Source organism: Lemur catta, chromosome 19, assembly GCF_020740605.2.
Source record: "Lemur catta isolate mLemCat1 chromosome 19, mLemCat1.pri, whole genome shotgun sequence".
In the NCBI taxonomy this organism is placed as follows: domain Eukaryota; kingdom Metazoa; phylum Chordata; class Mammalia; order Primates; family Lemuridae; genus Lemur; species Lemur catta.
The window spans coordinates 29,370,148-29,423,659 of record NC_059146.1 but is presented as its reverse complement, the minus strand read 5'-3'; the positions used below and the strand labels follow the sequence as shown (position 1 = coordinate 29,423,659).

General features: G+C 52.6%; 1 protein-coding gene across 8 annotated transcripts; it reads right to left on the bottom strand.

The window, feature by feature from the left end:
- Positions 1 to 5,787: 5,787 nt before the first annotated feature.
- On the bottom strand, positions 5,788 to 53,269 carry AKT2 (AKT serine/threonine kinase 2). Of its 8 annotated transcripts, XM_045531994.1 has the most exons (15): positions 50,547 to 50,778; positions 49,363 to 49,447; positions 34,215 to 34,344; positions 26,460 to 26,588; positions 24,701 to 24,812; positions 17,083 to 17,236; positions 16,462 to 16,593; positions 14,787 to 14,852; positions 13,704 to 13,772; positions 12,841 to 12,963; positions 11,630 to 11,758; positions 11,310 to 11,524; positions 10,652 to 10,739; positions 10,423 to 10,525; positions 5,788 to 9,246 (listed from the first exon to the last, which is right to left on the bottom strand). In XM_045531994.1, the coding sequence occupies exons 3-15, from the start codon at positions 34,258 to 34,260 to the stop codon at positions 9,167 to 9,169; spliced, it is 1,446 nt and encodes a 481-aa protein (XP_045387950.1). In that variant the 5' UTR covers positions 34,261 to 34,344; positions 49,363 to 49,447; positions 50,547 to 50,778; the 3' UTR covers positions 5,788 to 9,166. The 8 variants fall into 8 exon arrangements, with proteins under 8 accessions (XP_045387950.1, XP_045387949.1, XP_045387953.1 ...); XM_045531993.1 differs by lacking the exons at positions 49,363 to 49,447; positions 50,547 to 50,778 and adding an exon at positions 53,062 to 53,269; XM_045531997.1 differs by lacking the exons at positions 49,363 to 49,447; positions 50,547 to 50,778 and adding an exon at positions 49,138 to 49,199.
- Positions 53,270 to 53,512: the final 243 nt, after the last annotated feature.

Genomic DNA, 53,512 nt, shown 5'->3' with positions numbered 1-53,512 from the left:
CACAAGATGGTTTGTTAAATAAACTCTTCCCCTCAGTATCTCCCCCGGCAGAACCTGTCTCGTGCAGATGTCTGAGGACTACCGTGGCCTGCGTTTGGGTCTTTTGTGGCCCTTCTGTAACTACGGCATAACCCGCTTGTCTGTCTCCGCAGAACGAGGGCAGCAGCGCCTGCAGTGCCTAGAGCGTGCTTGGAAACATTTAACAAATCGCTAAATATTTGTTAAACGAATAAAAGTGAGGGACGAGCACGAGGGACTGTGAAACACCAGGGGAGGGTGCAAACAACCTGGGGACAGTGGGGAAGGGCATTCTGAGCGGAAAGAACTGCGGGTAACTGCGTGAGAAACAAACCCCCCAAAAAGCGTAGAATTGGGGGTGGGCGCTGGGCGTCCGAGGAGACAGGAGACAGGTTGCTGGCGAGCTGGGAGTCAGGAGATGCTTGCTGAGTGGGTGCTGGGCGACTGAGCCACCTTTGGCCTCATGAGGCTCGAACCCCTAGCTGCTCTTTAGGGGTGGGGGCGGCGCCGAAATTGCCAGCCGCAGGCGGGTCCGCTCACCATGACTTCGGCGAAGATGTCCCCAGCGTACTCGCGTTCTCCCTCCAGCCCCAGCGCGCTCAGCGCCTCCTCCAGCCCTGGCGGCGCGCACGGCCCCGGGGGCCTCTCCAGGCGGCCTGGGGAGACACTCGTGGCCGCAGGGACGCCGTCGGGGACTGGGGCGCTCGGAGGCTCTGCACCAGAAGCAGCAGCGGGACTCTGCAAGGGAGAGGGCCTGCGGGGGTCAGCGCCTGGAGAGAGGCCGAGCTGAGAGGTGCGCCCCTGGCTCCCGCCTCTCACCAGCATCCTCCAGGCTGGCGTAGCCGGCAAAGCCAAGCACCAAGCACTTGCAGCTGGAGAAAGGCACCTGCCGCGGTTGCTTTAAACGCGCCCGGGCGCGTGCGCACTGCGCTCGCCTCGCACGGGCAGGTGCATAAGCAAAGGCGAATGTTAGGCAGGCTGACTCTGCCCTCTCCGAACCCTCTAAGGTCGGGCAGCTGGAGTCAGATCCTCATCCTGCTGCCCAGGAGTAGCCCCTCTCAGTCTCATTTTCCTCAATCATAAAATGGGAATTATTTCAAAATTTAGCCAACAGGGTTGTCCTGAGGATTTTAGAAAATTCTGTTTAAGTATCCAGCACAGGGCCTGACACAGTAAAAGCTCAAGATGTGGCAGTTATAAGTCATGTAACAGATATTTAAGGAAGGCCTCTGTTCTGTGCACTGGGTACTCGGGGTGAGCAAATCACCCGTGGTTCCTGCCTTTACCAAGCCCACCGTCTAGCGCTGAGCTGGGGACAGGACACGTCATCAGCAATTGGTGTGGACTAGTGCAGCTGCCTCCTCACCGCTCCCCCTCTTTCCATCCCCTACAGTTTGTCACCACATGAAGCCAGAGGACTCCTGTGCACACCTAAGTCCCATCACACCCTGCTTCTGCTCAGAACTCCATCATGGCTGCCATCTCCCTCAAGTCGAAGGCCCATGACACCCTTTGCGTCTGCCCCCACCATTCCCCGTACCACACACACTTCTGAGGTCATCTACCCCAGCCTCTCACTCAGTCCTCTTCAGCCATACACACCAGGCACGCTCCTACCTGAAACCCTCTTCCCTCAGAGGTCACATTTCCCTCCCAAGTCTTCTTTTTTTGGTTAGAGATGCAGTATATATTTGACAAAGCACGTGTCTTCTCCCAAGAGCAGGGCTGTATTCAGCCCATTTTGTCTGTGGCTGTGACTTTAGCATCCACAACAGTGCCTGGTTCATAGTGAGTGCTCAGTACTTTTGTCAAATGAATGCAAGCAGGGTTATTTGGGTCTATACCCTACAAACTGGGGCACCATCCCAGCGAAGGTCTGACTTGATTCGTCCTTGAATCCCCATGGCTGGTGCAGAACAGGCATCAGAGTTAATTGAATGACTGAGTGAAGGGTTTCGGTCCTGCTCTTACTTAAGCCACCCTGAAGGCCTAAGGCGAGGGTTTGGTCAGAGCCCAGGCTTGGAGAAGCCCCACTGGCATCTCCCTCTATCCACCCCTCCTCGCCTCTTGCTCTGGAAAGGAGAGAGGGAGCAGGTGGTCCCTGCCTTGGGGACCAGCAGATATCCCAGGGACTTTGGTAGGCACTCGGCAAAGACCAGCCTGATGGGACCCCACGTGGAACCTGCTTCAACATGTGGAAGGTCATTATACTGTGAGGGTTGGAAACTGCCACAGGAAAAAAAGCTTTACAGTTCAAGATGTGAAATGAGCCTAACTAACTGTATTCCAAATACATAATACAACCACACTGGGGGAAGGGTGGGGGAAGCAGGGACTAACCAAAGTCATTGTGGAGCACAGTACTTTGACTGTACACTATCAACTAAAGGCAAAAAGAACCATAAACAAATACTGAATTCTAGTTAGGAGGCTTCCTTTTCACAGCGGTGTGAGTTAGCAATACTTGAGCTAGTCTAGGAATGTGCAAATAAGTAAACGCATTGTGGTAAAGGGAAGTTTTGCACTGTCACGAGAATGGATGTACGAACACAGGCAGGAGGTTCGAATGGACTTTGTTGTGTTGCAATGGAACTGGAGATGCAGTTCTGCGACACATGGTGAACATACAGGAATTCGCACTGTGTCTGCAACACGTTATTTCCTAGCTTAGCCCACTGAGAGTGCCCGAGAGCAGTGACATCCCAATGGCGGTAAGTACACCTGGCACCCTGACCTTGGCTTCTACGTACCATCCTTCACCAAAAGGAACCAGGGCTACTTAGAGAAATGGCTTTCACGGGCAGTCATACAAGCAAAGGTACAAAATCTGGAACATCTTTGCATGGCAGAAAGTAAGGAAGTGTTCCAGTGACGGGGCAAGCCAGACACAGACGCCATTAGCCAAATCTAGGAAAATCTGAGCATCAAGTTGGCAGTAATGATCACAAAGGATTGACTAAAACTAGAATACAAATTCATTGTGATATAACTGGGGCAGTGGGAAGGAAAAGCTCTTACCTCTGGAACATTAACTAATAAATGTAGAAAGAATGGTGGAAAATGATTGGCAACCACCATAAGCATCATTTCATCCAAAAAACATCAACATATGTTAAAACTAGTGGGTGAACATTTGATGAGAATCTGGATATTTACGAAGTGTCTCTAGATAAGATGCTTGTTAACCAAAGTACAAAGGGAAAGTAGTAACTTCATAGTAGAGAAACCCAACAGACATCACCTTAACCAAGGGATCAAAGTCATCACCAGTTATGGGACAAACCATCCTCATGTGCTTTCCGATAGGACGCCCAGAGAAGGGCACATCACTTCTGGGAATTCCTGCCAGAAATAGCTTGAATATAATCCCAAGGAAACACGAGGCAACCAACCTTGGTCAAAAGACATTCTGCAAAACAATTGCCCTGTAAGTTTCAAATCTGACAACTGAATGCAACAGACTCAGGCTGGACTGAGTTGTGAGGAAGGAATTTTTTTTAATATATATATATATAAAGGACAGTAAGCATGACCGTTACTAAAATTTTATTAAGGTCTGTAGAAAGAGCATTGTTTCAATGTTAACTTCCTGACTTTGATAACTGAACCAGTTATATAAGAGAACATTCCTGCTTTACGATTGATACATAAACACAGAGGTGGGGAGGGCAGCGACAAAGGGGATAAAATAAATGCAGTAAAATGCTCAAATACTACTTTTGTCAATTTAAAAAAATGCTACGAGGAACCTAGGTGAAGTGTGTATTTCATGTAATTCTTTTACAAAAAATTTTTTATTCTTGAGTAGGTTTACAGAAAGTCACAAAGATGGTACAAACAGTTCCCACCTACCCCACGCTCAGTTTCCCGGTACCTTTGGTGAACCGATGCATTAACTGAAGTCCATACTTTATTCAGATTTCCTGACTTTTCCCCTAATATCCTTTTTCTGTTCCAGGACACCACATTACATTTAGTCATGTCTCCTTAGGCTTCTCTTGGCTGTGCCAGTTTCTCAGACTGTTACTTTTAATAACCTTGACTGTTTTGTTAAAGACTACTGGTCAGGCATTTTGCAGCAGTCGCCAGCCTTTTTGGCACCAGGGACCGGTTTCATGGAAGACAATTTTTCCACAGACCTGGGCGGGGGGGCAGGCAGGAGGGGATGGTTCTAGGATGATCCAAGTGCATTACATTTATTGTGCAAACCTCTCCACTAATGGTAACCTGTATTTGCAGCTGCTCCCCGGCGCTAGCATCATAGCATTTCTGCTTCAGCTCCACCTCAGATCATCAGGCATTAGATTCTCATAAGGGGCACACAACATAGTTCCCTCACCTGTGCAGTTCGCAGTAGGGTCCACGCTCCTATGAGAATCTAACGCCACAGCTTATCTGGCAGGAGGCAGAGCCCAGGCGGTGATGCGAGCGATGGGGAGCAGCTGTAAATACAGACGAAGCTTCGCTCACTCGCCCACTGCTCACCTCCTGCTGGGAGGCCCGGTTCCTAACAGGCCACGGACCGGTACCAGTCCATAGCCCGGGAGTTGGGAACTGCAGTTTTACAGGACATCCTTCAATTGAGATTTGTCTGTCTGTCTTCTCTTGGTTAGATGAGGGTTATGTGCTTTGGGGAGGGAGACCACAGAAGTAAATTATCATTCTAGTTACATCACATTAAATGTACACACTGTGAACATGATTTTGACACTGACCTTGATCACATGGATGACACCGTGTTTATCAGGTTTCTCCACTGAAAATTTTCTTTCTCCCCCTCTCCATACCGTATTCTTTGGAGTCACTACTCACACCTAAGGAGTAGGGGGTTATGTGCCCCCTCCTTGAAGGCTGTCTGCAAAAATTTATAATTTTGCATAGGACATTTATTATTCCCAATTGTCACTTGACTCATTTACTTCATACTTTGGGTAAAACCCAATAAAATGCTAGTTAAGAGACGGGGTCTTGATGTATTGCCCAGGCTGGTCTTGAACTCCTGGCCTCAAATAATCATCCTGCCTCGGCCTCCTAAAGTGCTAGGATTACAGGCATGAGACCCACACCCAGGCTGTGCTATTTCATTGCTCAAATTATTTCCGGCTTTGGCCACTGGCAGCTCTTTCCATTGGCTCCTGTGTCCCTTGGACATAACACCATCCATGGAAGGTTCTGGGTGTTTTTTAAAGCAGGTCCTTACTTTCAGGCACTACAAGATTCTCCAGGTTCACCTGTATATTTGCTGCTCTAGTCCTAGAATAATCTTAGTACAATACTATTTCTGAAAGTTTGAAAGCTTTCTGCAAGTCTGCAGTTATTTCATTTGTTTATTTACATATTTATATATTTGTTTATATATTTATTTATATATGTACTTATTTAGAGACAGAGTCTCGCTCTTGTTTCCCGGGCTAGAGTGCCATGGTGTCAGCCTAGCTCACAGCAACCTCAAACTCCTGGGCTCAAACAACCCCCTGCCTCAGCCTCCCGAGTAGGTGGGACTACAGGCATGCACCACTACACCCCGGCTAATTTTTTCTATTTTTAGTAGAGACGATGGTCTCGCTCTTGGCTCAGGCTGGTCTCGAACTCCTGAGCTCAACCAATCCTCCCGTCTCAGCCTCCCAGAGTGCTAGGATCATAGGGGTGAGCCACCGCGCTGGGCCTCAAGATTTAAAACATGTGAATCACCACTCTTTTTTGGAAAGCTACCTGACGTGTAAAAATCCTGGCATGTAGGCCACCCATATAAAAGCACAAGCACAGTCATGATGGGTCATTAAGGTTTATTACAGCATGTTGGTTGCAGCAAAAGAATGAAACCAAGTAAATTTCTGTCAACAGGGGCAGCTGGATCAGCTGAGGGGCATCCATCCCAAGGAACCCTGGGAAGCAACTGGAAATCGCTCGCTCCCCAAACGCAGAGCAGCTGAGAGAGAACCTTAAGCAACCACCCAACACGTCCTATTAACACACGTATGCTGGCAGGCGCGTGGGTGTGATGTGGCAGGACAGACCCCAGGGGTTGGCATTAAATAGGAGGAAAGGGTCATGCAGGGGAGAAGAGCAGGGAACAACCTGTTTATGACACTGTGTCCATTTGCACAGAGAGGTAACGTGGGTACCAAAACGAGCACTCACAGCCCTGGAATCTGGAGTCATTTTGATTTCCCTGTACTCTTCTGTTTTGTGTTTCTTTTAAATGGCACAGGATGTATACATTATTACACCAACTTGTGAAATTCTTAAAATGCACATTGCAGAAGTGATTATCCACTCAAAATGTAATTGGTAAAATTTTATTAAAACTCTTTTCACTTCTAACTCCCTCTTTGGGACAACTACAGAAGCAAGCACCAGCACATCTAAGGACATACGAGGGCCGCCTGGAAGGTATCCAGCCATGTAATATGAAATAATATGTATTAACACTGGCTAGACACTTTCCAGACAGCCCTCCTATGTTCAATGAAGGGGAGCAGCTGGTTAAATCGCGGGCCCCCATCCCCGTGGAATACGAGACAGCCCCCCTAGAAGAATGAGGTAGCCAGGAATGTGCCCACCCTGGGAAATCTGAGTCACTGCAATGTGAGAAGAAACTTCACACTGGGCATATCAGAGGGCTGGGACTAGAGGGAAGAGTAAAGGCTTTTCTGTTTATTTTATGACCACTGGGGCAGGCTTTTGTAATTAAATTAATAATAAAATCCATATGAACTTGGAAAGAAACAAAACAACAAAAACACAAGGAGTCTTAGCCATAGCTGACTTTTCTCAGTTAGATCTGACTTTTCTGCTGTAAACTCACTTAAAATCTCAGACTCAATGGTTGTGAAGCCCTAGTATCTTATGGCAAAATCTGAAATTAAATTCACCTGTGCCAGGCCCTCCGCGCAGCGGGGAGCAGCTCCGAGGCCTGGGTCTGGAGACGGAAGGATTCCCGCTCGGCCTCCGCCTCCCACTCGGCCTCAGGACCCACGCAGGGGCGCGGCAGGGGCCCAGCACGCAGCCAGGAAAGAGGGGCTGCCGTCAGAGGGTCAGTTCCCAGAGCTGAGGGTGGGCTCGGGTGTCCCCAGCTGACAGCAACTGTGAACACCACTAACACCCCAACTTTGTCCTGGAATTCGGGAGCCTTCTCAGTTACCGTGTAAACATGGAGAAGGGCAATGCCCCACTGCAGGGCCTGGTGGCCGTGTGACATGAACCACTCCGCCTCACACTCAGCTCCAGGACTCAGCACCACCACACGCACCCTCCTTGTTCTGAGCCACTCGAGCCTCCCACCCCGTCCTTTCACCCGCCTCTTTTAGCCTAAGTAGCATCTGAAGGCTGAGAAAGGTCTCCGTCCGCCATACCCAACCCCAGGCACCGGGAGCCTCCCCAGCCCCGCAGCTGCCCCGATGCCATCCCCAGTTCCACCCTCCTGCCCCCTCCAGCCTGGCCTGGTGCACACGCCCACCCCCAGCTGCCCTAGTCCTGAGCTCGTTCCCACCTCCTTGTGCCCCCACGTGTCCCCACCTCCTGGTTGGCCAGGGACCTGTGAAGGGAGCACAGGGGCAGGAAGGAGCTGGTGCCCAGGGAGGGGCCAGCACAAGTGCAGGCTGGGCCCTGGTCTGAAACGAGTGTCTTTATTGCTTGTACCGTACAAATATGAAGGACAAGGAAAGGCCAGTGGGGATGAGGGAGAACCGTCAGGTAAACAACATACACACACAAAAAGGAAAAAAGACCCCCCCACCCCCCCACACCAACCCGCCACCCCACCCCATGATGCCTTTCTGTGAACTGCCCAGTTCAGGAGGTGGGGTGGGGAGGGCAAAACCACAGAAACTAAATTCCAGACACCCAGAGATGTTGGGGAGAAGGGAGGGGCAGGCAGCCGGGGGCTCCCAGGTGGGGCTCCTCCCACAGGGTCCGCACCCCTCCCCCCATGGGATGAAATGCTCGGGCAGGGGGTGGGGGCCCGAGCCCACACACACCATGCACACTTGAGGACACGCAGCCCTCGCACACACACACACCCAACGCACACACACACACCCAAGTGCCTCTGTGTCCCACTGACACACAGTCCGAGGCAGGTACACGTGTATCCACAGCACTGACACGGACTTGCGCTCATGTTCACCTTAAGGCTGCAGAATGTGGGGCCCTGGAGGGAGGAGGGGGTGAGGTGGCCTAGGAGCCTCCCTTCTTGGAGGCCCCCCACTCAACACGTACCAGAGACGTCCACCCCCACCCCAGTCCACGGGGCCCAATACTGTCTCGGTGCGAGATGTGTAACAGCCAGGGATGGTGCCCCTCCGCCCCCAGGCAGAGAGAAGGGGACGATCCCAGGCCACGTGCTCCAGTGGGGCTGGGCCAGGCTGGGGTCCAGCGGGAGGTGAGGCCAGCTGGAAGCCCTGGTAAGGCACGGGACTGAGGGGTGGGCAGGCCAGCCTCCCTCCTGCCTCATCCACAGGGTCAGGAGAGCAGCTTGGGGGAAGGGGGAGCAATGCCCACCCCCCTGGGTCCCTCCTGGTTCCCCACGATGCAGATCCAAGGACCTGGCTCCATTCACAAGGGAGCTCTAACCCCCAGATCCCATGGCTTCCAAGGCCCCCTGCCTGTCCCTGGACATTATTGCTTTTCTGCCCCCATGGGGGGACTGGGGGGTTGCACCGCCCGGAGCCAGGCCACTCCGAGCCTAGACGACAGGGCACGGAAGGCAGCACCACTGTCCGCTGGGCGTCGAATGGCGTCGGGCGGCTCCATCCGGAAGCAGCAGCGTGTGGGCAGGCTGCCCGCGTGGCGCTCTGGCCAGAAATGCAGGCAGGCCCCACGGCGCCACACTTCATGCTTTGCCCCTTGCTGGGGCTTGTGTTGATTAAAAACCTGAATCTCTCCGTCCACCCAACAGCCAGCCCGGTCCTGGGCAGGAGGTGGGGGGTCTCCCATTGCTAGTCTGGGCGCAAAGGTGAGGCTGGAGGCAAGGGCTGCTGGGACCGCTCAGGTGAGTTTGGGAGAGGACTGAAGAGAAACTGGAAATGGGGGCAAGGAGGCGAGGGACAGGGACACAAACCAATAAGGCAAAATGAAAAGTTAAAAAAAAGCCACCCGGGCAGCAGATGGCAGCCATGCGTGCGTCCTGTGGCGGCGGCAGGGCTGCTCACTCGCGGATGCTGGCCGAGTAGGAGAACTGGGGGAAGTGGGTCCGCTGGTCCAGCTCCAGTGAGCCCAGGCTGTCATCTGCGGGGTTGGTGGAGGCAGATTGGGAGGACCGGCCTGCACAGGGCCCGGGCACCCCGCCCAGACGCCCTGGGGAACCGGCCATGGGAAGAACTGCAGTGGGACCACCGTATGAACCCGCAGCCAGAGGGGGCTCCCATGAGGGTGGGGCGGGGAAGGCTCGGCAGCTTCCCTCCTGACCCGCCTCTCAGCCACGCCCCACTCCTCAGGCCAAAGCCCTGGGCAGCCCTGTCTGCAAAGCTACCTGTGCTCTTGCCCACTGGCCCACAGCTCGGTCACTTGACCTTCTGAGCATCCCATCTTCCCCTCTCTCCCTCCCCTGGCCACGCCACTACCATGGCTTACCCCAGATGCCTCCAGCCCAGTCCCTGCCCTGGCCTCCACCCTCACCCCCTCCAGTCCACCCTCCACATGCAGCCAGGGGGACCAGGGGGACTTTCTAAAGCCCTGATGCAACCCTGTCCCTCTCTGCATAAAACCTTCCTATGGCTCCCCATGCAAAAAGTCCCCACTCCTTGCAGGGGCCCCCAAAACCCTCCCACTCTGGCTCCATGCTCTCTTCCCACCCCCATCTTCCCTGACTGCTGCCTGTTCCTTGACCGTGCAATGCTCTCACCCCCCACATGCCACTGCTTCGGCCAGGAATGCATCTCAGTTGACATGTTTGTTTCCTCCTCCAGAAAGCCCTCCCTACCTGCAGGCCAGCTCAGGCATTTCCTGTGGGCTTCCCCAATCCCTGGGCTCCTACATCCTAGCCCTGACTGCTCTGGGCTGTCAGTCACCCCACCTGGACTGGGAGCTCCCCAAGGGTGGGGCCCAGGGCTGGCTCAGCCACTGCTGTGTCTCCAGCACAGCCCAGCCCTTGGCTAGGTTCAGAGCAAGAACTCAAACAACTGTAAAGTCAAGGAACCAATCCCGCCCCAAGGACCCAGGCTATCTGGTGCCCAGAGCTTGCCGCCTGAGCTCTGGAGTATGCTGTAGCCAATGGCTCCTGGCGAGCCTCACTGGGTCCCAGGAGGACCCACAGCAAAAGGCCCTGCAAGGAGAGCTTAGGGCAAGCTTCCCAAACACAGAGAGGGTGGCCTTCAAGGGTCCTTCTGGAGAACTGGGTCAAGTGCAGACCCCACCCCTTTACCACCCACCATGCCCACCAGGCAAGGGGCCCCAGATACTCACAGCGGTCCGGGGGTGTGATTGTGATAGACTGGGCAGTGAATTCATCATCAAAGTACCTTGTGTCGACCTCAGATGTGACCTGAGGTTTGAAGGGCGGCAGGAGCTACGGAGGAGAGAAGCCCAGACTCAGGGACTCTAAGGACAGGAGGCCTCAACCAAGATCACCCATGAGCCGGCCCTTGGAGGCTCCTGCTGGGGGCAGGCAGTGCGCGGGTGGGGGGGGGCTCACCTTCTTCTGTACCACATCCTGCCAGTTGATGCTGAGGAAGAACCTGTGCTCCATGACCTCCTTGGCGTCGCTGGGCCCCCCGCCAAGCCTGGGCAGAGACAGCTGTCAGCACCCACCTCCCAGGGCAGCCAGGTTCTGGGGGACAGGCTTTTGGCACAGGCAGGCCTGAGCCTGCGACGTGTGGGCCCTGCACAGCCTTCAACGACTCTGTCTTGGTCACAAACCACTGCTTCACACAGAAGGACACCCTGAGCCTCGTGCCTGCATCAGAGCCAGGGAGACTGCAACCTCCTGAGGGCTCACAGCCTGCCCGCACCCCAAGACCAGAAACGGAGTTGGGAGGGCAGGCTCGGCAGCAGCCCCGTTCACATCCGGCTCTGCCACGTGCAGTCGGTGATCCCAGGCCAGGCTCGGGGCTGCCCTGCTCCCCAGTGTCCCCACGAAACAAGGCAGTGCAGGGAGAGTGCAGAGGACGGGCCTGGCCCCAAAGTGCTCAGTGCTGGCCATGGGCATTTTCAGCGGCTGTGTGGGGGACAACACACACTGTGACGTGAACCCACGGGTGAATGCACTGGTGGCGGATGCTGACCCCTCCAGGCTGAGGCGCTGGGCTGGGCAGGGCAGGGCAGGGCAGGGCAGGGCAGACACCAGCCCTCACCTCTGCTTAGGGTCCTTCTTAAGCAGCCCAGCAAGCAGGGACTTGGCCTCAGGACTGAGCGTGCGCGGGAAGCGAATCTCCTCCATGAGGATGAGCTCAAAGAGGCGCTCGTGGTCCTGGTTGTAGAAGGGCAGGCGGCCGCACATCATCTCGTACATGACCACGCCCAGCCCCCACCAGTCCACGGCCCGGCCATAGTCGTTGTCCTCCAGCACCTGCGGAAGGAGGGGCAGTGAGGGGCCAGGCAGAATCACAGTCCTGCCCTCGGAGGGTCCCCTCTACCCCAGCCTCACGTGTTCCTGCACCCCCAGCCCCAGTACCTCAGGCGCCAGGTACTCCGGGGTCCCACAGAAGGTTTTCATGGTGGCCCCGTCACTGATGCCCTCTTTGCACAGGCCAAAGTCAGTGATCTTGATGTGGCCATCTTTGTCCAGCATGAGGTTTTCCAGCTGTTGGAGAAGTCAACACATCAGGGGCACGCCCTCCGAGGACTTCCTGTCACCCCAGACCCTCCCTCAAGGGGGTTGTGGCCCAGGGTGGCAGCTGCCATGCCAGGGGCTCCAGGACATCAACTCCCCCATGCCAGGCTGGGCCACAGCACACACGGGGCAAGGCTAAGGCCTCGCCCTCTGAGGCCTGGAGGGGGCCAGACCCAACACCTCCCACCCCTGGCCACTCCCCGGGCTAGCTGGAAAACGACCAGGCAGGGAGAGAGGGGGCCAGGCCTGTCTGTCCGCCGCCCTCATTGTGGGCTGCAGTTTCTTATATTCAGGTGTAAGGGGCACTAGGTTTCTTCTATTTTTTTCTAAGCTTTTTGTCTTTTAATTATGAAATATAAACCAGGGAAGAGCATAAAAAAATAAAACATAAATGGGCAATTCAGTGGGGCCTTTGTGTAACCTCCACCAGGTCAAGAAATAACATTAGTAACCCCCAGAAGCCCCTATGTGCCCCTCCCAGCTACTGCCTGCCCCCCGCTGAGAGGTGACTTGTCCTCCCTTGCTTTTCTTTGCGGACTGTACCACCCACATGTACACACACCTACAGATTCCCCTCGTCTGTTCTGGCTTTTTCCCTTGACATTACCTATGTGTGTAGCTGCAGTTTGTTCCCTAACTGCTGCACGGAAGCCCCTGTGTGAATACACCAATTCTCTGGGCTGCTTCCAGTTTGGGCTAGCGCGAACTGTGCTCCTCTGAGCCTGTATCTACACTCTCTGAGGTGCACACGTGTCCCCGTTTCTGTTGTGCACTCAGCTTTGGTGGACACTGTCAAATTATCTTCTAAATTAGAGCTTGTGCCAATTTACACCCCTGTCAGCCTAGGAGCGTTCACAGGAGGCGCAGAAGGGTCCCGAGAGCGGGGCTGCCTGCTGCAGAGCCGCCGCCCTGGGCCTTGCTGGGGAGCTCAGCACGTCAGGGCAGAGGCCTGATCCCAGCCTCCCTGCTGTGAGTCCCGCGCGTGTGCCACGGGCCAGCCTGGAACCTCTGTGTGTTTGTCCCCCCGCCCCCCCCGCCAGCCACACACCAACCTTGATGTCACGGTACACCACATCCCGTGAGTGCAAGTACTCAAGAGCTGAGACAATCTCTGCGCCATAAAACCGGGCCCGCTCCTCCGTGAAGACACGCTCCCGGGACAGGTGGAAGAACAGCTGCCGGAGGAAGGGGTGGGGAGAGGAAGTCAGACCCCCAGCCCAGAGAGAAGGGCAGTGACACTTGTTCCATGAACTGGCAAGTGCCAGCAAGAGAGACCAAGGGAGGGACAGTGGGTAGAGAAGAGCAAGGACCAGCCAGTTGGTGCCAATAAGAGTATAACGGAGGGACAGCCTGAGGCAGGCCAGGGAGGCAGCAAAGAGGAACATGAGTCCTAAGCAAGTGACAGGAAGCCTCAGTGAGCCCAAATGGGACAGATGAAGCAAACAACCGATCTCAATCCAGGCAGCTGCATCTGCCTGCGTACAGAAGGGTGCCAGAGACCAGTGGGTGACAGAAGTGTGAACTCAGCGCAGGCAGTGGCTGAACTTAACTGCTTCAGGAAGAAACAGGGAAAGAGAGGGCTGGTGGATTTCAACACTCAGATGCTTCCTCTGGAGCCTCTGAGAACATCCTTCAAAGCACTGTCAGCCAACCACTTCTGCAGCCCTCTCCACACCTCTCTGCCCCACTCTCACTAGCTGTGTCACCTGGGCAAGCCACTTAACCTCGCTGAGCCTCACTTACCCCCACTGCAAAATGCAGATGATGCCGCCTGTCTCACGGAGGCAGCGGGTGGAGGGCAAGACGACAATAAGCCTCCCACCACCCCCGATCCCCACCCCAGCTCCTCTCTGCCTTGCCCCCCACTCTGGAAGGACACATCTAGAAAGCATGGCCGAGGGTCCCCGCAGCTCACCTCGCCACCATTGGCATACTCCATCACGAAGCACAGGCGGTCGTGGGTCTGGAAGGCATACTTTAGTGCCTGCGGGAGGAAGGCAGCCAGGGTAGGGGCTGGGAAGGAGGAGGCTCTGCTGAGCCTCGGAGGCAGGGGCGCTGCTAATTCTGCGTGTACCCTCCCGGCCCTGGCCTGGGCCCGAGGGAGTCAGGCAGATGGGGAGTAGGTGAGTGAACTCGTGGCTCTGAGGGCAGGAAAGAGATACTGTGCTGAACCATCTTGTCCTCTACCTTCGCCAGGGGTAGAAAGTATGTTCTGGGCAACCAGAGCTGTTTCACTTCTCTCCACCTAATTTTAATAGTAAAATGTGTTAAACTCACACGCACACAAGTGATGTGCGTTGTGGCTGGGAGTGGCAATGGCTTGGAGCCAACTCCAAAGACAGGATGGGCAAGCTGCAGCCAACAGACAGCAGCTGTGACACTGCACATCACGGAGCCCTACAGAGAGCTCCTCAGAGGCCCCTTGGGTGACCCCTCTGCTCACAACTCTACTGTTCTCTGTCTTCCACACTGAGGTACCTCATAAGATTTCACTGGAACAAATGCTGTGACTTAATAGGACACCTGGACAGCAACTGAGCTACACAAATGACACATGCCAGCCTCAAGCTACTCCATTTAACTGATGACCACGAAGCCTCGATGGAGACCATAGCCCAGAGAGGTACCTACTCAGCCTGAATTGATCGGCAACACGATGCTAACACCTCTGCTTTTTTGATTATAACTTAAAACAAAACAAATCATGCTCCCATTTGGACCACCTGGGCTAGGTCCTCCTAAATCACAAAGACAGCAGCCATGCTCTCCCGGGGCCACCTGATAACGGTGATATCTTCAGTCCGCTTACGTGAAACCATCATCTATGAAGAAGCTGCCAGCCCCACCCCCAGTGTCTTGGTTCAGACGAGGCAGGGGCGCAGCAACACCTTGCCCTGCCCACCTGGCCCACCCTAAGGCAGGTTCAGGCCCTTTCCAAGCTGCCCCCAGGCGCTGGCCTAAAGGGCCCAGACTGCCTGAGAAGGGGAGTGTGACTCACAGTCAGGAACGGGTGCCTGGTGTTCTGGAGGACTCGGCTCTCGGTGACCGTGTGAGCGACTTCATCCTGCAGACAGAGCACGGGTGAGGGGCTGGTGGGCAACACCAGGCCTGCCCACTCCATCCGACCCGAGGGATGGGGAGCAAGGCCTTGGTGAAACACAATCCTGTTCCGTGGTGCTCTCTCAAAACGGTAAGGCAGACAGCCAATGGGGACTTCACAATGGAGGGGTCAGGCTGCTACCACCTGAACCCACATGCCTAAAGGGGGTACAAGCACACATCTTGAGACCCCTGAGGTGCTACCACAGGATGTGGGAAACACCACCTTGTCAAATGTTCTTGCCCAAACAAGGAACTGGACCCAAGTCAGGCTGTAGGCTGGAGAGCAGCGGTTCTGGGGTGCGGCCCCACACTGGCAGCATCAGCACCGCCTGGGAACTTATAGAAATGCAAATTCTTGGGCCCCACCCAAGAGCCACTGAGTCAGAAACTCAGGGTGGGCCCAGCACTGTCTCACTAGCCCTCTGGATGACACTAAGGCAGGTTCAAGTTTGGTATCCGACTGAACAGCAGAACCACCAGGACAGCATCCAAAAATCCTCGACCACCTGCGGCAGCTTGGATACTGGCTCTCCCCCGGGACAAGTTTATCCCCACGGGACATTTGAGAATGCATAAGGTTATTTTTGATCGTCATAACCAGGGGGGTTGCTACTGGCTTTAGTGGGCAGAAGCCAGGGATGCTGCTAAACATCTTATAGCACACAGGACGGTCCCCAACAACACAGAATGACCTGGCCCAAAATGTCAATAGTGCTGAGGCTGAGAAACCCTGCCTTGGGTCAGTAACATCAGGAATTAACAGTTAATTTTGTTGGATATGATCATAGCACCATCTGAGGCTGAGGTGGGGGGATCACTTGAGCTCAGGAGTTCGAGAGCAGCCTGAGCAGGAGCGAGATCCAGCCTCTACAAACAATAAAAAATTTTCCAGACGTGGTGGCGCATGCCTGTAGTCCCAGCTACTCAAGAGGCTGAGGCAGGAGGATCACTTGAGCCCAGGAGTTTGAGGTTGCACTGAGCTATGATGACACCACTGCACTCCAGCCTGGGTGACAGAGTGAGAGACACTGTCTCTTAAAAAAATAAAGCAACTCCAGAACAAAAAAGGGAAGGGACAGCAGATCTAATGAAACAAGATTAGCTACATGCTCATAACTGTTGAAACTAGATGATGGCTACATGGGAGCCCATTATATTTATTTTCCTTTTCAAAATTTTTATGTTTGGAAGCTTCCATTACAAAAACTTTAAATAAGGGGAAAAAATACAATTCCATTCCCAGCCCAGCCTCCCCATAGAGACCTCTCCCCTTTTAGGCCTTGACAGTGCCTGCTGGGGGAGGCCCCGAGGCAGACTCAGTCCATGAGTACCCCCAGACCCCCCAGACTGTGGGGTAGGGGTGCTTAGCAGGCAGCCCGCTCCTCTCTGGGCCTAAGGCTCCCCTTCTGCCCAGGGAATTACAGGACTGAGTCCAAGGGGAATGGGATTCATGGCAGAAAATAAGACTGCAGCAGCAGAAGGCTGGGTCAGTGTCCCAGCCCTCCAGAGCCCCCAGCCACAGACTACGGCCCCTACAGATGCCGGCGAGCAGCAGGCCTCGGAGCGCCTACCTTGGCAATGATGACCTCCTTCCGCAGGATCTTCATGGCGTAGTAGCGGCCAGTGGCTTTCTCTCGCACCAGGATGACTTTGCCAAAGGTTCCCTTGCCAAGGAGTTTGAGATAGTCGAAGTCATTCATGGTCTGTGGGGGATGGGCAGAGTGGGGGCTGTCAGCGCCTGGCACATGGCCCGTGGGAGGAAATTTTAACAAAGAAAGAGGAAGACCAGAAGACACTGTTGCCAAATGGCTTCAGCTAGAGCAGGAAGGGAGGCTCTGGGCAGCAGCTGTTTGTTCTGAAGCGGCCTTCAGGCCAAGGCTGTCCCACCTCACGGCTTTCCCAGGCAGAGGGCCTTGGCTGGGCTGAGCCCAGAGCTCTGACATGGGAGTCATGGAGTCTTCGAGACCTCCCAGGATAAAGCTGCAGTAGGTCCCCCAGGGCTGCCCCTCACCCCATGGGCACAGAGCAGCCCCTGGGGCATCGACACCCTGAAATCACTCCACCGTGCAGGGCAGACATCTCTCAGCTGGACCCCTGCACACTTTATATGGAAACCAAGCAGGGGAAGGCCAGCATTGGGGTTGGGGGCACTTACAGACTGACAGCCCCCACCTCTTGCCCCCAGCACCTACCACTTTGGCCCGGGCCTTGCTGACTGCCACTTCCATCTCCTCGGCCGTGGAAGAGTCACTGGGGGAGCCACACTTGTAGTCCATGGGGTCCTCACCCGGGCCCCGCTGCTTGAGGCTGTTGGCGACCATCTGGATGGCCCGCATCCACTCCTCCCTGTGTGGGGGCACACATGAGCCATGGTTTCTGGGGAGCCGTGAGTCCTGGGCCTCAGGGCTAGAAGGGCTGAGTGCCTCCTCTCAGCCCAGCCTCGGCCCCACCTCCTCCAATGTGACCGAACACCTCTGGGTGTTTTCGAGAGGTCTGTCTGAGCCAGGCAAAGCTGACAGGACCTGAGCGAAATTTCACAGACCTCTGGCTCTGATGGGTAGGAGAGGGCAATAGTGGAATATGAAGACAGAGCACTGATTTCTCAGCAGTGGCCTGGCCTCAGGGCCATTTGAAACCAGGCAGCAGTGAAATGATCAAAGTGGGGAGACCACTCTCTTCTTGAAAATGAGCCACCACCCTGAGCCTCGAGTGAGGGAGACAGTGCTCCTCTGAATTCCTCCAGAACAGACGACAAGCTCAAGTTTATAGGTCACCAATGTCTTGTAAAGCAAAACCAGGAGTAAAAGGAAGCACTCATTAGCCAAAGCAGCTGAAGATCTTACAAGGCAAGAGCTGAACGACATGACTCCCTAAAGGGGACAGTCTGCTGGGAGGGCGTGGCAGGCACAGAGGTCTTGGCAGCCCAGGGACGTGGAAGAGAGAAGGTGGTGCGCAGGAAGCAGATCTCAGCAAAAGCGAGCCCAGTTTAAGAATAAACTACTTCTGTTGCTCATGATTTAGAACTTGCCGGGAAAGAATTTTCTTTTGATACTTGCAAACTGTTCTAGTAAATGAAAATGACCAGAGAGAAAGAAAAACATTAGGCTGAATGACACTAAATTGTCCAATCCTCCCATTTTTGACTCACCACACAGCAATCAGGTGGTTTAACCCAATATATTGCGAGCCCCCTGTTTATCTGGCCTGTGTCTAGGAAACAGCCACATGACCAGTGGGAAAAAGAAAATGTTCAGTAAGAAGGAAAAAATCCAAAGAGTGCAAGCAGCAACCTCCCAAAACCCAGTGATTTAAATAAGCCACGGTTAAGTGCAGCCAGCTCAGATGGGAGCTAAGAACAGACATTCACTATTATTAACCACCCCCTTCCCCTCTCCTGTAATACAAAGGAGGAAACTGAGGCACAGATTAAGAAACCAAATTCAAGAAAAACACAGCAGTTGCTCCAAGCCTGGTAGCTGGAATTATAAAAAGCCTATGGCTTTCCCCAGGGCCAATGGGCAGGGCAGCTCTTGCTTAGCTGGCGGCTTGCTGAACCAAGCAGCAACCAAGCTCAGAGGTCCCAGTAAATGCAGGGGAGGCTCTGCCTTCTCAAACTGGCCTCACTCACAGGAGATCATGCTGTGTAAGACAGATGCATAAACATCCAGTGCTGGCACACTGCCCCTTGCCGCCCAGGGTCTGGGGTCTGTCCCACGAAGGCTTTGAACATGGTGTGCCCCAGTACTCATGGTGGGTACTCAGCAGGTTTTCGGGTAATGATAAGCAAGGCAGCCAAAGTCCGAATAGTCTTAGGGCCAGTGCACAGCGAGGCCCGGTGCACACCCAGGCAGAGCGGTACTGGCTTCTTCCCTGCCATGACCCAACATCTCAAGCCATCACTTCTCAACTTGCTATAACCCATAACCCCTTTGGAACAAAGTTATAGCCTGAATCCCAATCCCTACATTAATATTCCTGTTTTCCAAAAATAAAAAAAGAAATGGAGTAGGAACACATCCCATGACATGCTTTATCAGACATAGTTGTCCTCTTAGAAATTTTAAAACGTTCAATCTGAGTGTTAGATGGTGGATTGGTGGGGGGGTAGGGAGGGAATCAAAGATCTCCTAAGAGATATAGTGATTAAAATACATACACATCTCTCATATATAAAGGCCTCGAGAGACCACCATGTGTAGCAAGCAGGTTGCAGACTAAGATGTATGGGGTGGTGTCATCTTTGTTTACAAAGAAAGGGGTGGAGAGGACACAGACGTCCCTCAGCAGTAGCCTGAACACACAAGCTACGGCGCATCCACACCACGGGCACCAAAAGCAGCCCTGAGGCGCTTCCCCAGATGCGGACTGGGGCATGGGCTCTGGAGCCACACCGGCCGGGCTCCAAGGGTGGGTCCACTGCCTCCTCATCCTCCCGGCCTATCCCCTTCTCTGTGGACCAGGGCTGCTGAGACACCAGTGAGCTGCTTCATGCAGAGCGTGCACACAGGGTGGCACGGACAGACTCAACTCATGGAAGGTGCTAAAGACACGAGGGTGAGGGGCCTGGACCTACTCAGCCTACCCTGACTCAAGCTGCCCACCCTACAGGGAGCTTCGGGAACCCATGGCAACGCAAGAGGTTGACCAGGGGTAGCTGGAGCTCTGCAGCCGCCTGAAAAGCCTCCAATCCTGTTCCAACTAGACTGAAGTTGTGAGGTTGCAGCACTTAGAATTCCAGAGAAATAGCAAGGGCCTCTGTCCAGGGTGTCCAGGGTACTCCTCAGGGGTTCACAACGTGGTGTCTGGGGCAAAGGGCAGCTGGGACTTAAGTACCTTCCACCCTCCAAGAGGAGAGCCCAAGGGGAAACCAACCGCCTTCCCTGCTGAGAGAAATGACTAGAAAAATAACAGCACTGAATAGCCGGCTCCACAGACACCAGCTCATGTAATTCTCAAGGGCATTGGAGGGGGAGACAGCATTTCCAGGGGGAGTCACCTATGGAGGTCACACAGTGGGGACAGGGTAGAACTGGGACTCCCGCCCACACACAGCCCACTCCTCCTTGGCACCACGCTGCCTCTGCCTGTCTCAGACTCGAGAGAGGCTGCTGAAAGCCACAGCCTGGATTCCCAGACAAGACCCAAAAGGATCAAGGAGTGACACTCTCTCAGGAAGCTTCACGGACTAACAGACACCATGCCAGAGAGCCCAGGAGCAAAGCAAGGAACGCCACTCCTCAGGAGCTGTGATCTGGACCACCCCTCAGAGAGGGACCCCCCCACTAAACAACAGTAACACTAACACCTTCCACTCACAGAGGTCACCACTGTGGTGCTTTATGTGAAGTAGCTCCTTTCATCCTCCCAGCAACCCTCTGCAGTGGGTACTGCGATCCACTTCATTCTATAAATGAGGAGACTGAGGCACAGAGAGGCTGCTATCTGCCCATTTACACAGCCAGCACGCAGAGGCCAGGGACACAAACCCAGGCATTCCAACCTCCCCCAAGAACACTTTCCCCCACCAAGAGACAGGACTAGCAAAATAACATGAGGGAACCGTCTCATCCTCACTTGGGCCAGGGGATCAACTTGTGAGGGAGCCATGTTCACCCACGAAGGGCCTCAGCTCCGCTGCATACTAGCTGCGGAGGCCTCAGCGGCCCAACCTCCACAGCATGTCTGCCTTCCGTATCACCTGTGGACCACACGGTGGTTGAGAGTACAGAGTCTGGAACTGATTGCCTGGGCGAGAATCATGGCCCTGCCCCTTCCTGCAGGCAACACCAGGCAGGTCATTTGACCTTCCTGTGCCTCAGTGGGCCGATGCAGACAGTGGGCACTAGCGGTGGGAAATGACTCTGGCGGATGTGGCACAGACTGGAATTTACTCCAAGTGCTACTAAAAGCCACGCAGAGCTCTGAGCAGAGAAAGATTTACATCAAAAAGATCATTCTAATCTGATGCACTACTAAGCATTCCTGCTTGCCTAGACCAAGGGTCTGTAAACTTTTTCTGTATAAGGACCAGACAGTAAATTTTTTAGGTTTTGCAGGCCACAGTCTCTGTCACAACTGCTCAACTGCGCCACAGTATGGCAAAAACAGCCATAGACAACTCATGAATAAACGAACATGGTCATGTTCCTATAAAACTTTATTTATAAAAACGGAAGGCAGGCCTGTAGTTTGCCAACCCTGCTCCAAACCTCACTTCTAGTTTAAAGGAAATACAGGCACAGGAGAACAAAGTAAACAACGCCAAAAGGCAATAATACAACCGGGCCAGAATGTGGGACGCCCTGTAAGACAACTATCCTGGCTTATACAAAAAAAATCAAAGTCTGGGTGGGATGGAAACAAAGGGCTAAACTAGATTAAACCAGACCAAAGAGACAACATGTACCTTGAATTAACACTGGTTTGAAAAACAACATTTTGAAGATAACTAGAGAAATTCAAGTATGGCATGGATATGGAGAAGACATTAGTAAGAACATAATTATCTCAGGTGTGGTAAGGATATCATGACTCTGCAGGAGAAAGTCCTTATTCTTAGGAGATGCCCACTGAAGGATCAACGGGTAAAGTGCCACGAAGTATGAACAAGAGTCAGCATAAAATATAGCCAGATGAAGCAAACGTGGCAAATGCTGAACTGCTGCATCTTGGTAGAGGGTGCCTGGATGTTCATTCATTATACTTCTTTCAACTTTTCTACATTTGAAACAACAAGCTGGCTGTGGACTAGATGGCACAGGGAGGATCCCCAGCTGCCCTGGAGAAGGCAGGAAAGGCAACCGGGAGCCCAGTGAGGCGGTGTTGCGGCACCTACACAATGACCAGTCACCAGCATGGTGCCCGTCTGCCCTGCGACCCTCATGTCCCTCCCAGGCTCAGGAGTGACCAATCAATGACAGGCCTGTGTAGGCCGGGGCAGTGAGGATAGCATCAGTCAGCCATGAGCAGAGCGGAGGGCACTTCCCTCTTACTGTGTTTCTGGCTCACGACCCCCTCCAGGCTTAAGGTCAGGAATCTGGGATCTGGTCTCTAAGAGTAGTCCCAGAAGTTTTTTCTCCAGCTGCAGCAGAAGATGCTAAGAAAAGGAAAAAGGTAGGGGCTCTCGAGTCCCCACAGTCTTGTAATGGGATTCTTCCCCACACTGAAGGGCATGTTATCTTGCAAAAATAGAAACTAGATCATCTCTCTCGCCCACTAAAACACCTTGCTGGCTCCCCACTACTCCTTTTCTGGGCTTGCAAACCGTGCACCAGGTACTGCTGAGTCAAGGGCTTCCTGTTTATCATCCCCGTGAATCTTGTAACAACCCTGTGACAAACCCCAACTTATCAAGCCCTGCCAAGTCCTGTGGGAATCTCCATCTGGAGTCCAAGGCCCTGACTGAGCTCTCCATCTTCAAGCACCTCTACTTCCCCCCTTTCCAACACTCCTTACCCCTTGATTTTCTGATGACACAGAACCCTCTGTGGCCCTGGAATGCATAAGCTGTTTTACCTCCAGGCCTTTGCATATGCTGGTCCCTTTTCCTGAACTTTTCTCCTGCCTATCTCCACGGCCAACTCCTATCCACTCTTCAAAACCCAGCCCACCAACATGCAGGACCTATGCAACTACTGGTCTTGGTTTGTTTTTTCTGGCAGTCTATGTTTTGGTCCATAGTTTTCAACTGAGTAACACCTCAGCTGGCTTGAGATGGTTAATTCTGTTCCCCCTGGTGGAGCAAGTTCATTTTTAACCTTTGACAAAGATATGCAATAAGCATTATAGTACAGATTATGGTAACAAGTCCTGTGATATTTTGTTTGTGTAGGCTCTTAAACTGCACTGTCCAAGAAGGTAGTCACTAACCACATCTGGTTATTTAATCAGTTAAAATTAAATAAAAGATTCCATTCCTCAGTGGCCCTATGTCAAATGCTCAATAGGCACACATACGTGTTGGACACTGCAGATATAGAGCATTTCCATGATGGCAGAAAGCTCTCTTGGATGGCATTGTTTTAGGGTTCTCCAGAGAATCTACTGAAGTCTTACCCTGTGGACAAGCTAGAGGAGTGTTTCTCAAAGTGAGATCTAAAAGGACAATACGGGAAAAAAAGAACATTTCCCATTCATTACAAAGGGCTATACTCAGCCAGGCGAGGTGGCTGATGCCTGTAGTCCTAGCACTCTGGTAGGCCAAGGCAGAAGGATCACTTGAGTTCAGGAGTTTGAGACTAGTCTTAGCAAGAGCGAGACCTCATCTCTACAAAACACAGAAAAATGAGCCAGGCATTGTGACACGCACCTGTAGTCCCAGCTACTCAGAAGGCTGAGGCAAGAGGATCACTTGAGCCCAGGAGTTTGAGGTTACCGTGAGCTACGATGATGCCACTGCACGCTAGGCTGGGTCGAGAAAGCGAGACTCTGTCTCCAAAAAAATAAGGGGGGGCCGGGCGCAGTGGCTCACGCCTGTAATCCTACCACTCTGGGAGGCCGAGGCGGGAGGATTGTTTGAGCTCAGGAGTTGGAGACCAGCCTGAGCAAGAGCAAGACCCTGTCTCTACTAAAAATAGAAAGAAATTAGCCAGACAACTAAAAATTCATATAGAAAAAATTAACCGGGCATGGTGGCGCATGCCTGTAGTCCCAGCTACTCGGGAGGCTGAGGCAGGAGGATCGCTTGAGCCCAGGAGTTTGAGGTTGCTGTGAGCTAGGCTGATGTCACGGCACTCTAGCCTGGGCAACAGAGCGAGATTCTTTCTCAAAAAAATAAAAAAAATTAAAAAAGGGCGGGGAGTGCTAAGCTCCCTAATATATAAAGAGCTTTCAGATATAAATTAGAAAAAGACCAACTACCCAATAAGAAAAATATACAAATGATATAAACAGAGAGTGTGGAAAAGGAAACTTGCATGGCTCTTGAGGGTCAAACACATCTATAGAGAAAGGAAAAAAAGTTAACACTACCGTGAGGTGTGATTTCCCACTGCTCAGACTGGTAAAAATTCAAATGCTTGAAAACACAAGGCCACACAACCCCAGTCACCATGAATAAAAAACTGCTAAACAAACTTAAACTTTGGGACACACACGTCTGGCTTTTTAAAAAAGTAAATAAAAGCAAAACATAAAACAAAGCAGCAGTAGCAGCTCTCCATATACTAAGGCAGAAAGATTCCCCAAGATACACTCAAGTGAAAAAAGCAAGTCCAGAACAGTGTGTGCAATGCTATCTTTTGTGTAAAAAGAAGGAAAAAAAAAAAGCTGGAGGACACAAAGACCTCTGCTCTTCAAGGACGCATAAGAACACTGAGGGTGCGGGGAGCTGGACGGATAGGACAGAGGAGGGAGTGAACCTCTTCCTAGACACCTCCTTACACGGATTTTTTTAATGGATGCATTTATCTCATCTCTTCTGATTATGAAATTGATCTTTTCAAATTGAATCTCTGTACCACCTTCCTCAAAATCACTAGAGATGCTTGTTAAGAACATGGCTACCTGACCCTCTGCAGATGTCCAGGCAATACAAGGCCCTGGAGCCAGGCCCAGCGGTCTGTGTTGTTACACAAGCTCTGCCCCATGATTCCCGTGGGCCCTCAAGTCCAAGGACACAGAGTGGGGTCTTCAGATTGAGAACCACAGCTCCTCTCAGCTCCAGGGGGGAGATCGCCACACAGAAGGGCTATAGACTAGAAACTTCTATGGAGGGTCCCATAGGGGAGGAAATCTGTCCATCTCCACCAGTTCTGCTCACACCAGGCCTGGTCACTCTCAAAGGGCAGCCACACAGAGGCCCAGACTCACCTCTCGTCTGGAGAGTCTACATGGAAGGTCCTCTCGATGACTGTGGTCCACTGCAGGCAGCGTATGACAAAGGTGTTGGGCCGTGGCCTCTCGGTCTTCATGAGCTGGCATTCTGCAGGTAGAGGGAGGGGAGAGCATGGGGGTGAGGGGGCAGCCCTGCCTGGTGCAGCCCACATTCCCCAAGCCACCTCCTCCATGCCCAGCCCCAGGCCAAGATGGTGTTGGGGCACTCTAGTTACTGAGACAACTCTGGCCCTGCCCTCACATGGCTCAAGGTCCAGTATGTGTGGGGAAGGGGCTGGACCACCAGACAGTGATGACTCAGTAGACAGGACTGCGGGGGAGAAGCCCAGAGGTGTGCAGAAACTCAGAGGCGGCATCTGACCCAGCACAGGGGTCAGGGAGGGATTCCCAGAGGAATTAGCATCTCTGACCCAATCCCTGAAGGAAAATGGAGCTTAGAGAGTACATCATGTACAGAAGCCCAGAGGTAAGAGGGGCCCCACTATACTCAGGAGATGGCCAATTCTGCTCCAAGCAGGAGGAGGGAAGCAGCAAGAAGACCAGCCTGGAGACATGGGCCGGTGCAAGCCAGGCAGGGCTTTGGAGGCCACAGGCAGGCGAGGAATCTGGGACTTTGTCCTCAGGACAGCAGGGAGCCATGGAAGGCTTTTAAATAGGGAAGGAACATGAATAGATTAAGACCCATCCTTCTGGCTGTCATGTAGAGGGTTAGACTGGAAGCTGGGGCCCCAGGGAGGCAGGGACCCAGCTGGAGAGGAGGCAGCTACACCAGAGTGAAGCCACAGGGAGGGGAGGAAAGGGCAGGCAGACAGGCCACGGCAGGGAAGAAGACACGTAGGACAAAGCCCAGGCCTCTGGCCCAAGGACTAGGGGGTTGACAGGGCCACCCCTGAGATGGAGACAGGGAACAGAAGGTTGGGAGAAGGGAGGAGAGACCTTAAGGTCAATTTGGGACTAAGCAGGTATGAGGGACCTAGAGGATACCCAGGGAAAAAGGTCCAAGGAGCTGCAGGGGACAGGCTGGGAACTCAGATGTGCTGGGGTCACCAGCACACAGGAGAGCAACTAGGAAAAGGTTTTACGCAGAGCAGAGTGGGTCTGGGGCTGATTCGAGAGAAGCAAGGGAGGGGATGGTGGTCTGGGCTAAGGCACTGGAGACGGGGGTGCCTCTGCAATGTTCTTGTCAGGAGGAACAACAAGGACATGGTGAATGATCAGGTCTGCAGGGAAGGAAGGCAGCAGAGGGGCCGGGGATGGGGCAGGACTGTGTTCTGCAAGTCCCCAGCAAGGACTTTGGGCTTGTGAAATTTTCATCGATTAGGGTCCAGCTGGAAGGCATCACTTTGGGTACCACGGAGGGAACAGAGGACATGAGGCTAGCCCTGCCACCCCTGAAGCCACAACATCTCTAGGTTAGAAGACAGAGGGAGGAGGCTGTTACCAGAGCGAAGGATGGGAGGCACTTGGCACAAGCTAGAACCACACAGCTGCCCAGCAGGGGTGTGGGGAAATGCCCTGGCCTCTCCCTCCCTCCCACTCTCCATCTCCACCAGGACAGCCCCGCCTGGCCCAGCTAACCCAGAGGGCAAGCAAGGGAAGGGCGGAAAACACATCTGAGGGTAAACAGGCCCGCGACAGGCCCAAAGCTCAAGAGTAACTGAGTCTCATGTGCCCCTAAGACCTGCCAGCCATTCTATGAGCACCGGAACCCTAGTGTGCTCACCGTAAGACATACCTGCTACAGAAAAGTTGTTTAACGGGGGTAAGGTCTGGTCAGGGGCCTCGGGCCTCTCCTTATACCCAATGAAGGAGCCGTCACTCTTCAGCAGGAAGTACCGGGGCCTCCAGGTCTTGATGTATTCACCTGAAAGCAGGCGGGGAGGCAGAGAGGTCAGGGCAAGGTTGAGTGGTGTCCCAGGCGGGCGGCGGGCAGGCAGCCGAGTATGATAGTGACTCACGGGGCACCACAGTGGGAGGAGGGTGGAAGAGAATGCCAATCCCAGAGGAGCCCTTGAGGTGGCCCCTGCTGACGCAGGTTGGGGTACTGGGCTGAGCCCCAGTGATCCACAGGTCATTGCTGGCAGGGAGGCGCCTGCGGCAGTGCCCAGGGCACCAGCTGCCTCAGCGTGTGGCCAGCAGCAAGCCATCCTTGCCAACTCATGGCCTAGTCCCAGGGGAGGCCCAGGCTTCCAAACACACATGTCCTGTGGCCCTGTAAGGCCAAATCCCATGGGCTGGTATTCACCAATACAGCTGTGCAGGTGGATCAAATGTCACAACAATTCTGTGCCAGGCAGGGTAGAGCTGCTGCCACACCCTCGGAGCACCCCTTGACCCCTTCCAATTGTTCTAACCACGAACAGCCAAGCACTCTACACAGAAACACACAAACACACAGAACCCACTCTTCAGAGAACGGCTAAGGATTAAAAAGAGATGGTGAAACATATGTCCACACAAAAATCTATACACAAATGTCCATAGCAGCATTACTCACAATAGCCAAAAAGTAGAAACAACCCAAATGTCCATCAGTTAATGAATGGATAACAAAACATGACAGATCCATACAATGGAATACCAATCAATCACAAAAAGGAACGGAGTACTGACACAGACTACAATGCAAATGAACCAAAACTTATGCTAAGTGAAAGAAGCCAATCAAAAAGGACCTCAAAATATATATGACTCAATTTATATGAAATTTCCAGGAATAGGTGCCTAGGGCTGGGGAGGCGGCAGTCTGAGAGTGGGAATCAGAGGGTGATGGCCAAGAGGGACAGGCTCTATTTGCCCGTGCTAGAGTGCCGTGGCATCAGTCTAGCTCACAGCAACCTCAAACTCCTGGGCTCAAGCGATCCTCCTGGGACTACAGGGCCCGTCTAATTTTTTTCTATTTTTAGTAGAGATGGGGTCTTGCTCTTGCTCAGGCTGGTCTTGAACTCCTGAACTCAAGCGATCCTCCTGCCTCGGCCTCCCAGAGTGCTAGGATTACAGGCATGAGCCACCAGGGTTTCTTTTTTAGGGTACTAAAAATGTCCTAAAATTGGTTGTGGTGATGGTTGCATTAACTCTGAATATACTAAACGCCACTGAATTGTACACTTTAAATGGATGAATTGTACAGTATGTGACATATCTCAATAAGGCTGTTAAAAAAAGAGATGGCAATCATGAGCTTAGGGCCTAGCACACCACAGGCACTCAATAAATGCTCTTTATCATTAGGCTAATGTGCAAGCAAAGAGTGCACCAGGCCCTTGCCTTGTGTGCAAAATGGCAGGGCAGGTGGGCTCTGAGCTGCTTTTCTTGTGTGGGAAACACATGCTCCAATACATCACTTCACTTCTCTGAGTGTTTCCCCTCAGGGGGATATTCATAAGTTGATGACAAAGATGATGATGATACTACAGTGTACTTTGTGCCTGGCACTATCTTAAGCATCCTTATAGGTTTTGACTTATTAAATGTTTTCAAATGTAGTACTAAATTTCCATTTATATAAGGTTCAAAAACTAGCAAAACGCCAAATTCATGGCATACCGAAAGGATTACACACCATGATCAAGTAAAATTTATGCCAGGAGTGCAAGAGTGGTTCAATATATAAAAATCAATCAGTGTAACACACCACATTAACAGAACAACAACCACCACAACAAAAAAACAACATGATCATCTCAGTGATGCAGAAAAAGCATTTAACAAAATCCAACTCTCTTTCATGATAAAAATATCCAACAAACTAAGAGCAGATGTTTTTTTACTCAAAATGATAAAGGGCATCTATGAAAAGTCCTCGCTAACATCACACTCAGTGGTAAAAGACCAAAAGCATTCCCCTAAGATCAAAGATGTGTGTTTTCACCACTGTGATTTAACACTGGAAAAGGCATCCAAATTAAAAAGTAGTAAAACTACTTTTATTTGCAGATAACATGATCCTATATTCAGAAAATCACAAAGAACTTAGAAAATTCTTTAGAAATTTAGAAAATTACAAAAAAATTACTAAATCCACGAAATAATTACTAGACATAATAAATTTAGCAAGATCAACACATAAAAATCAGTTGTCCTTCTATATATACCAGCACTGAACAATTCAAAAGGGAAATTAAGAGAACAATTCCATTTACAATAGACTCCAAAAGAATAAAATACTTAGGAATAAATTTAACCAAGGAGGTGAAATGCTTGTATATTACAAAACATTGCTGAAAGGATTAAAGACCTAAATAAATGCAAAGACACCCTATGTTCATAGATTGGAAGACTGTTAAGATGGCAATACCACCCAGAGTAATCTACAGACTTAATGCAATCCCTATCAAAATTTCAGCAGTCTTTTTTTCAGAAATAAAAAAGGTAATCCTCAAATTCACATGGAATTGCAAATGACCCCAAATAGCCAAAACAATATTGAAAAAGAAGAAAGTTAAAAGACTCACACTTTCTGATACCAAAACTTACTGCAAAGCTACAGTAATCAAAACAGTATGGTATAAGGATAGACATGTAGACCAGTGGGATAGAATTCAGAGTCAAAGAATAAACCCAAACATCTATGGCCAGTTGATTCTAAACAATCAAATTGCCAAATATCATTCAATGGGGGAAAGAACAGTATCTTCAACAAATGGTGCTGGGACAACTGGATATCCACATGCAAAAGAATGGAGTTTGGCCAGGTGTGGTAGCTCACGCCTATAATCTCAGTGGTTTAGGAGGCCATGGCAGGAGGATTATTTGAGGCCAGGAGTTTGAGACCAGCCAGAGCAACACAGCAGGACCTTATCTCTACAAAAAATTAAAAATTAGCCAGGCATGGTGGTGTTCACCTGTAGTCCCAACTACTCAGGAGGCTGAGGCAGGAGGATTGCTTGAGGCCAAGAGTTCAAATTACAGTGAGTTATGATCAGGCCACTCCAGCCTGGGCAACAGAACAAGACTCTGTCTCAAAAATGAATGGAACTGGACCCCTCCTTCACAGTATATACCACTATAACCATTAATTCAATATAGATTGACTTAAACATAAGAGCTAAAACTATAAAAAACTTAGAAAAATACATAGGAGTAAATCTTCACTACCCTGGATTGGGCAATGGATTCTTAGATGACACCAAAAGTACAAGCAACAAAAGAAAAAAAGTGAACTCAAAATTAAAAACCTCTGTCCATAAAAGGACATTAGCAAGAAAACAAAAAAGAGAGCATAGAGAGGAGGTGAAAATACAAATCAGATATCTGATAAGGGTCCTGTATCCAGAATATATAAAGAACCCTTACAACTCAACAAAAAGACAAACAGCCCGATTTCTCCAAAGATATATAAATAGTCAACAAGCACATGAAAAAACAATCATTAGTCATTAGGCAAATACATATCAAAACCACAATGAGGTATGACTTCACACACACAGAAGGCCTGTAATGAAACGAGAAATAACACATTGGCAAGGATATGAAGAAATTAAAACCTTCGTGAATTGCTGGTGGGAATGTAAAATGGTACAGCTGCTTCCTCAGAAAGTTAAATATATTGTAGCTTATAAATATAGATTATAAATATGGACTGTATCTGCAGTCCCCAACCCCAGGGCCACAGACTGGTACCGGTCTGTGGCCTATTATGAACTGGGCCGCACAGGAGGTGAGTGGTGGGCCAGCCAGTGAAGCTTCACCGGTATTTACAGCCACTCCCCATAGCTCGCATCACTGCATAAGCTCTACCTCCTGCCAGATCAGTGGCGGCATTAGATTCCTCTAGGAGTGAGAACCCCACTGTAAACTGCACATGCGAGGAATCTAGGTTGAGTCTCCTTATGAGAATCCAATGCCTGATGATCTGAGGTGGAGCTGAGGCGGTGATGCTGGCACTGGGGAGCGGCTGCAAATACAGATAATCATTAACAGAGAAGTCTGACTGCATAATAAATGTAATACACTTGAATCATCCCAAAACCTCCCCCCACCACCCCCGGGTCTGTGGAAAATTGTCTTCCATGAAACCAGACTCTGGTGCCAAAAAGGCTGGGGACTGCTGGACTTAACATGACCCAACAATTCCATTCCTAGGCATATACCCAAAAGTAGTGAAAACAAATACTCGGACATATTGTACATTTTGTTTATGGCAGCTATTCACAATAGCCAAAAGGTAGAAATAACCCCAATGTCCACCAACAGATGAACAGATAAAATGTGATGTATCTACACACAAATTATTCATCCATAAAAAGGAATGAAGTACTGACACATGCTACAACATAGATGAACCTCAAAAACATACGCTAAAAGTAAAAAGCCAGTCACAAAAGGCCACATATCATGTGATTCCATTTATATGACATGTCCAGAGCAAGTAAATCCACAAAGATAGAAAGTAAACTAGTGGCTGTCAGAAGCTCAGAGGAAGGGGGTGCTATGGCTTGAATGTGTCCCGCAAAGTTCATATGTTGAGAATTTGATCCCCAATGCAGCAGTGTTGGGAAGTGGGGCCTAACGGGAGATGTTTGGGTCATGGAGGTGCCACTCTGATGAACGCATTAAAGCTGTCATTATGGGAGACAAATGGACAAAAGGACAAGCTCAGATACCTCTTAAGGCTTCTTCCCTTTCGACTGATAACTAGAATCTATTTAGAACTCAGGAAAATCAGCAAGAAAAAATCAAACACTGCCCAAAAAGTGGGCAAAGGACATGAATAGAAATTTTTCAAAGGAAGACAGAAGTATGGCCAACAAACATATGAAAAAAATGCTCAACATCTCTAATTATCAGGGAAATGCAAGTCAAAACCACAATGAGATATCACTTATCTCCAGTGAGAATGGCCTTTATCAAAAAGTCCCCAAACAGTAAATATTGGCATGGATGCAGAGAGACAGGAACACTCATACACTGCTGGTGGAACTGCAAACTAGTGCGATCTCTGTGGAAAGCAATATTGAGATACCTTACACAGATACAAGTAGACCTACCATTTGATCCAGCAATCCCGTTATTGGGCATCTACCCAAAAGAACAAAAGACATTCTATAAAAAAGACATCTGCACTCAAATGTTTATAGCAGCACAATTCACAATTGCAAAGATGTGGAAACAACCCAAGTGTCCATCAATACCTGAGTGGCTTAATAAAATTTGGTATATGTATACCATGGAGTACTACTCAGCTGTAAGAAACAATGGTGATATAGCACTTCTTGTATTTTCCTGGATAGAACTGGAACCATTCTACTAAGTGAAGTATTCCAAGAATGAAAAAATAAGCACCACATGTACCCACCATCAAATTGGTTTCACTGATCATCATCTAAGAGCACATTTAGGAATAACATTAATCGGGTGTCGGGCAGATGTGTTGGGGGGGAGGGGATGGGTGTATACATACATAATGAGTGCAGTGTGCACTATCTAGGGGATGGACACGCTTAAGGCTCTGATTGGGGGTGGGGGGAGGGAGCAAGGGCAATATACGTAACCTAAACTTTTGTATACCCATAATATGCTGAAATTTAAAAAAACAAAGCCCTCTTCCCTTTCATCCAAGTCCCTCTTGCCCTTCCACCATGAGATGAAACAGCAAGAAGGCCCTCGCCAGATGCTGGCCCCTTGATCTTGGACTTCCCTGCCTCCAGAATTGTGAGAAATTTCTGTTCATTATAAATTACTCAATCTCACCTACTCTATTATACCAGCAGGTACCACAACAGTGGCAGTCAGCAGGGCCCACCTTGCCTTGCCCACTTCTGCCAGCCGCTACTGAGAATGACACACAATGGGAAGGCCCAGGAGTGCACGTGTGTGTGTGTGTGTGTGTGTGTGTGTGTGTGTGGTGCAAACCCGAGGCAGGTGTGTCCTGCCAGGCCACCCCAGCAGACAGGAGCAGGCCTGTGGCCAGCTCATCTGGCCCATTGTAGCATGAGTGGAGACACTGAAGCCCTAAGAGGGGCCAAGGCCAATTCAATGCCATCAGCTGAGCAGAGAGCAGAGAGAACCTCCCACACCTCCAATAGTTCTACACCCACCCCCAGGGATCCCCGAATCCCAGCCTAGTGAGCTATAGCCTCGGCAAACTCAGGTTGAGGGACAGGAGGCCATGACCCTGACATACCCTAGTGTGTGTACACACAACCCCAATCATTCACTCAGCAATCATTTGCTGAGTGACTAGTATACGCTAACAACTGTTTGACATGCTGGTGATACCACAGGGAAGAAGCCACATGAAAATCCCTCATGGAGCTGACAACACGAGAGGTCTGGGTTGTTAACCCATTTTTACAGATGTGAAGCCAAGGCTCAGTGACGTGACACAGCTTGCTTATAGTCACACCAAGAGAAGCAGCAGAGACAGGGTTAGAACTCTGACATCTGCCAAGGTTCAGAAAGCTCACTCAACAGCCCCCAACTCAGAGCTCAGTCTGGGGGGCTAAGCTGAGGTACCCTGAATGCCACCCCTGCCTGAAAAGGACAGCAGGAAACGTGTCCCCTCTGCTCAGTTTGATGGAAAGGCCTGGTCCTGGGGAGTGGCGCCCGCCCCTCATCACGGCTCCGTGTCTGTGGGTGGAGACAGGGCAGGATGAATGGGTCCGTCCCCTGATCCCTGCAGGGGCAGCCCCATCAGCCTCCTACTCCTCTTCTAGTGGGCCCACTTTCCCCTCTTGGAGGACTGTCACTGACTGTCCCAGCCAACCATGCGGCTCGCTCCTTTGCTTCCTTCAGGTCTTTATTCAGACGCCCCCTTCTCTGCGAAGCCCTCCCTGGCCACCCTACTTATGATGGCTCCCTCCCTGCCTCACGCCCCATCCTTTCCCAGCGTCCTATGGCACCTGTCTGGGGACAGGTCACACCCTGGCTCACAATATCCTGGGGCTTGCTGTGGCCTGGAAAGTTAAAACCAAGGCCACTTCCATGGCCTAAGGCCCAACACCAGTGGGTCCCACATCACCACCTGACAGTATCTGTCTGCTTATTTATTGTTTGTCCCCACTCCTCACTGGAATGTAAACTCAATGAGGGCACCACTATGTCCCAGAGCCTGGGACGACCTGGCACACCACACACAGTCAATGAAAGTTTGCTGAATGAACGAATGTTGAATATTGCCTCACTGTGTTACTTTAGGTAAGTGTCTTCCCCTCTCTGAGCCTCAGTGTCTTCACTTATAAAATGGGGCTACGAATGAGATCACTAATGCAGGGCAGAGCGCAGGCCTGGCCTGTGGGCTCATTCAGGGTGTCGAGCTGGGCCTGGAGACTCAGCCCCAGGCACAGCCCCAGCTCCCCTGCCCAGGCTACCGCTGAAGGATTCCATGAAATGGGTGTGTAAGTAGTTCCTGGCCTGGGGGCTGCAGAATGCTGGCTCCGCAGGCTGGTAAAACTCTGCACCTCTGTCGCTCAGGGCACCAGCTGCCGGCGGGGAGAGCCAGGGTGGGAGGGTGAAACACACAATCAGGTGGGCAAAAGCAGCCCCTTACCACGCTTGTGGAGCCAGCCTTCTTTGATGACAGACACTTCATTCATGGTGGCAGCGTGACACGCTGTCACCTAGCTTGGGACAGCTCAGGGCAGCAGGACATGCAGGAGGCGCCGTGGACAGAGCACAGTCTGCAAGACAAGAGAGGACCTGGTCAGAGTGGGAGGGGATTCCACACCAGCCCCTTCCCTGAGGACACCCAGGTTTTGAGGCCCTCTGGCGGCTTTGCCTGCTCTGCACAGGCTGGGGAGAGCCCTGCCCTAGGGGCCCAGTCTGCAGGGGGAGATGTGGCTGGGTCCCCAGGGACCCCAGTCTTGGGGGGCAGAACTCCCTGGCCTATGTGCAGGCCAGGCCTACAATCAGGGCACCCATGCTGGGCACAGGCAGCCCCTCCACCCACCTTCACTCCAGACTTGACAGGCACCTAAGCAGCTGCAGCCCTGCCCCCTGCGTCACTCCCATGGCCCAGTGCTGAGGTAACCCAGGATCAATCAGACAGTCCTGGGCACCCGAGGCAATGCTCAAAGCCACCAGTATCTGCCTACCTCCACCAACGCCAACACACACACTCTCTTCCCTTTCCAAACTGGGGAGCCACCAACCTGCTACCTTCAGCAAACTAAGTATACTCCGCCCCACCATGCCATCGCATGTCACTCCCCCAGCCTCAGTTTTCTCCTTGCCCCCATCCAACCAAGTGACTGAGGAAAGACAAGTCTCATACTCCAGGATCTGGAACAAGAAAGAAACCTACTGTGTAGGCATTCATCTGGGGCCTAGAGCCAGTCCCGGGGTTTCTGCTAATGGCCTGATCCCGTTCCCAGGACCTCCGCTTCTGTCCTTAGGGACCAGCAGCTGACAGACTGACGGACGCCGAGGCCGCTGCTTCGTCTCAGGTTCCCAGAGCGGAGGGGAGGAGGGGACGAGGCAGCCGCCAGCTGGGCCCTTACCTGGAGCCTGGGGCCTGGCCAGGGGCCATGGAGCCCAAGGCGCCTTTTGCCTTTCCAGCCCGGGGTTATTTGCGGACAGCAGGTCAGGAGCTACGGTGGCCCCAGAGAAGTGGCAGCTGGCTCTAGGGACACCACGGGCATCAGCTTTCTCTCGTGCCCCAGGGGAGCTGGTGGGCCGGACACAGTACTGCCTGGCATGTGACAGTGGCAGGCTGCCCAGGCCCGGGCAGAAGGAAGGGAGGTAAGTGGGAGGAAGCGGGAGGACAGACAAGATGGACAATGATGGGGAAGTAAACAGGAGGCGGAGAAATCACAACCTGGACTCCATGCTGCAAAGGCACTGATGCGGGGCCGCGGGCAGCAACACGGGGCTCCCACCAGCAGTGGTGACTGGCACCCACACCCTGAACACACAGGACTGCCAGGCCCTCGCCCTTTAATATCCCACCATCTGTGTTCTCCCCTCCTCCTGCCCCACCCCCTCCCTGGCTTCCTACCCTCCATTCTCGCCACCCCCACCATCCCCTTTCACCAGCTAGACCCTCAAATCTGGCCCTGTCCTTCCCCTGCTCAAAACCGGTCCACGGCTCTCCACCATCCCAGCAAAAAAGCCAAACTCCTCAGCTTGGCATTTACAGCCTGTCAGGACCCGACCCCTTACCCCCTCTCTTCTGCCTTCTGCTCACTCACCCTCCACGGCCCCCTCAGTCCCCACAGCCCATCCGCCGGCTCCTGTGCCTCTCCCACCTCCTCCAGCTCCTGCCTCCTCCCTGGGCTCCCAGCCTCTGCTCTCAACCCCCACACTCCATCTAAATCTGACCCTGTCCCTCCCCACTCAAAAACCTTCCATGGCTCCCCAGTGCACTCAACACAGAACAAAGTCCTTTCCACCACTGAGGAGGCCCTGCATGAGCCAAGAGGCACATCTAGAGGGCCCTCACTAAAGGCTAATGACCATGACATTGACTACTGCACCTCTCCAGCCTCCTCCCCACCCCTACTCTGTGTCTTGCTTCTGTGGCCCAGGCCCTTCCCTCCGGCCTCCAGCCCCTGTACCTGCTGTGCATTCTTCTCCCTCTTCCTCCAGGAAGCCTTCCAGACCTCAGAGGCTACACTGGGTGCTCTCTGCGCACCCCCTCGGGCAACCCTCCCCACACCTATCAATGCTAATTCAGCGGGACCAGCACAGTGTCTGGTGTCTACTAAGCACACACGAATGAAACCAGTGTTCCCAACAGACCCCCACCCCGAGACCAGACACAGCCACAGAAACACTTCCAGACTCTACTAATGCCACCAACCAACTTTTCTGGGTGTATGCTAAGCTCCAGATGGTGCCAGCGACACAGCGACACAGCGTCACTAAGACACAGCCCCTGCCTTCTTCACGAACAGTCTGGCAGAACAGCATAGAGATTTGCGTAACAATGTCAGGTGGCAGAGCGGCAAGAAGAACAGCAAAGTGGGGGAGAACAGCAGGGATGGGGTGCAGTGTTAGCCATATGGTGGGGGGACATGTGAGCAGACACCTGAATTAACCAAAGGAGTGAGCCCTGTAGACACATAAGGAAAAGCATTGCCGGCAGGGGAACAGAGGATGCAAGGACCCTGAGGCAGGAAGGAGTTTGGTGAACAGTAAGCCAGGAGACAGGCTGGCAGGGGAGAACACTCAGGCCTTCCAGGATGTGCCTGGGAGTTAGAGAAGCCCTTGCTCCCCCAATACCACGCCTTCCCCTAATGCGAGCTCAGTTCGGAATACATCCCAAAGGGCTGAGATGGAGAATTCCGAGCCCAAAGGAAGGGTGGATGTGGAAGGAAAGGAGCAGGGGCCCAATCTCAGCGCCCCCGCCATCACTGGCTAGTGGCTTCACCTGTCAGAGCCCCTGTGATTCGGCAGCACCAGGTCTCTACTCAAGGCAGCACTAAAGCACTCACTCTGGGCAGAGGGCTCGGCCTACTGCCCGGCTCCCAGTAAACAGCAAACACATCGCTGCCGTTATTAAAAAGAGAGAAGCAAAGGCAGTCAGGTGTGGCCGAGAGTGGTCAGGGTTCCAGAGTCCGAGAGCCATCAGCAGCTGGGTGGCCTTGGGCCGGGTGCCAGCGCACCGTGGAGTTTCTCCTGAATGCTTCCCACCACCCCACCAGCTGGTCCGTGACCATGCCCAGGAGAGGACAGAAGCTCAGAGAAGGGAAGTCATTTACCTTGGGTCTCCCAGCCTAGAAGCGGTGGAGGCCCTGGCCACTGCTAGGAACAACAGAGCCACTTTTTACATTCTCATTCCAGCGACTAAGAAGTCAGCGGCAGCTTGGACAAGAGCAGGGGGAGGAACTGGAAGATCCCCTGTGTCCTGCCTGGATCCTGCCCCGTCCTCCCACTGAGGGTGGCGCCTCAGCTGAGGTGTCTGTGACGCAGTCCTGCGATGAGGAAATACCAGGCACGGCAGCCAAGAGGGTGGCCTGCTCACTGCAGAGCTGCCGACATAGGACACCGGGCAGAAGGACGGAGATCTGCCTCCGGAACCCAGTCAGCACAGTTGCCCTGCAGGCAACACACCCCATGCAGGGGAGCCCCTGCAGGGACCCATCCCCATGCACGGCTTCCTGAGGTGTCCAGGCCTGGGCCAGAGCTGCAGCTGCGGACCAGAGCAAGCCACCCGGCCAGCAAGGTGAGAAGAGCGAGGGCCCCTCACAGGACAGGACACCCAAACAACCAAGCAACATACTCAATCTCATTGCTTGTGGGAAAATGCAAATTAAAGCCAACGACCTGGGATGGCTAAAATTTAAAAACTGACAACACCAAGTGTAGACAAGGAATCAGAATTCGTATTCCCTACTGATGAGAGTGTAAAATGGCTCAACCACTGTGGAAAACTGGCAATAAGAATTAAAGCTCAACAGATGCCTACACTACGACCCAGCAATTCCACAGTCCCCTAAGAGAAATCAGTATATTTGTTTACCAAAAGACACGTAGTACAAAAGCAATTTATGCAACCAAAACGTTTGTACCCCCATACTACCCTGAAATAAAACAAAACAAAAAAAGACATATACTAGAATATTCAGAGGCACTATTCACAGTAACCTCCAAAATGGGAGTAGACCAGGAGTCCACCAACAAGGGAACAGACACACAAACTTGTCAATTCATCCAGGAGAACACTACTCAGAAGTTAAAGGACTGAAGTACCAATTTGTACGACAGGAACGAAGTGTAAGAATACTATCCTGAGTGAAAGAAGCCAGACACGATACACAAGTCCATGCACAGCAAGTTCCAAACAGGCAGCACTATGATACTTGTTAGGGGTGCCTTCTCATTGTAAAACTATGCAGAAAATCAAGGCAAACAAATATCCTGAAGGCAGGAGAGTGGTTACGCTTAGGAGTAACAGACCGGGGAGGACTCCTGGGAGCTGACAATGTTCCTCTGTGGTTACACAGGGCTTTGGCCTTACAGTTATTTGTTACACTGTGCTACATAAAATGTGTTTAATGCATTTTTCTGTATTTTATGACAAAAGAAACCAGGCTTTGGAAGTCCAGATGACACAAGGGAGTCAAAATTGGGCCTCCTGGCTCCCAAAGCAGGGCTCTCCCCTGCCTCCCCAGGAAGGCTGGCCTGTCTCAATTTCCCCTCCTGGAAGGCCTGGTCATCAACGTAAGTAAGCAGGAAGAATCTACAGTCCAGGGGATCGAGACCAGCCTGAGCAAGAGCGAGACTCTGTCTCTACTAAAAATAGAAACAAATTATATGCACAGCTAAAAATATATATAGAAAAAAAATTAGCTGGGCATGGTGGTGCATGCCTATAGCCCCAGCTACTCAGGAGGCTGAGGCAGGAGGATCGCTTGAGCCCAGGAGTTTGAGGTTGCTGTGAGCTAGGTTGACGCCATGGCACTCTAGTCCGGGCAACAGAGTGACACTCTTGTCTCAAAAATAAATAAATAAATAAATAAATAAAATTAAAAACACAGAGTCCAGGGGATCTGATTGACCCCAGGCTCCGTTTCTTGGTCTTGTGGCCACAAGCAAGTGGCATCCTCAGTACTGTCATCTGCACAGTGACCCCACTGGAGGAGGGACCTAAATCCCAGGAGGGAGCAGGGTGGCACACTTCCAACCCTGGAGGCTGGGCAGGGGCTGGAGTTTTGGGGAGTGTGTTTAACTCAGCAGGGAAGAAAGCTGAATGGGAATGAAGATCACCACACTCAGTGATCAGCTGGGAGGGGGAGGTGACTGGAGAAGGGTCCCCAAGGGGCCTCTGACTGCACTGGTGAGGTTTTGTTTTTTTAAATAGCTGTTGAGTATAAGGACATCATTGACTAATGCTAACTTTATGCCTCAAACACTCCACAATAAATTAATTTTAAATTTCTTTAAAACATTTTTATTTCCATCTGTTGGGCTCATGGGTCTTATTTCCCAATGTTTTCCAAACAGAGGCCCCCTCAGAAACTTCACCTTGCAGGGCTGGTGTCAGATCCACGAGAGATAATTCACACGCACTGGTCACTCAGAAGGGAGCAGAGAGAGGTCCTCAGATACCGCCTTGCCCCGCCTGGGCAGCCGTGGGAAGGGGCTGTGTGCTTCCAAACCTCAAGTTGCTCATCCGTGAAACAAACCTCACTGTGGTTCCTGCCAGCTGAGGGGGCTGTATGGTCTACCTGAGTTCTAGCATTCTGTCCACGCCCCTCCCTCCAGTCTGGGATCCTGTGCCCACCTCAGTCAGATGCCATTCCTCCTCTGCTCAAACCCTCCCGAGTCCCCTCACCCAAAGTAAAAGCCAAAGTCCTTTTAAAGCCAAGTCACAGGAGGCCCAGGCCCCTGTGAGGCCTGTATCGTCCCCCCTTTGATTCTCCAAAGGCACTCCATTTTAGGGGTGCCTGCTGCAGGCGGCTCCCTGGACAGGTGCCAGGACACCCCACCTCAGGGCCCTCGCACATGTTGCTCCCTCAGGTGGAAACTCAGCCCTGCCCCACTGTCTTCAGTCTCTGCTCACATGTCACTTTCTTTGAGAAGCCTTCCTAACCTCCCTAGACAAAGTATACCCACTCTACCTCCCCATGCCTGTTATTTTTCTCCGTGAGCACTAATCACCACCACCATTATCGTATACATTTGCTTGTTTATCCGTTTATTATCTACCTCTCCCACTTGAATGTCAGCACGGTGAGGGCAGGGACTCTTGGCTGTCTTGGTCACCGCTGCATCCCCAGAGCTTTGCACGATGCTGGGCACACAGCAGGCACTTAATAAGTCATCCGTGGAATGAACACATATAGAGTGAAGCCCTGTGCCCAGAACAGGCCCAAAATAAGCTGAATTCCTTTCCTTGCCACTTGCTAAGTCCTTTTTCTCTCGCCCCCTCTCACTGACCTCGTTTCAATGCCAGACAGCACAGATGGGACAAGGGTGGCAGGTGGGAAGGCAGGGATCTGCGTCTTCTGGAGCTGGAGACAGTGAGTGGGGGCTCCTTCCTGGCACTGCTGGGAATCGCTGAGGTGGTGACTACGATCCCCTCAGGTGCCTCTGTCACCTGCCCTCTGATTCCACGCCTAGCACAGCACCCAGAGGAGGACGTGCTCAGAAGATAAACTTGAAGATGACAGGCAGCATCAGCATCTGTTTGTGGGAATTTGGAGGGAAACACACCGGGGGCCAGAGTGGAGGAAAACAACTCTCCTATTCGCCACTCTGTAAACTGGTCTGGTGGGAGGGCATTTTCGTAAAACTGATAAAGTGGAGGAATTTCTTCTGCAAAAATTGCTGGTGTCAGGGCACAGAGATTCTAAGGCGGGGATTGTGAACCTCAGCACTGGTGACATTCAGGGCTGGATGGTCCCTGTTGTGGGGACCGTTTTGTGCCCTGTAAGAGGTTTAGTAGCATCCCGGGTCTCTACTCACTAAGACCAACAGAACATCCTCCCCAAGTTGTGACAGTCAAAAATGTCTTCAAGGATCACCAAATGTGGGGGAGGGGGCATGGGGGGAACCATCCCCAGTTGAGAACCAATGTTCTAAGGGTATTATTGCTGAAATGAGGAAAACTAAATGCCCATGACAGGGGTCTGGTACTGTAATCATGGTTAACATGATGACTCTGTTAAAAAGAACAGAGCTCATGAGCAATGCCAGCTACATTCAGGTGCTTTGTACATACAAATTTAACCTTCACAGCAGCCCTCTGGGGTAGGCACTTTTACTATCTCTATTTTAATGAGGAAACTGAGGCACACAAGCGAAATGACTTGCCCCTATCACTCAGTCAGGAAGTACAAAGCTGGGACACGGCCCCAGGCAGCCTGGCCACACCACCGCACTGTACCACACGGCCTTAGAGTTAGGCAGACCTGAATTTGGGTCCCTGCTCCCCCACTTTCTAGCCTCCCGAAGCCTCAGTTTCCTCCTCAGTGCAATGGGGACAACAGCAGTGCTTCCATCACAGGCCCATCAGGCCCATTCGGGGAGGGGCTTAGCACAGCACCCAGCCCGTGGAGTGGGTCCAGCCACTTATTAACAACAAAACACAACGCAGCCATCCTGAGCACAAAAACCACCTCGCTGTGCCCACGCCGAGACCATAAGCATTCAGTGACAAAGGCTCACTGCACAACAGAACTCGCAGTGTCACCCTCTTCTGAAACACAAACATGTACACACATCATCTCAACTCTGGGATATGCTTATTTTTTCACATGCTGACATTATAAGATTGATATGCACCTCACGATCCAGGTATAAAATTCATCTAGAGCATTCTTTTCAGAAAAGCAGTTATGGGATCAATAATGGATCTTACAGAGCTCAGTGTCTTAGACTTCAGGACATGAGGAGGTATGTGTTTAAACGTCACATGCATAGAACAAACAAAAATCAGAAGGAAATGTGGCAAAGAGCTAACAGAGACAGAAGAATGAGTGTGGGAGCCAAGGTGGCCTCAGGAATCAAACCCAGAGTTTCCCATCAAAGTACTGATCAGGCCCGATCCCACTTAGCAGCCAAGATCAGACAAGACTGGGTGAGCCCAGGGTGGTATGGTCGTAGACCAAATGCCAGAGTTTCAACCCTGGCTCTGCCACTCACTGTGGGACCTTGGGCAAGTCACTCTCCCTTTATTGTCCTCAGTTTCCTCATCCAAGGCTGTTGGGAGGATCTGATGAGTTAATCCACATAAAGTCCTCCGAACAGAGCCTGAAACAGCAGCTGCTCAACACATATTAGGTATTATTATTATTATTATTATTTCCCCTGGGGGGGTGGAGATATGGGGAACTTCACTTCCTACACTGTATATTTCTGAATATGTGAATTTTTACCTATTCCGCCTCCTTGGTGAGAAGGTGGCATTAAAGGGACTTTTTTTTCTCTTCAACACCACACACTCCCCTCACTTGCCCCATCTGTCTACTTGGAGCAGGTAGGACTGGAGGCAGGATGAAGATGTGGGCAAGCTGCAAAAGAAACTGGGACAAGAATAAACACCAGAACAGATTTCCTTCTCTTCCCTGCCACCCCCGAAACATACCTTCCCCCTCACGCCACCCAGGCCCTTACAGCACCCATGAAAATCACATCAAATAGTCTAGTCTGCCTGGCCATGGGCTCCAAACACGCCAAGAGCTGCGTGCTGCAGCCAGCGGGATCCTCCAAGCACGGCTCTGAGCCCACCCCTCCCCTGCTCAGGACCTCCTCCCCAGTGCCCATGGATGACGTCCAAGGCCCTCACAGAGGCTGCCAGGGCCCATCTGCCTTGGCCCCACCCCTGCCTCATCGGTCAGCTCACCAACACACACAATTCCCCTCTCCTGGTCCCTTGATGACTCCTTGCTCTCTCACCCCAGGACCTTTGCACATGCTGTTCCCTCTGGCTAGCACACTGTTCACCCATTACTTGCCAAATCCTCCATTCCTCAGGGAAGCCTCCCCAGCTGTCCCCTCTCCCAGGAGTGGCAGACATGCAGAGCTCAGCCTTGCCTTCCCTTCCCCTCACTAACCTCTACTGTGCCTAGCCACCTACACCATTGTCTGGGTAATGTTGCCTCTCCTACTGGACTGGGACCTCCACGAGGCAGGGACATAGTCTGTCCGAGACCCATGTTCCCAGCTCCTCCCCAAAAAGGGCCAGGCCCAGAGCTTTAGTTCACCCCAGTGGGGGGGGGGGGGCGAAGAGCACCACAGAGCACCACAGCATCTGTGCTCAGAGTTCTGCCAAGTGAAGGTGAAACCAAAAATCCTCCAGTCATTCACCCCACAAATATGGCACCAACTCTGTGTCAGCGAGGCTTTGCTCACCAGGAATGTAGGAGTAACCAAAACAGAACTCCTGCCACTGGGGAATTTACGGGGGGGGGGGGGGGGGGCAGCAAATTATACAGTATATCCGAAGTTAACAATATTATGAAGAAAATCAACATATGGAGGATTCGGTATATGGGAAGGGGAGCAAGGGTTTCTGATTTTACACAGGACAGCCAGAGAAGGGCTCACTGAGATGGTGACATTCGAGCAAAAGCATGAAACAGACGAGTGAGCCACATGGAGACCTGTGGGAAAACGTCCCAGGCAGAAGGAGAGCGGGGCCAGGGTGTGGCGAGCATGAGGCAGGGCAGAAGTTGAAGGGGGAGAGGCAGGAGAGAAGGAGTGGGCAGCCTGGACGGGCAGGGCCTTGGGGGCACCGTAAGGGCTGGGATGGGGAACTGCAGGCTTGAGGCAGCCTTGGGATGCCATGGAAGACCCTGCCCCCAGGGCGGGGATGGGAGTCCTCAGTGAGGCAGAGGCTGTATCAGAGCCTTCTTCTCCAGGAGTTGGCCCCAGAGTAAGTCCTGAACACTGGCCTGACACTCCCACCAGGAGGACCCGCATGTGACAGATGAGAAAACTGAGGAGAGGAAGGATTCAGTGAATACCCACAGCCAGACAGCTAGGACACAGCCGAGCCTGGACTCCAACCATCTTGAGCCCCTTCCACCTCCCTCTGCCTTTGCTCCCGAGATGGAAGATAGAGCCACCTTCTCCCCAAGTTCCTCCTCCCACCCCCACAGGCCCTCCCTTACCTTCACAACTTGCACACCCACACCGAGCAGGACCCCTCCAGCCTGGCTGAAGGGCACCTCCCTCACACGCCTCAGGTTGCATCACCATCGGCCTGCCTCCCCCACCAGGAGTTTGGAGGCAGCGCCCTGTGGCAGGAGTCTCCACCTTATCCCTAGGGCACCGAGGAGCAAACAGGCGGGTCCAACCACGGCCACTATTTAGTGAGAGCTCACAAAGTACCAGGCATGGATAAATGTTAACCTTCACAGCAATCCTATGAGGTAGATGCAATCACTAACCCCATTCTTCAGATGAGGAAACTGAAGCCCAGAGACAGTCACATGCACATGGTCACACAGTGAGTGGGTGCAGGAGATGAGCCACATCTAGAGCAGAACCACCCCATAGAACTTTCCATAATGATGGAAATGTGGTTGCTGAACATTTGAAATGTGGCTAGTGCAACTGAAGGACTGAACTTTCATTTTAATGAAATTAAATAGCCACACATGGCCAGTAGCTACCATACTGGAGTGCAGCGCTATGGAACCCCTGCTAATCCAGCACCAGAAGCCTAAAGGCAGGAGAGTGGTGAGGGTGACTCTCAGGCTCAAGAGGGGCCAGATCACCCCAACCTGGCTGGGAGAAGGTCCCAGCTATGCCCATCCCTCCCACACCCCAACCCAGCTCACCCAGAGAGCTGGAGCAGAATTCGGAGGCCCAAATTCACACCTTGAGTCAATTCAAATCCTGACCCTATCCCTTCCAGGCTGCACAGGTCACTTCTCTGAACCTCAGCTTCTCTGTCTGCAAAATGGGATCTTAATACTAATCTGGCCAAGCATATGTTTGTGTTATCTCAAAAGACCATTTTTTCTGATAACCCTGTATTGTCACGGGAACCCAATTAGATGTGCTCCATGCACAGCTGGGGACAGGGCCAGTGCTGGGACAAACAGGCAGCAACTACACAAAGGCGAACTCTAACCAAGGGCCATCTCGAGCCTCACACAGATGGAGCCGTGGAAGTGGCAGCTTATGTTAATACTATCACCACTTGGTTATAAAGGAATCATCCAGAAATATCATCTAAATGAAAACACTGCTAAAAAAACAGACAACCCAAAGATACCTCCTCTCACCCCCAGGGCCTCAGGACACCAGTTTTGAGAAGCTGGGCTCCAGGGGACCCTGTCTCCAAAGCAGGATGTGGCCTGCTCCTTGCCATTCTCCATCTCCTGGCCACCACCCGAATCCAGCCAGCTCCCTCCCCTAAAGCCCTCAACTCCCCAACTCCCCTGTGTCCCTCCTCTCTAGGATAAAGTCTTGGCTCCTCCCCACGGCCCAGGTCCTGGGCTCTGCCACCCTATGACCCACACTCCAGTGACACTGGCCTGCTCTGTCACCACCACATCCAGGTCTCCCTGACCTCAAGGCCTTGACTCGTGCTGCAGCCCTGCCCAGCCACACATGGCAGCTAGATTCTGTTCCCTCCCTCAGCCGTGCGGAGCACAAGCACTCACACGGCAAACGCTACTTCTCTGCCACCTCTGATACACTGGGTGCCCTTCACTGGCATCCAGAACTACACATGGCACACAGTAATGATTCAATAAATATTTGGTGACAGAATGGAATACACAAATGACCAAAAACAGCCAAGGGCTCCACTGGAGCCAAGGCAGTGGGGAGGGGAGTGCCCCCCACCCTCCCACCTCTGGGGAAGGAAGAGCCAAGGCCATGGTGTCAGGAGGTGGAGAGAGGCAGCCACACCCCACTCCTGAGCAGGCACTGAATGCAGTCATCCCTGGACCACTGAAGCCTACTTTGTGCCAGCTCTGTCTAGAAGAGACAGCAAGAAAGAAATCATTAAGACCACAGTGACGACCCCAGTATCAGTCAGAAGAGGAGCCAGTCTTAAAAAGGCAGACTCAACCCCAGATAGAGCTGGGTTCAAATTTCATGTCTGTCACTGACTAGGGGCAAATGCAATAACCTCTCTGTGCCTCTGTGTCCTCACCTGTACAATGGGGATAGTAGCCGCACAGGCTCCCAGGGTGTGGCGACGATGAACGCGAGCAGACACCTTAAACTCTGGAGCAGAGCCCGGCACAGAGAGGCCACTCTGTTAGAAACTCACAATAACAAGGACGTCCTATGCAGCTTTCTATGCCTCAGTTTCCTACCTATACCATGAGGATGGTAACACGGCCCTCCTCCCAGGATGCCATGCAGGTTTACAGAACTAACATGCACCCAGCAGTGGGAGTGACTCTCATTCCTGGTGGACGGGCCCCACCGCTCTCTCCCAAGGCTCCAAGCTTTGAACCCACTCTGCCAACCAACAAGCCCAGGCTGACTACCCCCTAGGGCCCCTTCTCTGCTCTCGGTGCCTGTCAACCCCAGCCTGGCAATCTCCAGCAGCAACAGCTCAAATCTGTCACAACACATCTCGGGAGGCCTGTGCTTACTAACACAGCAGCTCCCCAAACCGTCCCCATGACCCACTCGGCAGGAATGTTCCCACTTTCAGCGGGGCAAATTGTACCTCAGAGAAATGAAATAAGGCCCCCAGGGTTCCACACAAACAAGAGAAGCACCACAAGCAGGGTTCTCACCTGTGTCAGCTGTCCCCCACCACCGGGTCACTAAGCAGTCTAGGCTGGGTGAGGCAGACCAATGACCCACCAGACAACGTACTTGAAACCAGCCTGGGGAGCAGAACAAGGGAGCAACAGCCCTCCCAGTCCATTCGGAAAGGGCCCACGAGGTGGCAAACCAAGGCAGGCTAGGATTTCTGGCCTCACCCTTAGAAACAACATCTGCGGATGAGCTTCTCAGGCAGGATGGCTGAGCTCGAGGAACTTCCTGCAGGGACCCGTGACATGTAGTCTCCTCTTGGCCAGCTCTGGCTTGCTGTCCCTTGCTGGGTGCACCCAGAGCACCCAAGCCCTGCTGTGGGTGCCAAGTTGGCAGTGGGTCCTGCCCCAAGAGGGCCAGGCTAAGATCCCACCCAGCGCCCCTCCCACGCTCGCTCCCTCCCTCCTGGTCCTGCTCCCAGGCTGTCTCCCCCAGCTGGGCCTCTCGCTGCTTGGCTGGCTGTCCAAAAGAGCCTGCCACGGAACCACCCCACCGTGCAGCCCAGAGGCCTGGTGGTTGAGGGCCTTCAGCAGAGCTCTGGGAAAATGAGGAGAGGCCCAGGGAGGGGTGTCCCTGGGTCCTCCAGAGCCTTGGAGATCAACTTCGAAAGATACTCCTTTCCACACCCCCCATCCCAGGGGACTTCTGGAGACCCCAGGAAGTTTGCTCTAAGAGGCTCTGCTCTGTCTAGGAAGACGCCCCAGCACAAGCCTCAGAAAAACTAATGCCGTGGCTCCTGTTACTGCAGCAAGCCTTAGCGGTGAGGCTTGTGGGTGAGACTGGAAGTGACCCTGACCAAGGGTTGCTGAGCACCTTCGTGTGCGCGGGGGAACTCTGAAGCAGCAATAGGCTGCCCAAATTCGGAGCCCGGCCCCAACACTTCCTGGCTGGGAGACCCAGCACAGGTTACAGAGGCTCTGCAGGCCTCAGTCCTCACCACTGTAAAGTGGGACTCAGAGATGACGACTCCTGGGTCTGAAGAGTCTGCACCCAGGTCCTCCCATGGCTCCTTCATGGCACTCCAGTCCCTGATCACACATCACCTCCTCAGGGAGGCCCTCCCCGATTGTCCAGCTATTATAAAATATAATGACATCCCCACACTCTTTCCCTGACCCCTATTTATTTTGCCTTTGTAACATCAATCACAACCTGACATCCTGTCATAGGTCTGTTTGCCGGGCACCTGTCACAGGCCTGGACTTTCAAATTCTACAGCAGTGCCAGGAACGTCACAGGCCCTTCAGACCCACAAGTGGAGTGGAAGGCAGAATCAGAAAGTGCTGTTTTCACCAGGTATTACTGGTAAAATTGCTGGTCTGCATTGTAATTTGACATTAGCCCAGCTGGTTGGGTTGGGGAGGGGTGGGCAGAAAAATCAGCCCATCGAGCTTCCCTGCCTCTCTCCCTGAAGGTAACAGCCACGGGCTCTGGGGAACACAGTATGAAAACCACAGAAAAGGGAGGCCACCACTGGGCCTTTGCTGGTTGTAAGGCAGTGATTCTACTCAAGGGGAAGTGGGAGGCATGTGAAACTCCTCGCTCGGCGCACCCAAATCTACCCCACCCCCAGGCAGAAGGCTGAGAATGTCTCATGGCAAGCAGTCACCTTCTAACACCCTAAATCTGACCAAGGCCACTCTTGAAGTCTAGAGGCTCTGAGGGACCCAGCCGCTGACCTTGCCTCCTGCCCCACCGCGCGGGCCTCTGTGCAGCCTGTCCCTGCACCTAGCCAAGCTCTGTCTCCCTTTGGACCTTTGCACTGTGGTTCCCTCCACCTAGGAGGCTGTTCCTTCTCCTCACATCCCACGGCTGCCTTACCCTGCCAAACTGCGATCAGCTCAGAGGCCTTCCGCACAGCCACCTCTAAAGCAGTACCCGCTTAGTCACCTGACTGAATTCACTGCCCAGTGCCTCCCCGCTAGCCGGCCCCTTGTTATTCACCTGTTTCAGGTTGGACTCCCTTAGCTACACAACGTAGGGACTTTGACGAGTACACCGCCATATCCCCAGCACCTGAGGCAATGGCAGGCACACAGTATGTGCTCAATAAATGGCAGTGGAGGAATGAAACCCTATCCTCAGCTCCGCGATGCCCTCAGGATCAATCCACACCTCTCACCCAGGCCTACCTGGCCCTGCGCAGTGCTGCGGCGGAGCCGACTCCCCCTACCCATGCCCACCATTCCTGCCACTCCCCTCCCAGGGTTATGGTGGAGATGCAATACACGCACAGAACAGAAGGGTAAATAAAGCACACAGCCTGACATCGGAAAAGGATCTTGAATGTCTACCTTACAGGAGTTCAGGGAGAGGGAGGGGGCCTGGGAGCCCCACTTGTCAGTTTTTCCTTGATTGTATGTCTCCCCCTCTGTTTCTGCATCTGGAAAACAGAGATGCTAATTTTTGCCTTGCCCTCTTCGTGCTGTTCTCTGACAAGGTTCTCTAAACTGGCAAGACAAGGGTCTTCAAAGTCCTAGCAGAAATAAGAATTACAGACCCGGTGCAATGGTTCATACCTATAATCCCAGCACCTAGGAGGCAGGAGGATTCTTGAGGCCAGCAATCTGAGACCAGGATGGATAACACAGTGAGACTCCACCTCTACATAAAAATTTAAAGGAAAAATATTAGCCACGTGGTCGCACACACCTGTGGTCCCAGCTACTCAGGAGGATTGCTTGAGCCCAGGAGTTCAAGGCTGCAGTGAGCTATGATGATGCCACTGCACTCCAGCCTGGGCAACAGAGGGAGACTCTATCTCTAAAAAAATAAAAATTAAACAAATTTTTTAAAAAATTACAAATTGCTAAGATATATAGAGGGCTCCCCACACTCCTCTTAAACAGCGAGGTGTTTCTGGGAGGCCGCCTATTATGCCACACAGCTGTGATGCTTTCCACAAATCAGCCCACTTAACCGTCACAACAGCCCTATCAGATGGGAATTATCCCCATGACACAGATGACAAAATGAGCTCAGAAGGGTTGAGGGGCCTGCTCAAGGTCACACAACCAGAGAGTGGCAGGGCTGGATTCGAACCCTGTGCTCTGAATTACTTCAGTGCAGTTCTTTACAGAAGCTGGAAACCAGAACATCGAAGTCCTAGATCGCGGCAGACGGGCTGGATCATGAGAGGACTCATGAGAGGACAGGGGTGAGGGAGGCCTGATATCTTGGTCCCACAACATAATCGTGACCACCAACTGAGACTTACACAGCCTCAGGTACCGTTCCAGGAGCTTCCCTGGATTAATTCATTCAATGGCCACAGCAGCTGGAGGTGGGTGCCCGTCTGAGACCATTGTACTGAGGTGAACGCTGTGGCCCAAGGTCACACAGCCAGAACATGAGAGCACCAGAACTCATCACCATCCTGCCTCTAACACAGGTCCCTGGTAGCTGTGTCACTCCCTGCATGGATCTCTTGCTGTTTTCTACTCCCAGCACACACCTGCTCAGGGTTAACAGATGCTCTGGCTCAACTCTGAGGAGTGACCAAGAAAAGTTGGACTGGCTGCGGGAAGAGGTGCTCACGGCAGCCCCAGGCCCGAAGGTGAAGGGAAAGAAATGCCCAGGGCATGGGGCAGAGGTGACACAAACCCACTCCAGCCTGGGACCTAGTGAGCAGAGATTGCATGGCACTAGGGGCTCACTAACCTAGGTTTAAACCCCACCCTGGTCCCCTAGGGTCTGATAATACCTGGGATAAGGAAAGCAATTCTTCCTCTGAGCCTCAATTTCTGACTCTGCAAAAATGACACAAACACCATATAAAGGCCCAAGCCTGGGGCTGGGCACAGAGTATACGCTCACAGATGAAAGCCACTGCTCCAGTTACTCGTTGACAAGAGGATCACTCTGAAGCCAAGACAGACCAAGGGCTCACATCACAGCTCCACCACTTCCAGCTATGAGGCCTTGGGGAAAACATTTCAATTGACAGCAAGTATCTCAGTCTTCTCATCTGTAAAACAGGTATCACACTTCTAACTAGCTCATAGGACTCTACAAAATAGGACTAACCACAGGTATATTTTGAGACTTAGGAGGTAAGGTCATGCACACAAAAGGTCTGTCACGTGCCTGGTGACTGCTCGGTAAGCACTGGGTATCCACTAGCTCTGGAAACAGTTTGCCTCTCTGCGCCACAGTTTTCCCATCTAAAAAGGAGATCGTAACAACAGTATTTACCACTCTAGAACTCAAGTATTCGGCAAGTTTATCTATGTGAAGAATTCTGAACAGTGTATGGCCCACAGAATGCACTCAATTAACGTCAGCCATCACTTCTGTGATTATTGTTTTAATTGCTGTTGTTAACCCCCTCAGGCAAACCCTCTAAAACCTGGCAGAAGGAAAGGACCAGAGGACCAAACCCCTAGGGGAGAAAAACCCTACAGAGCCACCACTGCCTTACATAGACTCAGAGACCTTTCTCTCCAGGAGCCATGACCCATGGAAGCCAGTGAGCTTGGAAGCCACTGCTGCGGATAGGAGGCAACCACTGCCCCCTCTGACCACATCACCAGCCCGGGTCAGCTGGGTAAATCAGGGACTGCAGCCAGCCCTCCAGGAACTCCAGACCCAGGGCAAAGGCTACAAGGCAAGCAAGGTCACAATCTGGCTCAGGGAGCAGGGGCACTGGCCACACACACCTGGGACTGGCTACTCCAAGCACCAGCCCAGCGACCACAATGAGAAACCAGATCCACAGAGAGATCTGACTGTCCCAAGCCCTTCAGTGTAGCCTTCCACCCCAGGCTGGGCTGGGCCAGAGGTACCCCCCTCCAAGTCCCCTTGGCCTATGCAAAGAGGAACAGCTGGGAAAACAGCTCTCAGCCTCACTGCGAAGCCAACTGTTATTGCCTGGTGGGGAGTGTAAACACGATGTGTGGCTGAACTGGTAACCGGGAGACACAAACAGCTTCATGGCCAGGGATGGAGGAGCCTGCAGTGCGCTGTGTTGGTTCCTGGCCCCTTCATTCCCACTGCTAGCCAAGGTCAGGTCCGGACTGAACTCCTGCTGCTTCTCTGGGAGGGAAAGAGTGGACAAGGTGGAAAAGCAGCCCCCTGGAGGCCCTAATTACTCCAGCCAGGACTCTTGCTGAGCCCCAAGAGGTCTCTAAATGAGAAGAAGGGGTCCTCAGAATCCTAAGGTTCAAGATGTCCCCACCCACCTTGCCCCAGGGGAAGAGGTGTCACTGCAAACACTTCTTCCTCCCAACCCTTAACAAGCCGGTCCACGAGCACAGCTCCTCAAATCCAAGCTCAATACCCTCTTCCCCTCCAAATATGGAGCATAAACTTCAGAGAACTTCAGTGACTTCTAAGGCACCCTTTCCCTCCTACTCCCTACAGAAGGAAAGAATTTGTCAGAGTGTGTCCTACACACCTTAAAATAAGGCGAAATAATCAGAGAGGGTTCTGGAGTCAAGAGTAGGCAATCCCATGGTTCAAAGCACCCCTGTGATACCCCCCCTCCAAAGTCATTAAAGTTTCAATAAAGGGTGAGCTCACTATAAACCCCTATACATCAAATCAGGAAGCAGAAGCCCCTCCTCATCACTGGGCATCACAGTACTCCCAAAATACGCCCCTAACCACTCACGGAGGCCTGTCCCACCCCCTCCCAGTCCGTCAAAGATAACAAACATCACAGCCCTCCTGATACAGCGCTCCTCTACGTTGTAAGGATGGCTCCCCCCAGCGCCTTGGTGGTATAACCCAGACAGCCCTACCCGGGCCGCACTTGGTACAGCCCCCACTCCAGAAGCCCCTACCCCTCTAAATACACCACAGGAACGGCCCACACAGCGCCACAGAGGTACGGCCCTTTACACTTCATACGGCGCTGCCCCTCAATGGTTTAGCCCTCGCACACCAGGCACGACCTCCCCCCAAACCCCTCCGGCTCAGCCCCCAGCTCGCACACGCTCGAGCCTGTGCTCCCAGCCCCTCGGTGGTTCGGTCCTCGCCCACTTGATAGGTCCCCCCCGCCACTTCAGTGGTACAGCCCGCCGCCCCCGCCCCCGGCCCCTCAGGGCTGGTCCCGCCGCCCCCGCTCAGCCACCCCCACTCAGTTCCGGAAGGGGGGGCTCCAGGTCCGCCGTCCCCACCCGGCGGACATGGTACGGCCCATCGCGGCACTGCGGGGGGCCCGGACGCGACCATCGCGGGAGGGGGGAGCGTTCGGGGACACGCGCTGGCGCACTCACCTGTCACCGGCGGCCGCCCAGCGTCTCCGGCGGGGCTCTACCCCCACCCATTGCCACGCTGCGCTCGCTCCCGCTCCTTGTATCTCCTCGCGGCAGCTACGGCGGCGGCCGGGGCGGCAGCGACGCCTTCCCAGAGCCAGGCCCAACGGCTCGCGCGACGCGGCCCCCCCGCCCCCTCCCCCCAGCCCCCGCTCACCACCCCCTCCCACCCTCTGGCCGGAAATACCGCCTTCTCCTGCCACAAACAGGAACTGACGCATAGAGAGCGAGCCGTGGACTCGGAGAGCGCGAGAACGCAGGCGCAGGGCAGCGAAGGAGGCGGGCTCCCAGCGGGGCGCCTGCGCACATTAGGCAACTTGGGGCTGGTGTGAGCCTCGCTCCGGCGCGGGACGGAAAGATAGGATGGCGCAGGCGCAGTGGGACTCAGCCGCCTGCTTTCCCCAGAGGCTGG

Coding starts and splice junctions, on each gene's coding strand:
- AKT2 (XM_045531993.1), bottom strand. CDS start 34,260: ATGAATGAAGTGTCTGTCATCAAAGAAGGCTGGCTCCACAAGCGTG. Junction 16,594..17,082: donor GCAAGGCCCGGGCCAAAGTG/GTAGGTGCTGGG, acceptor CATCCCCCACAG/ACCATGAATGACTTCGACTA. Junction 10,526..10,651: donor AGGATGTGGTACAGAAGAAG/GTGAGCCCCCCC, acceptor TCTCCTCCGTAG/CTCCTGCCGCCCTTCAAACC.